The sequence below is a fragment of the Rhipicephalus sanguineus genome, chromosome 5, assembly GCF_013339695.2.
Source record: "Rhipicephalus sanguineus isolate Rsan-2018 chromosome 5, BIME_Rsan_1.4, whole genome shotgun sequence".
Lineage (NCBI taxonomy): Eukaryota > Metazoa > Arthropoda > Arachnida > Ixodida > Ixodidae > Rhipicephalus > Rhipicephalus sanguineus.
The window spans coordinates 43,437,924-43,510,012 of record NC_051180.1 but is presented as its reverse complement, the minus strand read 5'-3'; the positions used below and the strand labels follow the sequence as shown (position 1 = coordinate 43,510,012).

Here is a 72,089-nt window from a genome sequence, read left to right as displayed (position 1 = left end):
CCAGCAAACATACTCCTAGTATGCGCGAAGGATGTACTTAAATATAGAAACTCGCTTAGACAGCTTTTGACGTTTTTAAGCACAAGTTCCTCGGATCCTTCGTGCAATAATTTTTTTTTTCGATAGATTAGCTGCAGTTTGAACATCATGCCAAGAAAAGACAGTACGTGCACAAACAGCCATAACTGCAGTAGAATAATTAAGTAGTTCTTGTGCAAGAAAATAACATAACAGATCGCATAAGAATTACATATTTTTCCGGGATTACTTTATTCTTATTGATTCATTCGTTCATCGCATTTATTTCAACCTTTCGCTTCTGTGATTTTATATTCTAGCTATTATACGAAATACGTTCGGTGGATGTACGATCATTTGCGCGGAAACGCAGTTCTATATTCTTTGGAAAAAGTACTACAGTGAACCATCTTGCAAGCCGTTGCCTGGTGCCTAAATAAGTGCACTTAAATAAATTAAATAAATTGCACTGCTAACGTCTCAAACATGTAGTAATTGCACCTGGCGAGTAGACGGGTGAAAGTTCTATACATTTCAAAACAAATGCTTCCAGAATTTAATTGGTCATTATCCAGTCGTCACTGCTAATGCAGACTGACTTCAGGGCTGTTAGCAGGTAACTTCATTCTGTTAGAGTGAGATATATTAGCATTAGAGTAATTATTAAGGCGAAAGCCTTAAATGCCTCCTCAAGCGTGACATTTGACCGTCGGGGTCGGCGTCCCGCGGCGTCGGGTTCGAGTGATGCAAAAAATTATTATCACGTGATATCGTCGCCATATGACGTCACGATGACGTCGCAGATCGCCAAAAATTTATTTCATTATGGCGTCATCATGACGTCACTGTGACGTCATGTGACGTAACGTCACATAGCGTCACAGTGCGAATCGTGGGCTTATTCTTCGCACTTCCTTCCCAACAAGAGTATCAGAAAAAAAAAAAAAACGCCTACTTTTTCCTGTGCTAACCTCACAAGGGGACAGTTGCCGCTCAGAAACATTATTCAATCGAGGCCGTACAAAGCCCGCAGTAGCTCTACAGCGTGCATTTTGTACGGGCGTACCAACGGCAAATGCTTTTGACAAAGAAATTGTTAACGGCATGGCTTTTGTGAGAAGAAATGTGCGCGTAAAGCAGCAAATGGACAACGAAAAGAAAACTGAAGGAACAAAGGAAAGCGTCTCTGACATGTCGTTATCCCATAGCACTGCGAGATAAAATAGTAAAAAAAAAAGACAGAAACGCGTGCGCCTTGTGAAACGTTTCGGTGGGATATCTCCTAGCATTTTAGAAAAGACTAAACGATATCCGTCGCACGTCATCTCTTTTTGTTTGTTCCACGTACGTTTCTATTCAGCTCGGATCTCATCAACGGATGAAAAGAAGGAAACTCATTTTGCCACATATCACGCCGCATTCAACTCAAGGGTTGTATGCTATACCACCTCCTCTATTTTCCCAGTTATTTTCAGCCGTCTTCATGAGGTAGATGTCAAGATAAACCTTCGTCCTCTCCGCGCACCCACTGCCTTTTTTCTCGTGCCTTTGAGAACCATCCAGATCCGTTTGCGCTTTCTTACAAGCGCGTAATTGTCATCCTCGTACCAGCAACCTACACAAGCTGTTCTTTCCATCATATCATTCTCTCGGCGTCTCAGCCAAATGCGTTTTACTGTTTGTCGTATTTTTTCTCTGTACCTCGTTTGCCTGCCTGTAGAACGCACCCATAATCACATTTCTTTAATTTTTTTTTGGTATGTGGTGTAATGAAGGTTCTTTCATGTCACTGCAGTAGATGGTTCAGCGTTGCGAGTCATCTTATTGCTGCCGCTAAGGTCTTGCGCATGCACGTTTTCTATAACACCCATGCCATTACCTTTCCAGCTACTTTATAAACGATCTCTCCTTCACTATTTCTAATTTCTGTACTTTAAGACCATTTCTTGCCTCGAATACATTCACTATGTGCAAAACAGGAAAGAAGTAAATCGTAACTCGATGTCTCTGACGTCTGATTTGGCGCTACTCGTAGGAATTCATTTGTCACGGCTTAGCTTTGGAAGCAAAATACTCTTCGTTTTTGATCAGACGAGGTAAAAAAAGCTTGCAGCGTGATCAGCACTGCGAGCTTTCGTTCCTACGCGTCGTCATTAACGTCCTGAACGTCATGTGGCTGTGTCACGAGAAGCGAGTCGAACGCGTTTTTCATTGCCAGGACCAACACAATGCAACCGCTGCCCCACTTACTGTTTTGTTTTCGGATTCACGAACAATACAGTGTAAACCTTCAGTAATATTTGGTGGCAGGCTAGTTGGCGACGCATAGTTCATAGGCATAATGGTACAAACATAACAAAAAACAAAAAATTGAAACAACTCCGCTTCGCGGACACCGATGAAACAGCGAGGCTGGTGGCGTTCCCTTTGTCAGGCTAGCGCATTTATACGTTAAGTCTTTCAGATTGTTGTATCACTGCTCTTTATTAAGCACTCTTTGTTAAGCTTTGAGGTGGCCGTATAGTTTTATTGCATCTTGACCATACCACTCTTTTACAAAGGCTTATAAAGAAGCATTCGCTTAAGATGCTCTGATATGTTGTATCACTGCTCTTTATTAAGCACTCTTTGTTAAGCTTTGAGGTGGCCGTATAGTTTTATTGCATCTTGACCATACCACTCTTTTACAAAGGCTTATAAAGAAGCATTCGCTTAAGATGCTCTGATATGTTGTATCACTGCTCTTTATTAAGCACTCTTTGTTAAGCTTGAGGTGGCCGTATAGTTTTATTGCATCTTGACCATACCACTCTTTTACAAAGGCTTATAAAGAAGCATTCGCTTAAGATGCTCTGATATGTTGTATCACTGCTTTTATTAAACACTCTTTGTTAAGCTTTGAGGTGGCCGTATAGTTTTATTGCATCTTGACCATACCACTCTTTTACAAAGGCTTATAAAGAAGCATTCGCTTAAGATGCTCTGATATGTTGTATCACTGCTCTTTATTAAGCACTCTTTGTTAAGCTTTGAGGTGGCCGTATAGTTTTATTGCATCTTGACCATACCACTCTATTACAAAGGCTTATAAAGAAGCATTCGCTTAAGATGCTCTGATATGTTGTATCACTGCTCTTTATTAAGCACTCTTTGTTAAGCTTTGAGGTGGCCGTATAGTTTTATTGCATCTTGACCATACCACTCTTTTACAAAAGCTTATAAAGAAGCATTCGCTTAAGATGCTCTGATATGTTGTATCACTGCTCTTTATTAAGCACTCTTTGTTAAGCTTTGAGGTGGCCGGTATAGTTTTATTGCATCTTGACCATACCACTCTTTTACAAAGGCTTATAAAGAAGCATTCGCTTAAGATGCTCTGATATGTTGTATCACTGCTCTTTATTAAGCACTCTTTGTTAAGCTTTGAGGTGGCCGTATAGTTTTATTGCATCTTGACCATACCACTCTTTTACAAAGGCTTATAAAGAAGCATTCGCTTAAGATGCTCTGATATGTTGTATCACTGCTCTTTATTAAGCACTCTTTGTTAAGCTTTGAGGTGGCCGTATAGTTTTATTGCATCTTGACCATACCACTCTTTTACAAAGGCTTATAAAGAAGCATTCGCTTAAGATGCTCTGATATGTTGTATCACTGCTTTTTATTAAACACTCTTTGTTAAGCTTTGAGGTGGCCGTATAGTTTTATTGCATCTTGACCATACCACTCTTTTACAAAGGCTTATAAAGAAGCATTCGCTTAAGATGCTCTGATATGTTGTATCACTGCTCTTTATTAAGCACTCTTTGTTAAGCTTTGAGGTGGCCGTATAGTTTTATTGCATCTTGACCATACCACTCTTTTACAAAGGCTTATAAAGAAGCATTCGCTTAAGATGCTCTGATATGTTGTATCACTGCTCTTTATTAAGCACTCTTTGTTAAGCTTTGAGGTGGCCGTATAGTTTTATTGCATCTTGACCATACCACTCTTTTACAAAGGCTTATAAAGAAGCATTCGCTTAAGATGCTCTGATATGTTGTATCACTGCTCTTTATTAAGCACTCTTTGTTAAGCTTTGAGGTGGCCGTATAGTTTTATTGCATCTTGACCATACCACTCTTTTACAAAGGCTTATAAAGAAGCATTCGCTTAAGATGCTCTGATATGTTGTATCACTGCTCTTTATTAAGCACTCTTTGTTAAGCTTTGAGGTGGCCGTATAGTTTTATTGCATCTTGACCATACCACTCTTTTACAAAGGCTTATAAAGAAGCATTCGCTTAAGATGCTCTGATATGTTGTATCACTGCTCTTTATTAAGCACTCTTTGTTAAGCTTTGAGGTGGCCGTTAGTTTTATTGCATCTTGACCATACCACTCTTTTACAAAGGCTTATAAAGAAGCATTCGCTTAAGATGCTCTGATATGTTGTATCACTGCTTTTTATTAAACACTCTTTGTTAAGCTTTGAGGTGGCCGTATAGTTTTATTGCATCTTGACCATACCACTCTTTTACAAAAGCTTACAAAGAAGCATTCGCTTAAGATGCTCTGATATGTTGTATCACTGCTCTTTATTAAGCACTCTTTGTTAAGCTTTGAGGTGGCCGTATAGTTTTATTGCATCTTGACCATACCACTCTTTTACAAAGGCTTATAAAGAAGCATTCGCTTAAGATGCTCTGATATGTTGTATCACTGCTTTTTATTAAACACTCTTTGTTAAGCTTTGAGCTGGTAGTATAGCCACCACCTTTTATCACCACAAAGTATCAAGTGACAGTGGTGTGACTGTGGTAACGCGCACGCCATTTGTTGGGCTAACTGTTGCCTTCTTCCTTTTTAGTGTAAGTTGTGTGCAGTGGGATTCACTCAATTTCTGTGGCACATGTGCGTTCACGATGATGATAGTTTTCTGTGTCACACACCCGTTTGTTGGGCTAACTGTTGCCTTCATTTTTAGTAGACCAGTGGTGAGCAGTGGGATTTACCCAATGTCTGTGGCGCGTACCCGTTTATGATGGCCACAAGCGTTACCACGGACACCGGATATGAAAGGCTCGACCACGAGCAACTTCGCTGTTAAAAGACGCAGGACAGAGGGCTGACTATTGTGGCGACGTTTGTGCTGTTACACCTAGTAACTATGCGGTGTAAAGGCTGCGGAGACTAATATTTTGAAGGCAATGGCTTACTAATGCCTATTCCATTCACATTCTGGGGCGCAGCACGGCGATGTCCAACTTCTGACGACAAACATGGGCCAAATCCGAAGGTGTGCGGTCCCTTCATTTCAGTTGCTGTATTTACTCTCATGCTACCACCATTCGTTAACACCGTCTTATGTTCACTACAGTGTTAGCGAAATGGCTTATGTAGGCTGCTTAATGTACTGTACTGCCACGCGCGCTTCTTTTCCTATGTTTGTGTAACTGATCCGTTGCACGTGTGATCGCTGTCTTACGCGGGCTGCGGCAGAACTTCTGGGAACATTCCAGATTGTAGTAGATTATTTTATCAAGATTGCGCACATGACGCGAATAGCCAAGATTATTTCAGAGCTTGCGCAACCACCAGTGATAACACTGAAAAGTTCGATGCATGATGTATAAAAGACGGCGCGTAGCAATGATCAGTTTTATCGACGGCCGACGCTCTGTTCGCAGCTATCAGTGTACAGTCTGCATTGCTGCAGTTTGTCTTCCCGTTTCCCGGCCAGAAGCCCGAACCAAATAAAGAGTTTCATCTTGGACACGCCGACTGCTGCCTTCGTCGACGTCACGACCCCGTGACAGTATCAACACCTTGCTCAATGTACACACACACACACACACACACACACACACACACACACACACACACACACACACACACACACACACACACACACACACACACACACACACACACACACACACGCCCCTAACAAGCGCCCTTCATTCTATTTACATTTCTCGCAAATCACCCAACGCAAAGACAGCTGCTAAGTACTTTCCTCTGTTTCGCTGTCACCGCCATCACAAATGCCGCGAGTGCTTCCACGCAAGCGTTACCGAGTGGCTCGTATGTCTGAGGTAAAAGTGGTTCGCCAAGGTGTCAACAAGCAGGCATGCATACCACGCGTGGAGAGCACTGTGGCCCTTCTGTGGTCTGAGTGTCGGACGCTACGCGGTGGAAACGTGTGACACCGCCTTTATTCCCGTGGTCCAGTGGCCGGCTATCAAGGCAAACCGCCACCGCATCCCCTTTCGCATGCCCGGCAACAGAGAATTAGCCGGAAAAACAACTGCCGACAGCCGGTGTGCCCATGGGAAATGCGGCTGTAAGAGCTTGTTTTCTGAATAGTGACAAAATGGCTAAAAGAATGAATGAAAAATAAAGATAAAGGGAAAGATAAACAAATACAAATATATATATATATATATAATATATATATATATATATATATATATATATATATATATATATATATATATATATATATATATAAAGAAAGAACTGCAGTGTAGAATGGCGAAGCTTTAGCGTCTCCTCAGCTAGGGTATCGTTGTCAAGAATAGAGAAGTATAACGAATTCGCAAGCGCGCTTTCAATCCGTGTTCACATTAAGGAAGCCGGAAAACGTTAACGTGAAACAAGAACTCGCAATAAAGTAAGTAAAAGAGCAGATATACGTTCTCGGTACTACACATGGAGGAAAGAAAAAAAATTGGACCATCTACCCGAAGGGAACGCTGATGGGATGCGAAGCAGCAGCGTTGCGCACGGGTGGCGTCACGGGTTGAACGGCGCTAACGCGGGTGCTGCGGTGACCGCTGGAAGATACGTTTGAAGCGAAACTCGGTGTAGCGTTTACAGGTGTAAACGTTTGTTTGAAACGCGGACACGGGAGGCGAGCGGGCGTTGGAGCCGGCAGCTCCGGCGCTCCGGCGGGTGAGGGAGAGAGTGACGTACGTGCGCACCTGCGAGGGAAGCGTGCGAGGGGTGCGTGACGTCAACGCCCAGCTGCGGCGTGACCTACTTGGCACCGTTCCAACACCTGCTCCGAGGGAAGCGCGTTGCCTCGCGTTTGTGCGGACGGACAGCGTTACACAGGCTAGTCAAAGAGCTGAGCAGCTCTTTGACTAGCCTGCGTAGCACTACGCATCTAAAGTTAAAAGGGAGCGCGCCTAGCTTCCACAAGCCAACCTACACAGAAGCCGCTCCCTCGTCGTTTCTGCTTTCCCTCTTCAGTGCGTTGCCTGCTGGGAAGTGAGCCTTGTTTGGTTCTCGGTAGGTGCTAGTCGACACCGGGTTAGAAGACGAGCGTCGGCCGCGATGAGCTTGGTGCGTCGAGGTCAATGTGCATTGATTTGGGTTGCTCGTTCCCTAGACGCTGCTTGTCGTACTTATTGATCCTGCCGATCTGAAAGGGCTTTTGCGTCCTCACCTTTAAAAGGGGGCATAATATACTTCACACGCGCGCACGGGATCAACGCGCGTGCGACGCTCGTGCACCTCAACACAGAGCACCTCATGGTATGTGCATTCCGGGGCGTGTCTTGCCTGCTCGAAGATTCGAACGAGAACGTTGTGGCTGGTTGTGGCAAATAGAGATGACCCCAGGCGAAAGGGAGTCCAATGCGCCACGGACGCACTCGCGAAACAATGCAAGCTGCGGGAGCCAGCACGTATACATTGCGTCCCATGATGCCTCCACGGAGGAGCGGGAAAAAGATACGACGCAGCCATCGACACCGCCATAGAAGAAAATGCATCGGTTAATGGTCTCAGAGACGCTAGGCGTAATACTCACCGCTTGCCTATCACGTCGGGGTGCTCATTTCCCAGCATGCCCCTGTTTCAAGTTTTCTTTTGGCTGGGGTTCAAAAATGTCACGTGATGCTCCCTCCTAGTTTTTTTTTTATTCCTCCATGGTACTACATAGCCATATAGTATCACCTGATATCAAATCTTTTGCTTTCCGAATCGGCAAGGAAGACAGTGCTGCTTGCAACTACTTCGGCAGCGAACATACCACAGAACACGTTTTTTTGTCACTCTCCTAGCTACAACGCGGACAGACTGCCGCTAGCTACTCTGTCGGTCCATCGTGACGACAGACCCCTGTCGGAACAGTCACTGCTTTAGAACGCCGACCCTAACTGTCGTCGCCCCGGAAATCATTTAAGGCCTTACTGAACTTTTTGCGTGGCAACGGCCTGTTGAATAGGCTATGGTACTCCCGCTCTGCACCTCCCTTTTTTAACGCGATAGCGTTAGAGAGCTCGTGTCGCAGAAATTCCGGTGTTTTAAACGGTGTTGGTGACGGCGTCGCTACCGACACTTGTGAGCGAAAAATCGTCCGTGACCGAAAAATCGAGAAAGATGCAAATAAAATAAACAATAAAAATCTTCGGTCCCATTGAGGATCGAACCCGGGCCGTTTGCATGGCAAGTAGATGTCCTACCACAGCGCCACGAAGTCATTTGCAACTGCTTCGAAAAAAAAAACAACTATATAAATGCCATGTAGTGGAAGCAGCCTCCATAACGCATTTTGTTCGGCAGGTGTCACGACGAAAATGAGCCCATTCGGCGATTTGTAGGCGCATCGGCGAGGCCATCAAACTACGTTTTTTGCGCGACGCCATGCTTCGAAAAAAGCCGGGATAGTGCAGCCATCGCCGCTAAAAACACACACGAACTTTCAAACAGCTCCAAAAATGGACAACTATGTCCATCTAGCGGAAAACATATCAAGCCAACGCCTGCTTTCTAGAGGAGGCGTTGATCAAGCAAACAGCAAACGTTAGATAATGTGCTGCCATCTGTGAGGCATTATGAGAAATATGTCTCGATTCTTGCACAGGGAAGTGCTTTAGATCGAAAACCTGTACCATTACTATAGATGCTTCGCGTGCGCGCGTGTGTGTCTGTGTGCGTGTGTAACAATACACATTAATAAGTATGCACTTGTGGTTGAAGTGCGCACTAGGGGCCGGACTTCGCTATCGCGTTCAACTCTTAAAGGCGAAGCTTAAGGGTACCCCAATTTTTTTTTTCGGCTTTTCATTATTTTGCGCGCGTGCTTTCCTCCCCGCTTTCCTTGCCATCTTTCTTTCCCTTTCCCCGTCCCCTTAGTGTCGGGTAGCAAACCGGATGCTACAATTCTGGTTGATATCCCTGCCTTTCTCTAATTTTATATATATATATATATATATATATATATATATATATATATATATATATATATATATATATATATATATATATATATATATATATATATATATATATATATATATCCCTGGATACATGATTGTTAGAGTATGCGGTGCAGCACCAATAATAATTTTCGGAAGTAAATGGCAAGCTCGTGCAGTGCTTAATTTACTGAAAGGGCTTGGAGGCGCACTAGCATTTTATATTTTTATTCTTTACGAAAGCCATATTTCGGGCAGCTAGGCAATGCCGAAATGTAACAACGAGAGTGTTACATATGGTCGACAAGGGAGTGTGCCGTAAATGCTCATTATTGAACTCAGAGTCGAAAATTTAAGTGCACATCAGTTTCACTTATGCAAAGGAAAACTGAGAATATTTTGTCACAAGAATATTTATTTTCAGGTTTACTAGGAACAACTGCACTTCACACCGACCGTTCGAGCTCATCATTTTCAGCGTCTCTACTGCACAGATGACGGCCTCCGATCAAGATGAATGTTCTCCCGCGTTTTGTTAAAAAAAAAGAAAAGAAGCGGTGTATACGCCAGCATTGCCTTTACGTAAATGTGTGTATCCTGCTGTGGCATATAGTAACGAAACAAGACGAGAAGCAAGGAACTTCGTTTAGAAAAAATGGCGCACATACGACATTTTACTCGACTCCTGTATTTCTATGGCGCAAAACGTGTGTGCGAAAAGGAGGGGGTGGATGAGATGAGTCACACGATGCATGCGCGCAAGTGCAATTATGGTTATGGTTATCGCAGCAGCGAGGGGAGGAAGCTCCAATGTAAATCAATATCGGAAGTTACTCGCCCGAGTTACGTGAATTTTTTGCTTAAAGAATGAAGGGGAAAAAAATGACTTTATCGCCGGCAAAGAAAGCACAGTTTTATGCGATCCGCGCGCCTTACTTTGCCAATATCCCACGTGACCGCGCGATAATGTATTCCAGTAGTGTTGCTGTAAAACTATATATGAACAAAACTACGAACGAAACAGGCTATGGTCTTCTCTCCAGTTGAATAACTTCTGTCGGCAGGCGTCTCTTTTCGTCAAACGTCTATTCTGAGAAAAAAAGATAGTATTTCTTTGCCCTTACAGCCGTCTTGAAATGGTATTATCCGGCCTTCGTCTATTTTAGCAGCGCTGCAGGCGCATTTGCAATGCAAAGCTCGCGGTCCTCATGGGGTGCTTGTCTTGCGCAAACATGATTCGCGTATTCTTGAATTTCGCGTGAGGAAAATGCATTAAGTGTATATCGTACACCTAAATTCACAACCTCCCCAGAACAGTATCGGCGCCTGACCTGTCGGTATAGAAGCCGTGTGAGCCACATACCGTTATCATGCAGGCTTTTGCGAAGCTGGTTCGAGTAACGCCGCAGCTCAACGCTCTGGCCTTTTTGATCATTCATAAAATGATAATATGAATGCCTGAAAGGGCCTGTGAAAGCGAACACGTAGGCTTCGGGACGGTATACCTTTTATTTGATTTGTTCAAGTTCTAAAATATGGGAGCGAACCGCAGCAACTTCTGCCCACAGTTCCGGAAGTCATTCGTGTTCTCAATTCAACCCACATATGTAGAAACAATCTGTGCGATAAAAATAGGACGAAGCGAGGTGATAATAACACCAGGGGTTTGACGAGCCAAAAACACGATATGATTATGAAGTATGCCGTATATAGTGTAGTGCTGAGGCCCCGTATTCACAAAACCATCTCACTCTAAAAATGTTCGTAACAGAATATTTCGTCCAATCCTGATATTAAACATATCATTAGCGAAGCCCGTTAGCCAGTGGGTAACGACATTTCTGAAAGAAAAGATTTGCGAATTCGGCCCCAGGAAATTTCCGCCATCTGGGGTTCTTTAACGTTACATAAACCTAAGGAAAGAGAGAGAGAAAGAATGTAAAGTGCTTAGGACGGAGATGTTTGACGTTTCGAAAAGCGAAACTTTGTCAAAGGTGGAATTGTTATATAAACTCGACATGTTCACGTTAAATGTTTCGTAGAGTGACGTGTCAGATGGGCTTGTTGGTGCACGCGGCTGCTTCCTATAAAAAAAAAACTGCAAAGTGAGGGCTCACAAATTGTATTGGATGAGGGAGTTGGCCACCATAGAAGTGTTAACTAAATAGGAGAGACAAATGAGTAAACGGCCGTCATTTATTCCGACACGCCACCGTTGATTACGTCGACCTTGACGATGATAGATCTACCTAAACAAACGTCGGCAAGGAAGTAATTAGTTCTGAACATTCCGTAGTATCCATTGTACAGGTCTGGAGAGGCCAGAATTAAACAATGTATGGGTCGCCGCCTCACTGTCGCCTGCGGGAGCCCACAGCGATTGCAACGGTTAAAGTAGATCATCGTCGGTAAGTAAAAAGAAACACCCCTTGGTGTTTGTTGGTGTGAGAAAGCTTAAAATCAGATATGGCAAAATTACCCCCAATTAGTCTTCTAGAAGTTCTTAAATTGTAACTAAATTAGCTTACAAATTACAGCTGGCCGCAAGTAATGGTATCACATTACTATTACTTTTGAAATGTAATGAAATTACTCTGAAATTATTTCAACAAGAGCTAATTATTCGTGCACTAACTCGAGTACACTTTAGTAACAGCACATATACATTGAAATTTCAGAGATCTTTGTTGCATCGTATGAATGGGACTGGGTCTCACGCTCGAGGTTTGACTGTCAGATTAACTTGTCTTTGTTACGGCTCTTTCCTTTTTTGGTCCGTTTTGTGTGATATAAAGTGGACATGCCATATTTTATTCATAACTCACTAGGACAGTAGTACGCTATTTTCGTCAAATTACTTGCTTGAAATAATTCGTTACATTTACTAACCCACAAAAGTAATTCATGGCTCAGAGGAGCTTGGATGCGAGCTAGTTCGTACGGATCCATCATAAAAACACAGCGCTAATTTAAACATGGACCGAGAAGCAGCATACGAGGACGGGCGCAGACTGCCTACGAAGATTTTATTGTGCGTGCACAAATATATAGCGTATGAAAGAAAGGGAGGGGGGGAGTGGATGGTTTCTGTTGCACGACGTACCGATCCTAGCAGCAGGCGGGTAGATGGTTAAGATTGGTGTAGGAAGCTGTATTCCTACATCAATCTGTAGGAATACAGCGAGTAGTGTATGAAATTCACACCGAGCGAGTAGTGTATGAAATTCCCACCACTTGCGGCGGGACGTACGTCGGCCAGACCGGACGCTGCATAAACGACCGCTTGCGGGAACATGCGAACAACGTGAGGAATAAGCGTGGCAGTAATCTGCCGATTCACTGTGCCAAATGCGGGTGCGCACATCTGCTTCAAGACACCAAATTACTGCGCAAGTACAATGACAATCGCGCTAGAGAAATTTTCGAGACTTTCACGATGATGCGCAAAGGCTCGGTGTTTGTCAGCGCACCGTCGCTCACGCTTTCTGACAAGGAATACAGATTCCTACAGCAATCTTAGCCAGCTACCCGCCTGCTTTTAGCATCAGTACCTCGTGCAACAGCAACCATCTTCTCCCCCCCCCCCCCTTCCTTTCTTTCATAAGCTTTATATTTGTGCACGCACAATAAAAGCTTTGCTGGCAGTCAGCGCCCGTCCTCGTGTGCTATTTTTCTGTCGGTGTTTAAATTGGTGCTGTGTTTTTATGATAATTCATGGCATTACTTATTACAGCAAGCAGTAATTTAACTACCGTTATTCTATTACTGTAATTTTATCACTGCCAAGTCTGCTTAAAACCAAACATGTAACTCGGAGTGAACACCTCTCGATTTTTTTTTTTTGTACAAGAAAGTTTATGAAAGCCCACTCGCGAGTCAGTGTATCAAAGTCCCGTTGGCGAGTTGTAAATACCCAGCTCTTGCATTCAGGGACAGTCACCACGTAGCATCTTCGGTGCCTGATAATGGAGTCCGAGCAGGAACGCTACAAATTAGTGTCGCACCGGTGTCGCCGACAAAGGCGCGTCGGCTGCGGGATAGCTCCCAAGGGACAAAATTGGGGCAGTCTGGAACTGACACGTGGGAGAGTAATGCTGTTCAACGTCGTCTCACAGGCTGCGCTGCCCTTCATCGAAGGTAGCTGCACCAGAGAGAAGACTCGGTCGATATGGCGTCTGAACACGTCGACCGCCAAAGCGTAGGCGTTTCCTCTCGGGTAATAGAATAGGGAAATCACTTACGTTCCTCGTTTGTCGTTCCCCTTCTACCTTCTAGATGTGGAATGCAACTAAAATATTTCTCCGCAATAAATGGTTTTTTGTTAGCGCGTACTTGAGAGACACGAGAAGTAACACCTTTCAATGACATTCCCGAATATGTTAGCCTGGTTTATCGCCTGGCTCGCTACTCCAGTTGTCCGGTGATGACTATGATTTATACAGTGATCACATATACACACAAATAATACGTACAGTCACACGCAGACACATATACAGACGATTAATGAGAACTAACAGGCAATCAAGCCAAGGAAATATTAGGGGATGTTATTTGCAGTAATTGTGATATAAGTGAGAAGAAATTAGAGTGGAATTAAAGATCTTTCCTTGGTGTGATCGGCTGTGAGTTGTCATTAATGTTGTGTCTATAGCAAATAAAAAAAAGAAGCCTCTAATGTTCCCTTTGTTTCGTTCATATATACACAAGAGTCGTTCATATAGTTTCGTTAATAAGGCGAGTAGCAAGACGAGAAATACCAATAGCGCTCTTGTGTTGTTTTCAGCCAGAAATATTTTTCTGCGAAGGGCGGAGATTCTTCTTCTTTTTTGTATGTTCGCGCGCGCGCTTGTACGTATGCATGTATATATACGCATGCAAAATTGAAAAAGGGGAGAGGGGGAGGTCGAACCTCCACTCCCATTTACCCCAGCGGCGCCAATGCACGCTAGTGCCTTTCGTGGAATGCGCTTCGCCACATATTTCAGATGACCAGCCCTTATTAGAGGTATGGCATGTATAAATAAGCAATATTTCAAGGCTGCGTTTGTAATTCATTTGCGCCACCACATGGTACGCACGATATACCGAGAATTTCGCACTGGTCTTTTTTGTATCTCTGGCGCTTTGTAAGGAAACACTTTCATTTTCCATGTAAATAATTTATTTGTACCGAGAGTGGCCGTTTTCACTTTGCGCGGATGTCCACTTCCTGTTTTTGAACTAGCATAAAGGCTTCGTGTACTAAAAGTTTGTAAGCTTATTCTATGCGGCATAATTCTGAGAGATCTAATATTTGGATGATAAATTGGTAGTCTTTCTAGCACGGAAGCAATAGTTTTTTCTCAAATGAAGCTACAAGCATACGCTAACTCGGCTTATGCGTCTCCGCTCGTTTTTTGTGCCTTTGTCTTTATAGTGCTGTGCCCGTTTCTTAAGTCGGACTGCGAGCACGGAGGCCTTCCTTTCTAGCAAACAGCAGCGTTCATTCGCATTTCTTTGTGTCGAAAGTAAGTACGAGTCTCTGAGGCTTAAAATTCTGTTCTTGCGCCGCTCTAGTTATTTCTAATAATGCTCACGTCGCTCACTGGGCATTATTCAGCAAATCGCGGTAGCATTACTGCTCTTTTTTAAAAGCATTATCGTATATACGGAGCCTGAATCTATGTATACCCTTCTGCAAGTAACGCGCGGAGACGGGGAAAAAGTGTGCCACCCGCAATAGCAGCGTTTTCGACTGAAATGTGTTTTAGTGCAATGCATTAAATAAATGGCATAGGTATAATGTCATTCGGGAATGAGTTTCCGTTATCGGCGTTAGAAAATCTGCGAGGCTGTTTAGATTGCCATCGTAAATCCTATTATCTCGCCGTCTTTTTTACTGTTTTATTTTTTTTGTTGCTGAACGTAAACAGCTATAAGGAAAAAGAATATGCTTGCCAGCTGTGGGCTATTTATAGAATTGAGCTGCTGGTTGTAAGCACGGTAGCGTATCGTAATTCAAACGTCTTATCTTGCTTTCAACGAGCATCGTATTTGTTTACGCTCCGGAAATGGGAGGCGACACGAAGGCGTGTTCCATTTTAAATCCATACAGAGAGCAATATTTTGAGATTTCGCACGGCATCTCGCTTTAGGCTATAAAGCGTCGCAAATTTGTTCGGATACAGGCAATGTGTAAGCAGATTTGTAATAATTCCCTGTGAAAAAAACATTAATGCTCCCTTTTCTCACCTTGCTTTTGCCTGCAAGCGTTTTTCGAGTGTTTAAAGGATTCAAGTCGAATACAATTATATAAACATAATGTATATGGAAGTCTGTAAAATGTTAAGTTCTAGTCTCTTACGTGCCATAACTCTATATGATAAGATTGTGAGGTAAGCAGTAGTGGGTAACTGATCAATTATTTTGATTATCTGAAATTATTAAACGTGTACCAATACCAATGTGCCAATACCAAGTTACAACGTTTTGATTAATAAAGACCTTTATTCTCTCTCTCCCCAAAATCCCGATATCATAACGAGACACCCGATATGATTGGGGCACCTGAGCACTTTCGACCACCTGTGATTCTTCAACGTGCACCTAAATATGAGTAAACGAGCGCTTTTGCATTTCGCTTTTACCGTAATGCGGCCGCCGGGGCCTGGAACCGAATCCATGGCCTCGTGCTTAGCACAGTGTTGTCACAACCGTTAAATCCATAACGACGGGTGAGGCGAACCGCAATGGTGATGTAAGACGTTCATCGTAAAGGCTTTTTAAGTGCGCCAACAAACACGTACAAAAGAAGAGGGAAGAAGGGTGCGTGGACGTGCGCAGACTCACAACTGGATGCTTAAAGGGTGAAAGATGGGTGACATCGGTGAAAGAATGGGTGAAAGCCTTTAAAGGGGCCCTGAATTACTTTTCCAAGTAATCGTCAAATGACTTCAATAAAAGAGCTCGTTGCCTCATGAATAAACTGCCGCGAAAACTTCTAGAATCCGTCAAGTGCGAGCGGAGTTGCAGGGATGTGTCGTACGCTTCAAGCGCTTTCTCTCTCCTTGCGTACTAGCGAGCGTGCTGAAAGCTACGCAGGGAGTAGGATGACAAAGGGGCAAGAAGGTGCGTGCCTTTGTGAGCGCGCGTCATGACCTTGCGCACTCCTTTTTTTTTTTTTTTTCTTCGAACGCGCGGCATAGTTTCAGCGTGATCGCAAGCGCGCGCGGGCACGTGGCGAAACCTGCGGCGGCCACGGATACTACGCAGCTCGCGAGGCTCAAGTAAGCCAATGGCCGTAGACTTGGGTTTATGACGCGGTCATTTGGGCTTATGGTATCATTGATCGAGGGAAGAGGCAACAATTTCTAACTGACTTTAAGAATTAATTGTAAATTCCTGGCCACGTGCTGCGCTATTATGTTTGGCTGGCGTGTTCGTAGGAGCCTCGTATACCGATCGGCAGTGTTTTCTGGCCATGCCGAAAAAGTGTTGCAGGTCTCCTTTAAGATGAATGTGAACCAACTAGCCCAGTGATGTCAGACGGGAGTATTCATTTGAGGCTATAAACTATGCCAAAGGTGCTTCGGTTTTGTGGCTCTTTGTTCAATGAACGCAACTACACTGAATTTGAAGTGGCCTATATACAACCAAGTTTAGCACATGCTTTGAATTATGGCCAATATATAGTGGTAAAAAAACAGCGTTGTACCCACATCATTTTTCTTTTGTATAAGATCAGGTTTGTGGCCACTAAATGGCAGGGGACATTTTTTTTTTGTTCCTTTGTTGTGGTCGATAGAATATTGCACAAGTTTTTGCCTTGATTGGTTTAGTTTACATGTTTTAGTCTGTGATATCATATATAATCGTCTGAAATTAATTTTGTTTTCTTAGGAGAAATATGCTGCGCGAGAGGCTGGCGCGTTTCCCTTTTTAGCCGTACATCTCTCTTCCGTTCTACAGTGAGCACAAGGGCGGCAAGAACAGCGCAGAAGACAGAGACAGAGAAAACAAAAGAAGTAATGGCAGGGCTTTTTAGTTACAAAGTGCCCGGGATAACGAAGCTATCAGGGGAAGATTCGAAGAGTCGTGTGGCGGCGTTTCGAAATCCGTCCCTCCGTAACCAGAAAATAAAAGTTCGGATCTTTCGGGACAAACACTTCCATTTTCGATGTCTCTCGCCCAAAATCTCCAGACGCCGTCGTGCAGCCGTTGCAGTAGGTGCTGGTGCCCCATCGGCAGCCGTGCAAAGTTGGAGCAGCTTGATTTAGGGCGCCATTAGTACGGCAAAGTCGTTAGGCCGGGTTGCAGGGCAGGGTCCGCAACGCGCCTTCTTCTTGTTCTTTTTTTTTGCTTTTTTATTTTGGCTGTAGGCCAGTCGGGAGAATTCGGCGCCACATCTCCGAAGACACGCGTGCTGCCAAGAACAAAACATCCAAGAAAGTACAAGGCAGTTCCATATTTGTTTTGAAATAGTTCTTTCCGTGTTTCCTACTTTCGGTGGACATTTATCGCTTGTTAGTGCGCCGAGCTAGGCATTGCGACATCGTGCATCTGAGTTCCTTTTCTTTCCTGATGCTTTTTTTGCCTGTACTTTTCTACTGATTACACCAGTACATTCCCGTTGCTATCCCCGAGTCACAAATAGAAGTGTGCCCCGTTAGGCTGGTTACACTTTACAATAGTTTCTTCGCGCCGCTGCATGGTTATCTATTATCTAGATTACGCCATTTATTTATTAAAGCCCTGCTTAGTACCTTTTCCTGTATAGCGCTTAGTTTTAATATATCACTTTCGGATAAATTCGAGGACATTGGTGCTCGCTTTCTTGTGCGACTATGCGCAAAGAAACGTCCAAACTACCTGCCTTCGCAATCGGACATCTAAATGTGTTCAGAAAGAGTGGCGGTGTTGGCCATTCAGAGCGAGCAAAGGACAAGATGCGTACTCGGGTGGCTGACGCCTCCTTGCTGAGCCGGCGCAGCCGGTCAATTCACGGGCCCGTCTCTAGAACACTCGCTCGTGTGAATTAGCCACGGTTATAATAGGTATTTATTTTCTGGGCGCTTAGCGGCTATTACGATTGGAGGAATGGTAATGCGCTATGAAGGTTAATATTATATGATATTTAACTCTTCTCTGCAGCCTTATTTACTTATGGTTAGAAGATATGTGGCTTTCTATGAAAAAAAAATTATTGGAACCCACTGTCCAACCTAACTCAGATATTTTAGTACAAGGCCTCGCATCTGATCAGTAAAACTGAAAAAAAAAGCGAGCACCAGGAGTGCCATTGTGAAGAGAATGCTCTCAGTTAACCACTTGTTCGTGACTTTTTGTCAAATTAAAAAAAAAAAAAGAATCACAGTTTTTATATTGCCCCGAGCTTTTCTAACATCTGAGACGTTTAACTTTGAGTGCTTGTTATTGGATAATAATGTTTATGCTACTCGTCTATACCAAGCCAACCAAACCAAGCCAAACATTATTTTGCATAGTACGATAACAACGTGAAAGATGCACATACGAGAGTCTTAACGCAGGGAGACCGTACTGGGACCCTCCGAACATTTCGCAGAAATGTGCCCGACCGGTTATATTTTCGGAAGTTGCAGCGTTACAAGCGTTTACCGTGCTACAAACTATTATCGTGGACAATAGTCATCCATTAGTTCAGGCGCATGTCGATGTAGGAACGTAAAGCGGAGCGAATGTAGAGCACGCAATACCCTTATTATTAGTCATTATTTGTCAGTAGATGTTAATTATGAGCGATGCGAAGTCAGGGATCCAACCAAAAATGCCTCCTATGCTCTAGGGGACTCCTATTATGTGCGCAACTTTTCTCTTTCCTATATTTTCTTCTCTCTTTCACACACGTGCAAGTCTCTCCGAAGCTGTAGAGTGCGCCCTGAGGAATGTTCGCACTGCTCCTCTTCCAAGGGCTAATGGAACAGAGTGGATGGGCAGAGGCAATCAGGTTTGTTTCGAAGAACCCGCACACGCTCTATTCATCCGAGGAATGCAAGCGCAAGGCCGTATGTCCATCTATCCTGAATGGCTCTCGTCCCATCTAATATTGCATCCGCGCAACAGGAAGTAGACGCAACAGGAACGCGCCAAGATAAGACAGGGCGGAACTCTTTTTATCTTGGGCAAACGTAGGAACAAAAGTACGGGAATGCCGAGATTTGCCAAAACGCTAACTGACCGAAGGTTTCTCGTTACGTTAGGTTCCTCGTATACGTATTCTGATTGGCTCCACGAGATGTAATTCAGCGACCAGGTCAGCCTTGTTGCTGCGGAATGAGTCCGTGCTTGTACTGCTATCCACATCACGAAACTCGTAACGTGATGGGATGGATATATATATATATATATATATATATATATATATATATATATATATATATATAAGCGCTGGAGTATATGTGAGGGTAGACTAAGACACCTTTGTCTCATTTCGAGCACCGTCGTCGTCATCATCATCACGATTTCAATCATCCTCATCATGATGATCATTAGTTAGCATCATCATCATCGTCACAAGTTCGAGCATCATTTCGCTTTACTTATTTCTTTATTCACTCCCCTCTCTGGTCACGTGACCTCAGATATGCAGTCAGTCATGCAGACGGAGCAGGCTCGACTTAGAACAAACAGATGCGCATTTAATACGAGGAAGGCAAACCTATGAAACGAACGCAAGCGCCGTTTCAGATTAGCAGGACACATAAAAAGAAAAAAAAAAAACGATCACGGCGCTTGCGCTCGCTTCATAAGCGAACCATATACAGTATACTTGTTTTCAATGTGAACTGCCATATTACATTATGGATAACCAAATAGCTCCCCAGTACTTGATAGGAAAGTCTAGTTATTGCGTCAGAGGTGAAGTTTAATAATTCAAAGGTGAAGTAAACACATAAACAGTGAAAGCTACAAGAACTGCTCTAACGGTAGAGGTACAGCCTGGTCTTCGGAGATAAAGGGATCTGAAGCAAGCAGCCCTTGCATTCTTCTGCTACGTGACACACTCGAAAGGATGGCAGACTCCTCCGTGTAACGCTGAGTGTTTATTTGACACTTCTCTTGCGTACACATGTATCTTGCGTCTACGGTAATAGAGCTTAGCATGCGAACCCGAGAGGGCTTCGTGCATGTGAAGGTAATCTCAGCTTAAATAGCCAGAGCAAGCAAAAAACACTTGCCAAAATACCCCTCAACCTCTGCCTTCCAATGAGATAGATGTTAGAAACATTTTCTTTTTCCCTCAGGAATCACTACTCGTTCAAGTAAGTGGCGCGAATGATGACCGTTACCTATACACTATTATTGAGGCGGTTTATCAAAAAAAGAAGGTATAAATCAACCTTTACGTTCATATGTTAGTTCGTTTGTTTGTATGTGTGCGTATACGCACACACACATGCAAGTTAGAAAATTTTCGGAGGGCATTTGAACACCCTCATCCCCAATTCCCTTTTCGCCCCGGCTACGCCAATGTTCTACGCTCTTTCTAACCAAATTTAGAAAGTGCGCACGAACACGTTGCAGACCCAGTTAAGCATGTCTATACGAGATGTGAAGAACAGTGACCAGAGAAGTTTCATTATTACGCACGAGAACCCATTATTAAAGCGACTCCTACGGACCTAATGAAACGCAGGAAGTCAGCAAAGCCGTGATTTTAATCGCAAAGCATCTTCACTTATTCAGAGCGCAGGCGTGCTTCTCAATAATCTGATTTATCCGCCAAAGTTTGAAGTAGTACAAGGCCCCCAGAACGAACATGCATATTTAGTGCCGCCACCTTCTGCCAGCGAGCGCTAACACGGCCGGTATTTCGAGGAATCAGCTTGGCCATCACGTTCGAGCGGCTTGCTTCGGGCGCCTCATTTACATATCATCGGGTAACGTTCAAGCTGCCTGCGCCCGTGCAATTAAGACTATACTCATGTAGAAACTATCACGCCATTATGTATATTGCACGGCCAGCAATGCACAGTCATCGTTGTTGGCAAATTACTCTCAACTTAAGAACGCACTGCTCCCTAAGAGCCATCCCAAAGTTCGCTTACACGACTTATAAATTGAGCGAAACATTTTGCGAAACTTTTTTCGAGAACTCTGATTAGAATAAGCTGTGCTTCCACATTGAACCAGAACTGTCTGACGTCAGCTCTTTCCTTTCTTCCGGATAAGAGAAGGGATAAATATTTTCGACATCTATCGGCATGCAACCGTAGGCGCTCGCTGCTTTAACTTCCAGCACGAGTTGCATGGCAGTTTTCATTTGTCCCTGCTCCGCATTTGTAAAGCCCTTCTTCTGTTACTACCTCAGCAATGCTGACGAAAGTTTCTAGCTGTAAAAACTGTCCGCAATTGCTTCGGTTCTGGTCACATCGCCATAGCGAGTGCGACCGTACTGCTTCATTTCATCGTGGCTGAAATTGATCGAGGTATGCCGAAAACAGCCTGCTACATAAATGACGTCCTTATCGCACGGAAAATGGCAGAGGAAGCCTGCAAATCAACGATCGTGTTTTAGAACGATTGCACAAGCGTGGAATACGGCCAGCTCAGCCCTTTGAGTGCGCTGCCATCGCCAGCGACGGCTGCGCGTTCGACGAGTTAAGGAGGCAAGACAGTGCTGAGAAGGAGGGTGGCGTATGACTGCCCCTAGCTACCTTGATACAAGGTGCGTCGCTTAATTCATAGTGCGAATGATATAATGATGATGAAGCTTGAACCTTGTCAAAACTTTAAAAAAGCCTTTCAGGGTCCGCGAAAGGAAATTTGAATAAGGACGAGACGAACTACATTTTGAGCAGGAATGAAACAGTCCGTGCCCCAGGTTTGAATTTACAGCTTACGTAACATAGCTGTGAAGGTTGGCTGTGCCATATGAGGGTCATGGTAACAAATAAGTGGAGTGGGGAGTTGGGCGCGTTGGTAGATTATTCTGAGACACTCCCTTGCAAGAATCACCCGGACGGAACGAAAACGTCAAGGACAAGTGCTAAGTGTACAAACGGGAGCGGTACAACCAGGAACAATATAAAATACGTAAATTTTCGCTTTAGGCGCAGTATATTGTCACGGGGTCATGACGTGGACTCGGGGAGCAGTCGGCTTGTCCAAGATGAAACTCTTTATTTTATGTCAGTGCCCTCAGTACAGCTCTCAGAGGCGGTCCCTCTCAGCAGTGTTTGCTCGCCTCGACGACCAGCCGCTTTTTGAGCAGTCAATCTTGGAATGTCGGAAAGACCGAGCTTCACGCCAGAAAGCAATGAAGGCGCCGATGAAGTTTCTGCGAGCGACCCGCCTCGTTGAACGACTGTGACACTCCTGTGTGTGTGTGTGTGTGTGTGTGTGTGTGTGTGTGTGTGCGTGTGCGTGTGCGTGTGCGTGTGCGTGTGTGTGTGTGTGTGTGTGTGTGTGTGCGTGTGTGTGTGTGTGTGTGTGTGTGTGTGTGTGTGTGTGTGTGTGTGTGTGTGTGCTTCCCTCCCTCTTTATCCCATCCCTCTCTTTCTTACTTTTCTGTCTCCCCTTACCCCTTCCCAATGCAGGGTAGCAAACCAGATATGTTTTCTGGTTAACCTCCTTGCCTTACCGCATTACATTTCTCTCTCATTTATTTGGCCGAACTTGTGGTCGGGAAACGGAGAGTCCAACTACAAGCAATACACACTGTGCACTGATTGCGGCGTGAACAGTCGTCGGCCGTCGAAGAATCTGTCTGCGGTAAGGCGCGTGGCATTTATACATGCGACACCGAACGTTCTAGCGTTATCTCCGGTGTTCCAGAATAGACTCAGCTGTTCGCGTTTCCACGCTCAATCTTAACAGATGATCCTAAAATAATCTGGAATGTTCCCAGACATTCTGGCGCGGCTTGCGCAATACAGTAGTAACAAGTGGAAGGGGGCGGTAACATAAAACATAGAAAGAAAGGAGCACGTGTGGCAAAATACAGAACTGCTGTGTGACTCTTCATTGCCGAGGTAAATGGCTGCGTAACTTTATGCTTTAACTTTCTGGTTTTAACAATGTTGTCGAAAAAAAAATACTGATGGCATAAACTAAAAATGTACATGCTACGTTTATTAGAGCTCGATTTCTTATTTTATATGCAACTCGCTACAGTAGAGCAGGTGCGGTGATCTCCGAGAAAAACAATTTCTTTTTTACATGCTTTCAAATAAAAGCTGTCTCTGTAGAGCCTTTTTAAAAATAATTGCTGCAGGTTTGTTCGGAAAACACAGCATGGTTTCTTGAAAGAATAAGGTGTTTTGCAAAAGAGAAAGAGTGCCCATGCATTGTGCATTGTGATCTCAATGACATCCTAACGTGTCCCCCCGATTATGCTACGTATGCCTGCACAATGTGGCACTGTCGGAGGAAAGCTGGCTTGTAACATCGAAATGTTGCTTTCTTTAAGGACCTGAAAAGCATAATGTAATGTCCACATTTTCACCGCGTATAATGCAGCTGTGCAAGAGACACGTCATCGAAAAAAAGACACAGCCTGCAATAAAATGGAACCGAAATACTTAAATGAAGATTTCACAAATTATCGCTTATACAGGGTGCTTTTTTTTAGGCAATGCAGATTTTTTAAATAAAAATCCTATTACAGTAAGGCTCCTTCCGTTATCGCACACGAACTCCCCGTTGAGGGGGGAAATACGTTGCCGCAGCTGAAATAACACTGTTACGACTAATTAACAAAGACTAGCTAATTTACTTACGCGTCCCGGCGTTATGAAGTGTTTTAAATGTGAACAAACTGGGCACAAGGCAGACGCATGTCGCAGTGAAGCGAGAGAGGCTCGCGAAGCAGCCCATGTGTATGCCACGCCAAAAGGGGAAGGAGAAGGGACCAATGCTGTGTGTGTCGAGCCTAAAAGCGCGAAGAAGATCCCTTTTGTTGATGCCTTGATGACAGCACGCCCGACAGGTTTAAATAAAGGAATGCCTACGCTTACGGGGAAAATTGCTGGAAAGAAAAATGTCACCGTATTAAGAGATACCGGAAGTAGAACTGTCATCATGCGAAAGGACTTGGTCCGAGGCAGCGAGTTCTCAGGCCATACCAACCTGCTTACTGAAATACAAAAAGGACGCGTACCATCGAGGAAGAGTTTTAAGACAGAAAAGAAAAGGGCGTCACTCACAGCTAACGTTATTAGAGTCTTTTAGCAAGTTACGGAAATACGGTACGCAATTAAATACGGTAAGGCAGTACGGTACCGCTCCTCATTTCCCGGTCGTTGGGCGGCCAAAGCACAACCAGCGGAAAAGGAGGAACGCTACCGTACTGCCTTACCGTATTTGCGTACCGTATTTCCGCAACTTGCTAAAAGACTCTATTCTCAGAGCATCAGAGACATATATAGCCGTAGTAACCATGCGCGCGCGCATCGCCTCACATGCTCGTCAAAAAAATCACGCGCTAAGAATGACAAAAATGAGTTATTCGCAAAAAGTTTCGAAGAAACTAAATTCACCACCACGAAAAACAACAGATGTGACACTTACACACATATCTCTCTTCTTTTTAATGTAGTCAGCTTCCATGATTTCACGCGCTAAGGTATCATTACTCTTTCCAAGAACGGATACACTCGAAAACCCAGGCTCACACTTGCAGGAACCACATTGCACGGGCAAATCTGCTGAAAGTTTATTTTTCACGGAAAGTTCATGCTCCCTAATTGTGCCGTTTATGCGCCGGCATTTTTGGCCGATATAAACCCTACCGCAACTAAGCGGGATCTCGCACACTACGCCAACCGAGCAGGCGACATACGGCCTTGCGTGCGTCTCCCCACACGGGGAGGGCCTCGGTGCAGTAGAAATTCGTGGGCACAGGTTAGCCAACTTGCGGGGCGCTGAGAACACCAAAGGTATACCGTGTACGTGTTAGCCACGTTCTTAAGATTGGGAGCAACCTTGTGCACGTATGGCACAAGGTTGCTCATTCATGTCAACGATCACTGACAGAAACAAAGCCGTTGTCTCTCGCCGCTCATTGCCACGAAGGCGGATGCGCACCCTTCTTCAGTGACACAATGATTTTATCGCATCATAAAGAGCAGGTAGCAAGGGAAGTGATTGAGGCCTTCCACATTAGAAGAAAAGGAGATAAATGTGTCAGCACCAAGAGGTTGAAAAAAAAAACTTCTGGAGTGGAGGCGGCGCGCCGCCGCTGAAGCCGACGACCGCCATATTGCCACGCCCACTTCTTGTCTTGTTTTGATGTATTCGGGTTTGACCGGCAGGGACGGTTATCAACGCTCGACGCTGTCCGCGAAGCAGTGTTCGAGAAGCTTCTCGATTGTAGTAGATCGTTTTGTTGTGACTGCGCCCCGCACGCGAATGTTCCAGCTTTGTCTAGAGATAACGCCGCCACCAGCGATATTGCTGGAAAGTTCGATAGCGCCTGTATAAAAGCCGACGCGCTTGACCGCTTGTCAGTTGATCGACGGTCGACGCTCTGTTCGCCGCTATCAGTGTATTGCTGTAGTTTGACTTTCAGTTTCTCGGCCACAAGTTCGGCCAAATAAACAGTTTCATCTCGGACGTGCCGACTGTTGTCTTCGTCGACGTCACGACCACGTGACATCTGGTGGAGGTGCTGCTTCTTCCATGATCCGGACGCCCCCGCGAAGCGCTGACCCAAGCCCAAGCCGCGAGGAGGACGACGGCAAAGAAAACCCGGATCGTCGAAAAAGCCGCAGGCAGAAGGGACTGCAGCCAGAGCACGGGCTCCTTCCCGGACAAACCAGGCAGTCCCAGGTCCCAACACCGACCGCAGCGACGATGACCGACCCCGTGCAGCCTGCGCCGATCCTACTCCGGCAGCCCAAGGAGCCGCCAACCTTCCGCGGGTCGTCATTCGAAGACCCGGAAACCTGGCTCGAGACTTTCGAAAGGGTCTCAACACTCAACAACTGGGACTCCGAGGACAAGCTGCGCCACGTTTACTTTTACCTTGAAGACGCAGCAAGAACCGGGTTCGAGAATCGGGAGTCCACTCTTCGAACTTGGGACGCCTTTCGCAGCGCTTTCCTGCAGACGTTTGAAAGCGTCGTCAGAAATGAAAGGGCCGCAGCCTTGCTAGAAACGCGAGGTACTTTTCGTCGATGGACCTCAAGACCGGCTATTGGCAAATCGAAGTCGACGAGAGAGACCGCGATAAGACTGCCTTTATAACACCAGACGGCCTCCTACGAGTTCAGGGTTATGCCCTTTGGTCTTTGCTCGGCACCTGCGACGTTCCAGCGCGTTATGGACACCGTGCTGGCTGGATTGAAGTGGCAGACTTGCCTTGTGTACTTGGACGACGTCATTGTGTTTGCCTCAAGCTTCGACGAACACCTCCGGCGCCTTGACGCTGTACTACAAGCAATCAAGACCTCTGGCCTCACCTTGAAGCCTGAAAAGTGCCGCTCTGCATACGAGAAGCTACTGTTTTTGGGTCACGTGATCAGCAAAGGTGGTGTTCGCCCAGACCTGCGGAAAACCGCTGCCATCGCTGCCTTCCCGCCCCCCGCCGACACGAAAGCCGTGCGCCGTGACCGTCAGCCTCATTAACGAACTCGGACATAACACTAAAGAAGCACTGCTGAAAGCTGTAGAAAAATGCTAAACAGGAGAGCGAAATACCAGACAGTTGGCGAAAAAGTAGAATTAGCTTAATCTATAAAGGCAAGGGAGAAAAGGATAACATTCGCTCGTATAGACCGCTAACCATTACATCGGTGCTATACAGGTTGGCGATGCAAGCAGTAAAATTAAAAATAGAAGCGTGAGTAGAACAAAATGATATTTTGGGAGAACTTCAGAATGGATTTCGAATCGATAGGCGGTTAGACGATAATCTGTTTGTTCTTACCCAGTGTATAGAAATATCGAAAATAGAAAACAGGCCCTTATACGTAGCTTATCTAGATATCACCGGGGCGTATGACAACGTTAATCAGGAAATTTTGTGGGATATATTGAAAGAAGTGGGCATAGGTGACGACTCCATACAGCTTTTGAGGGAAATATACCGAGAAAATACAGTTTGTATAGAATGGGAAGGAATAAGTAGCAAGGACAGCGTTGAAATTAGCAAGGGGCTGAGACAGGGATGTCCTTTGTCCCCGATATTATTCATGCTGTACATGGTGAGGATGGAAAAAGCGCTAGAAGGTAGCAACATTGGATTTAATTTGTCACACAAACAGGTCGGCACGATGGTTGAGCAGAAGCTTCCAGGTCTATTTTATGCTGATGATATTGTCTTATTTGCGGACAGTCAAGATGATATACAGCGACTGGCAGATATATGCGGAAGGGAATGTGAGGCTCTAGGACTAGGATTTAGTGCAACAAAATATGGATTGATGGTATTCAATGATCACGAAGATCATGCGGTCTTAATACAGGGCCAAAAAATACCGAAGGTAAGCGAGTACAAGTACCTCGGAGTATGGGTAAATGAGGGGATTAGATATATGGAGGTACAAGAGAAAGCATCGGTAGCAAAGGGAAAGAGGATTGCTGCAATTATGAAGCACAGAGCTTTATGGGGATACAATAGGTACGAGGTGCTTCTAGGGCTGTGGAAAGGTGTGATGGTCCCGGGGCTTACATTTGGGAACTCAGTGGTGTGCATGAAGTCAGAGGTACAATCAGGAATGGATGTAAATCAAAGGACGGTGGGCGGCCTCGCGTTGGGCGCTCACGGGAAGACGACAAATAGGCTGTAAAGGGTGATATGGGATGGACAGGCTTTGAAGTGAGGGAAGCTCAGAGCAAAATGAGATTCGAAGTGAGGCTGAGGAAAATGAAGAAGAGTAGATGGGCAGAGAAGGTTTTCAGGTATTTGTATAGAAAAAGCGTTGACACGCAGTGGAGAAAAAGAACTAGGAGGCTCACCAGTAAGTATACGGCTAGCAGTGCGGGCGATGTGGCAATAAGGAGCATTAAGCGGAAGGTCAGAGAGGCGGAGAGTAGAGCACTGCACGGGCCGGATTTTACGGCCCGGGCCCAGCCCGGGCCCGCTTTATGAAGCCCCAGCCCAGCCCGGGCCCGTGGTTCCAAGCGCGGGCCCGGCCCGGGCCCGGGCGTACATGACCGAACCCAGCCCGAGCCCGGCCCGGGCCCGGGCGTACTTGACCGTACCCAGCCCGAGCCCGGCCCCGGCCCGTCGTTCCAAGCCCGGGCCCGGCCCGGGCCCGGGCGTTCATTACTAAACTAATCCAGGGCGCGCTTGTTCATGACCAGGCCCGACCCGGGTCCGCTAGAAGATATTAGTTGTTGATGATGATTATTAATGATGCCGTGCGCTTTGTAGCGGGCGATCGGACGGAAAATCCGGTCTGTACATGCATCGAAATGTTGCTTTGCGCACGGTGGTAACTCAATGGTTAAGCTGTTTCGCTGTTAAGTCCTAGAACGCGGGTGCGATTTCCGCGGCCACGGTGGCCGCAATTTGGTGGGGGCGAAATGCAAGAACACCAGTGTATATACTTATCTTTAGGTGCACGTTAGAGAACTCGAGGTGGTCGAAATCATAGAGTTTCCTAAAATTAACTAGAGGGAACTCTGGCGCTGCGATCGTTCAGCCACCATGGGAATGATGAGTAGTACACGGATTTGCCTAGTCTTCGTACTTGCGGGCTTCGAACGCACTTGTGGCTTTGTTTATTGCGGTGTTTTGGTTTTCTTTCGGATAAAAGGATGCATCTTTGTGCACTTTGTGACCAGAATTGAATTGGTGAGCCTAAAAAAGTGGTGAAGTGGAACTGATGACTTCTGCTGAACTTCGTATAGCGACAAAGCGGACGCAGGCGACGCGGAGCCAAACGGAGCCGAAAGAATGAAGTTTAGACAAATCCGTGTACTACCCATTATTCCCATGCTGGCTGAAGCGCCATGCGTTGCAGCTCCCATAGACACTAGCGCCAGAGTTCCCTCTAGTAAGTATTGTAGGAAACTCTATGGTCGAAATTGATCCGGTGCCACTACGGCGTGCCTCGTAATCATATCGTGGTTTTGGCACGTAATACCAAGGAATATAAATGAAATGTATCGTATGTGTCAACCTCGAATAAAAGACCGAAATCTTTACGCCTCCCATGGGAACAACCGTGATCTGGCCCGTTGTTAGTGCTGTTAATATATATATATATATATATATATATATATATATATATATATATATATATATATATATATATATATATATATATATACAGAATATTAATGAGAACTAACAGACAATAATGCCAAGGAAAGTATAGGGGATGTTTTTAGTAGTAAATGTAAGGTAAATGTGAAGAAAGAAAAGTGGACGAAAAGATAGCTTGCCGCGGGCAGGGACCGAACCTGCGACCTTCGAATAACGCGTCCGATGCTCTACCAACTGAGCTACCGCGGCGGCCATCCCACCGTCCACTTTATAGGGTATATATGTACATTTAAACATTTAAACTACTAAAAACATCCCCTATACTTTCCTTGGCATTATTGTCTGTTAGTTCTCATTAATATTGTGTATAACAAAGAAAACGAGCCCTTGAAATTAATACCCCTTTCCTTCATTCATAGCGAGGGCCTCGTTCTGGCAGACTTGATGCTTTCAGGTGGTATGCGAGGGATTATTGGTCAGCTGCCAGCTCGTAATAGGTTCACGTGCTACGTGACGCCAACAGGCAGAAAAAGAGTGTTCCACACTCGCCGTCATGGCTACTGGCGGCGCTGACTGACGCTCCCACGTTTAAATGTACATATATACCCTATAAAGTGGACGGTGGGATGGCCGCCGCGGTAGCTCAGTTGGTAGAGCATCGGACGCGTTATTCGAAGGTCGCAGGTTCGGTCCCTGCCCGCGGCAAGCTATCTTTTCGTCCACTTTTCTTTCTTCACATTTACCTTACATTTACTACTAAAAACATCCCCTATACTTTCCTTGGCATTATTGTCTGTTAGTTCTCATTAATATTGTGTATAACAAAGAAAACGAGCCCTTGAAATTAATACCCCTTTCCTTTATATATATATATATATATATATATATATATATATATATATATATATATATATACGTGTCACTTCAGCTCGGAAGCCGGCTCTGAGTAACTACCGAAAGGGAAAAAACCAAATAAGGAGGGAAAGATTTTATGATAATTCAACTGGAAGTGCTTTACTGTTTGAAGCAAGGTCGGGCTGCCTTAGAACGCGTAGTTATAAAGCGAGATTCAGTAACAAAGAAGAACAATGTACATGCTGCGGGGGAACTAAGGAAACGATGGAACATGTACTGATTGAATGTGGCGATATTCACCCAGGTATACGTGTGGGCACGAGTCTACAGGAAGCCTTGGGTTTTAGGGACAACAATGGAAAGCTGAACACGTCCGCGATAGAAATAAGAGACGGTTAGAGTATTGGTGGCAGAGAAGTAGAGATAAAGTACAAAAATAAATAATGGGGAAAAATAAGGTCATTCTGCGTTAAGAGGCAGAGAGATGGACCGCGAATTTATGTTTTTTGGTATAATAACATAGATTTAATCAATGTAGATAAGGTATTAGGCCAAGATGAAACAAGGAAGGTCTTTCTTTTTTTTTTCCTCGAGCCTGGTGGTAGACATGTCACCGCCTCGTTATAAAGGGGACGCTCATAGCATCCATCCATCCATCATCCATCCAACCAATAAATAAACATAGCCCAGTTCAGAAACCGCTACACTGACAACTTATGCTTCGGTTATCCTGGCAGGACTCCAAACTCTTTTTCGTGACTGTCACACTATAAATTAAATGGTGGACCAAGTAGCTCTTCGAAACAGTCCAGAATCTCGAAATGGCGCTGCCGCATTTCAACGTTCTAGAGTTTTAGTTCTGGCGCAGACATAACTATTTGTGGAGCCCCCCATTGTGCTCTTAGCTGTAAAGTGGGGCGACAGAGTACACTCGGAAGACAATACGCTGATGGTGGTAGCAGCAAGTAGCTAGCTGACAGCATCTCATAGCGGTAACAGAAGGCCAACGCAGTCTAACGAAAGTGCTTCCCGAGGAAAGACCGTTCCGGCTCGCGCTGCGAATCTCTGGACGCTAATCTCATTACGACCTGCGCCCTCCTGAGCTTGTGCTGTTCGCTGCTGGTTTCGCGTTACGCATCCAGCGCTGTGTATTAGTGTGTCCTATGGCAACCTCGACAGAAGGCGTATCCTAGCTAATGTGATGGGCCCCAAAAGAAGGTCCTTTCTTCTTGTCAAGAACCTCCACCGGGAGGGCGAGTGATCGAAGCACAAATTGGGGCACGCGTAGCAATGTATAATTAAGGTGCGAACGCTAATCAGCACTGTAGATCTCCACAGCTCAGTTACAGTTAGGTGTTGAAGGAATGCTCATTTGAATAAGCTTGTAGGTGCTGTAGAGAATAGGCACGAAAAACGGCTGCTGCGGTTTGCCCACTGAAAATTTTTTTAGGGGCGAAGCTCCTTAAGGCGGCACCCGTTCGTCCCTCGTAGTCGTAGTCGTAGTAGTCGTAGTGCGTAACCAGTCTTACGCTTTGACCTCCAAGGTGGTGCCGGTGGGAGATTTTTCCTGTGCGTTGTTGAACAATAAAAAATTCGCAGCGTGCGCGTTAACTAAAAGCCGAATTCTTCTGTCTCTCATTCCCCATTAGCAGCCATTGGCATGTTCCAGTAGGAAACGTCAGTAGAAGTAGAAGTGTAAGTGTTAGCTAAAAGCCGACTTCTGTCTCTCATTCCCATTAGCAGCCATTGTTTACCTCCAAGGTAGTGAATGGTGAGATTTCTCCTGTGCGTGATTAAACAATAAAAATTTTATTCAAAACGCCGTTGATTGATGAAATAAACCAACGAAAGACGCCAGATGTTTTGTAAAAGCAAAACGAAAGAGCGCGAGATGTTTCTAAAGCAAAACGAAAAGACGCCAGCTGCTTAACGAAAGACGCCAGATGTTTTCTAAAACAATGGTTTTCTAAACAATGAAAATTCACAGCGTATATGTAAAATTAAAGTGAGCTGCAAGTCGTCATAACTCATCGAACCTTTAGTATAAACGCGCCCGATCTCACGTCGGTGATGATGTACTGGGCAGAATTCACGGAAGATTCACGGTTTACCGATGAACCTCCGCAGCTTCGCCCACTCATCATCATTCACTCCGTGGATATGCTGTGATTTTTTTAGCGTGCCTATAATTAGAGATTAATGTGTTATAGTTTCTTTTGTTGCGTATAGCTTACAGCTTTTTTTCCCAGCAAATTCCTAGATAAGTGTAATTTTTACGCAAAGTGTTGGGCAACTGCAGTTATGCCACGTGCCAGGATTGGACTTGCGTCCAACGAAATCTCTTGTGGAAGGTATGCAAGGATGAACGGGGAACCCTATGTGACTGTGATGACATAGAAATGAAGACGGAGCGTGTTTGAATTTTGACAAGAAGTATATATATGAAGTGAGATTAAGAATTTATTTGTGAGATGAAAAGGGGAGATCGAGTTGCTGTGTTCTGATGCATTTACTCTGAAATATATGTTAAGCAGGTAAAAGGGTAACCATGAATAAAGATTCGCAACAGAAAAGACTGGGAGACGGACACACACACCCAAAGAAAAAAATAAGCTAAATAAATAAAATAAATAAACAAATAAATATGAAAAAAAGAGGAAAGACTTCGAACACAAGAGACATCCGTATCCAACAAAATTTATTAAAAAAACGATAATACTTGCAGACAGAACACTATCACAAATCAGGTCGCAGTGGCTTTCAAGTGAAGCAACTAATTTGCTGCTGATGGCGCCGATGACTCGCTTGTGCAACACTCGTCTGCTTCAATGATTCTTTTTGCGTCGACTGGTAATATTACCCATTTGTCGTGGATTCTGGCAACCACAGAACATGCGCTAAAATTTGCATTGCATCTCGACAATGTATCTAGTGATCTTCTCGGAAGTTTCTAATATAGTTGCGATATTGTTTGAGCCTTTCAAGTAAACATTGCTTAGATTGGCCCACCTGCGTGTACCTCTATGTTGTGCGTTCTCCACTATACTCACTTTTTAGCTCAGATGGTACCAAACGGTTTAGCTTGTCGTCACTAAAGCCGCAAGTCGGAGCATTTTGGTAATAACCCTTTGATAAATTTCTCGTCAAGTGCGTCGTCATCGTCCAACGCTTTAGTCGTCAACTTGCGGGGCTTCGTAAATTTTTTCCATGGGCTGTCACTACGATCGGCGACCCTCACTTCATTTGCAAACGTCGTTTTCACAACGAAAAGTGCGTTTGCGGGCTCGTTGGTAATGATGCCGTCAATGGTAGTTCTGCAAAAGAGTAAAAGAATTTCAACCGATTTTCCAGATTTCGCATACGACGATGTTTGAATCGGAGTGATAACTATTTCTGGTTAAATTTTCCGCCTGTCTCTGCATTCTCTCTCTCTATCACTCTCTTGAGTCAGAATTGTTAAGTAATGTACTTACAGCCGACGGCGCTGCAATAGTCGACGTCACTCGCCTGAAGCCGTATTGCTCTTCATACCCTAGCTAGCTTGCTGTTTTGCTCATAGTTTTCACTAATGTGAGCGTTAGTTGCGTACGTCATCTTAGTCATCTGCATGTATGAAACATTACCATCACTTGACCCACCTGGTGTTCAGTCACTGGCTATAGCACGGCTGCGCTGGTAAAGGGAAGGATCGTATAACAGCAGATGTCTTATAGTGTTATTAAACCATCGTCATGCAATATCAAGACGTCATATTACCATATCATCAAGACACCATATCAATAGTCATAACGCAGCGTAATTGCTTCCTCGTAAATACTGACTATTAAAGGTGATGCGCAATCCAATGTACGAGGAGCTACAGATGAAATTCACAAGGGATTTCGCTCGTGAGCATTGTGTACCATTGACAGGTCGACTTCGCTAATGACACGTGCAACATCTCTAGCAGCTAGTATTTTCTTTCACCCACAGTTTCAGCGCTATTTATTTATTTATTTATTTATTTATTTATTTATTTATTTATTTATTTATTTATTTATTTATTTATAGAATATTACGCACTAGCACCACGATTGATTTGGTGGCCTCAGTGGCGAACTTCAGATCATTTTTGACTACCTGGGGTTCTTTAACGTTAACATGCATCAAATTTTAGTTTTAGCACGTTTTGTTTAACACAGGCTATATTTTACGGCGTTCTTCAATGCTGTAGAGCTAAAGAATGTGACCCACCTTATGGCATTCTCTATATACACAGGTGGATCAACGGTCCAGTAGTATACTTTCTCAATATAACCGATCGGGCTATCGCGTATGCTGATTGCTTCTAGCAGCCTACTGTCTGGTATCAAAAATCTAAAGCAGTTCATAAGACCATCGCCTTGCCACCGGTGACGCGTGATGCCCAAGTCCTCGTACATGTGCTTGATTTTGCTTAGATTGCCGTTCATACCGACGTCGTAACCTGCGTGTAACGAACATATATGGCGTTACTGTTTGTGCTATAAGTTACCACATGTGACTGTAAACATAGGGCGTCAGGGAATGTTTTCTAAGTCAGCCAAGATGTCCGATTCCTGAAAGCTCCCACATCAATGCTGATTAATATGGGCAGTTGGAGGCGTCAAGATATTGATATTTTGAACCTTTGTATAGGTACGGCAAACGGCATATCTCATGCTTTCCTATAGCAAAACATTAATAAATTAATTGCCAACAAATACTGGTAGTCTCATATCAAAGTTTTAGAAGGCGTGCGAATATGAATACATAACCCAACACTGAAAAAACGAAGATGAATGTACGCTTGAGGCACGCACACGTGTGTAATAATACCATAATATGAAAGTATAAGCTGGTTCAATATGTGCCTTAACAATGGTTTTTGCCCTTTCACTGAATATCGAGTAGCATGTTCAGTATACTTTTCGTTACATTTTATGGCGCATAATCCAATGCCTATTAAGAAAAAAACTGCATAGCAAGTACAAAATGACTCCAGTTAAGGTTAGTCATGATTTTAGTTATTTATGTTTAATATTATTGTGAGCACAATCACTGACGCCTCTTCGTCGAGTGCACATATCATCATCATTTGTACAACTTCCTCTTCTGCATAGATCATCATCAGCGTGTGTCAGCTCGACTCGAATAAAGCGGTTCCTCATAAGTGGTGGAGGTGCTTAAAACACTTAAGGCTGTACAATTAAGGTCCCCTATATCTTACTTGGCTTCGTTATCTGCTGGTTTTCATTAACGTTGTGTCAAACAAAGGAGTGAGCCCTCAAAAAGTCCCTTCCGTCATTCATTCATAGCGAGGTTCTCGTCCCGGCAGAGTTGATGCCTTCAGGCAGTGTGCGAGCGCTTATTGGTCAGCTGTCCGCTCATTAAAGGTTGAAGTGTTACGTGACGCCATCTGGCAAAAAAGAAAGTGTTCCACACTCGCCGTGTCATGGCTAAAAGCGGCGCTGACTAACAATCCCAGGGGTTTGCATGCGCATAAACACCCGATTGTGAAGTGGAAGGGGGGGAGGCGACCGCTGCTGTGGCCCAGTTAGTAAGAGCATCGGGCGCGTAATCCGAAGGCCGCAGGTTCGGTCCCTGCCGGCGGCAAGTTCTCTTTTTGTCCTCTTTACTTTCTTCACATCTATATTAAAATTGTTACAATTCACTTAAAACAGTACAGTTAACGTCCCCTTTACCTTCCATGGCTTTATTATCTGCTGGTTTTCGTTAATGCTATCATATGGTTATATATATATATATGTGTCAGTATATTACTTAATAAGCCAATATACTAAAACATTCAGCATAATGAAACTGATCGAGACTTGCACATGCTTTTTTTCTTTTAAATCTCGAGATGAAAGGCGGTCATGGCTTACCGACGTAGCGAAGAAGGTGATAATATTTATTCTTCTTTAAATAGCAAATGGCTCCTTTCAGGACGTCCTTGTCGTCAACGTAACCAATGGAAAGCATGACGTTCATCAGGTACTTTTCTTGCACTGCACGAAAGCGAAAGGCAAGTGTGTTAAGGTGTTTAATAGACAGCACTGAACGACAATGAGTAATGGCGACAGTCACGGCAAGGCACGAACTCCCTGCGCGAGCGGCGTTCTTTTTCAAGCAACCAAAGAGGACGACCCACTAGAAGGCGCTGGAGAGGGTAACCCATTACCATGTCCCAAGGCTTCTCTACAAGTGGAAATTTCAAAAATACACCATTTTAAGCAGCGTTTCACATAGATGAAAGGCACAACCACTACGTACGAAGTAAAATTTTAAGAAATAATTAGAGTGGTTTTATCAACTTAAAAACCACAGTATACGTGTAGAAAGACTAGGCACTTCATTGTGAACCCATCTGTATAAGTTACCTCTCTTATCACGTTGTTTTCGAGATTAATATGGATCGCTTCAAATTAATAACTGATTCAAATAGCAATATCAAACAATAAGACTCATTTGGTTGGTAACAACTTTATTGATAGTCCTGCGGAGCTTTCACCGACCGGGCCTACAGTAATAATTTTAGTGTGCCTGCCTGCGTGCCTCAAGCGCGCGCGCGCGCGTTTGTGCGTGTGTGTGTTGGGGGCCTGGCACTGAATAAGAATATGTCTACAAGTACGCAAGCTTAAGTTTATTGTTCTTCTAGAAGTGACAAAGACGAAAGATCACACCATCTCCCGCTAAAGGGGACCATGAGGCGATGTGAAGCAACGTTTCGGCATGTAGAGCCCGCGTCTCAGACGAGGAGTGGAGAGGGGAGGGGAGAGAGGCATAGGAGAGAGGGGAAGTGGAGAAGGGGAGAGGGAGGAGAGAGAGCGAAAGCGGAGAGGGACACTGAAGAGGGGGAGGGGAGGGAGATAGTGGAGAGGGGATGGGGAGTGGAGAGGGAGAGGAGGTGTGTGGAACGGGCTTGCGCATGCGCAGTAAGGGTGGTCACGCCGCACGCCACCACCACCGGATTTAACTCCGCTATAAGATGCTTCACATCTAAAAAATTGGACCATCTTCCCGAAGGGAACCCTGATGGGATGCGAAGCAGCGTCGCGCACGGATGGCGTCACAGGTTGAACGGCGCCAACGCGGGTGCTGCGGTGAGCGCTGGAAGATTCGTTTGAAGTGAAACTCGGTGTAGCGTTTACTGGTGTAGACGTTTGTTTGTAGCGCAGACACGGGAGGCGAGCGGGCGTTGGAGCCGGCAGCTGCGGGCGCTCCGGTGGGTGAGGGAGACAGTGACGCACGCGCGCACCTGCGAGGGAAGCGTGCGAGGGGAGGGTGACGTCAACGCCCACCTGCGGCGTGACCTACTTGGCACCGCTCCAACACCTGCGCCGAGGGAAGCGCGTTGCCTCGCGTTTGTGCGGACGGACAGCTTTACACAGGCTAGTCAAAGAGCTGCTTCGCATCTAAAATGAAGTTTACACTAGCCGTGTAGAGCTTAAAAAAATTACGCCATCTCCCGCTCAAGGGGATCATGAGGTGATACGAAGCCGGAGCACTTGCACGATCGCGTTCCGTCCGTTGCCGTTCGTTGCGCTTGCTACCGACCTCGGTCAGATTGTTATCGAACCAAAGTCGGTCGCACACGTTGCAGCTGTGCCCGAAGCTCCGGTCGAGCAATTCGCGCTCGAACCGGGCGTCGGCACCGTCGAAGCCCGTGCGTGCAAGTTGTCTAGCGAGGTGTTCTGCACGGGCGTTGGACTCGCGTCGTCTGTCCGCAGCCAACGCGTTGGCTCGACGCTGACGCTTGGCTTCGACGTCGTCGTTGCGTACGGCGGGGTTTGGCTGCCGACGCTGCCGTTGCGTTTGGGCATGTCGAGCCCGCGTTTCATCTGTAATAGTTTCCCGCCTACGTTGCCGTTTGCGCTCGGCTTCCCTGGCCCGGAGCTGGGGGTCTGCTTGCCGACGTTTATGTTGCGCTTTGGCACGTCGAGCCTTCCGCTGCTCCGCGATCTCGGCAGGCGTTAAGGTATTACTGCAACTGGCGCCGACGTTGAAACTCACGACTTCTGAAGGAAAAAATTGTAGCGCAAAGCAACACACGGACAGACAGAGAGGACGGGACTGGCGCTAACTTCCAACTGTGTTTATTGAAGAAACGTACGTGCATATATAAGGAACACAAGAACAGCAAGGGCATGACACTCGCGATAATCAGGCACAAAGCTAAGAGGGGATCATATCTATAAGCATTGTCAGCAGGAAATCATTTTTGGCAAACATTGCATAACAAGAAAGCTCCATGACTTTGGCGGTTGCACGCGTGTTCTACAGATTGCAATTTTGAAACTGCTAGATAAAGGAAAAAGGACCGAAGAATAAGCAAGAAAACTTGGAGATTGTTCATAAGATTGGTTCTTGCATGGCGATAACAACGGTTCTACATGAACAGAAACTAGGAAGCAATGCGCCTTTTACCATACTGCCTTTTATTACACGAGTAAACATCCGTAGTACAAGTGGCAAACACTCAGTGTGTGACATCTTTTCGCATGCATACCAATTTCTACACAAAGTTGATATTTGTATAAAAGCAATAGACCTACGAAATAACTATCTCACAAAAATGGATATGTAGTCAAGTTACCTATACGCGACAGAAATGAGTGGTATTGTCCAGTAGGGCAGCCAGGGAGTGGCACACCAGGCCTGTGCCCCACCTCCCCCGAAATTGTTTTCTCCCATGTTGTACAGAGCACAAAATCGCCCTCCACCACACTTACCTGCCCCAAACCCCATGCACGTCGGATAAAGCAGTGTACACATGCGTACGCCTGCACCGTCACAAATAATTCTTTATTCCAGTGTTAATGTGCACCCAGTGGTATTTGCCAGACGGCACAGGAAGAAAATCGAGACTCACCACCATTCCAAAGATGCTCAACAAGATTCTGAGCAAGTGTATAGCCGGCAGTGAGCTTGGACCCATTGGCAATTTCGGAAGTTTTCAAGTCAAGAAAAAGGAGTGTCATGTTGGCGGCGTAGCGAGAGCTTGCTGCAACAAATCACAATCGTAGTACACTTTTAAGTTCTACGCGTATCGCACAGTCATCGTAAAATGAGCAATGAGTAATGAGTTCTTCGCTTTTCTTAGTTTAGTTTTCCATTGTATTAACAAAGGAGGTCCCGCCTGCGGTGTGTAACCTTGGGACCTCCTCCTGCATATTTACCTGCAATGTACTATATTTTTGACAAGACTAATAAAATTTGATTGATTGATTGATTGATTGATTGATTGATTGATTGATTGATTGATTGATTGATTGAATATACGGTGGTATTATCCATGTATACATGTGTGCGCCGCCGCGCCGCGCCGCCGCCGCCTGTTTTTGGTCACGCCGCTCGCGCCGCCGCCGAAGTCCCAAGAGAAATCACGCCGCCGCCGCGCAATAATTGCGGCGCGCCACCGTTAGTCTTTTCTTTTAATTCGAGTGGGGAATCTGGAAATAAAATACAGCACTTCGCCGGAGGAGCTCTTCTCGATGTGTCAATGCAATGAACTGTCCATTTCAGCAGCCGCTGAATAGCGGGAGCTTGCCGAGAAGCGCGCCCCCTGTTTCCGGTTCTTGTTGTACCGCGCCATCATGACATCACGAAGCTTTCAAACACTCTCGTCACAAGTGATAGGGACGGAATGCGTTTCAATGCAACGAACGCAGCCCTCAGAGATCCGTGTTTCGGTGCACATGTGTTTTGATCGTGTTAGCCATCGATTTAGGTTTAATGCGGCCGCTCGTCTAACGCAGCTGTAAGGTCGGTACGCGATTCCCTGCATCGTACTCAAACATCTGGGACACATTCATATGCAAATTCAGACTACAAAAGTTCCTGTTTCTGTGCATTTCGTCCACTCTCTTGTTACGCTAGGAATGTACTGGCGGGTTCGGCGCGGTGATATGGTCAAGAGCGAGGCTACATCACGGCTCACCGCTTATTCGATTCACTGAATGCGCTTTGCCGAAATGGACTGTGGACATCTCCTTCGGATGAACGCATCGAGAATAGCATTCCAGAAGTTGTAGTATCCTTTTGTTCTCCAGAAATATCACGAGTATTGCCTGACCTTAATGCTGCCGCGTCCTCCAGCCTTAAAGGGCGACGGCCCAGCTCGCTGGATAGCATATTCTTGGAGTCTTGGACCTAGTACACTGTGCGTAAAAAATAAAATAGATAAGCAATATATATATCTCGGTGCGTTACTACACTTTTTCCGTTCATTCTTACCCGAGTAAATCGATAAATAAATACAGAATTAAAGAATGGCAAACGTAGAATATAGGTGAGCTAGTTAGTAGGTATTCATGTTAAGAAGACATGACGTGGAAACACGGAAATAAGAGAAAAGTAGAGAGAGTAAACAGCTATCTCTCACGTAGAACACTACTCGCAGTTGATCGATAGGTATGGGCTCTTACGTGGGAATGCGCAGATAAATATTTATGTCTATCTTCGTTCCGCCGCTGTGCGATTTTTCAGTTAGCGGCGTTTCTGGCGTCTTGCCTACTCTCCTGTGTCCGTGGTTGCACGCCCTGTTTTTATAAAATGCCTCTAAAAGCCTCTGAAAATACAACAAAAAACAAAAACAACGAGCGCATTATGCTTTCTTGGCCGTTCTTGTCTTTTGGTGCACTTCGTGATGCCAGAACAGTGATTCACGTGACATCATCACGGTACATACTCTCGACTGGTCCATATGCCAAGCCCGTAGCCAGGGGGGGGGGCTAGCCCCCCCCCCCCTCCGTAATATTGGTGAAGTAGGTGTTTTGACCAAAAATAAATAATAAAAATAGGTGTTTTTCTCAAATAGTCAAGGTTTCCAGCAAGTGGGCCTTCCCCGAAAAAAAGAAATTCCCGGCTACGGGCCTGCCATATACAAGAAATAACACTTGTGAATTGTCTCCCATACTGCTTTGCTACGCAGCCGCCCGCCCGCTCTCGCTTCTGTCGCACGACTATCGTGCGCGATTAACTGCTTTCGCTCCATTTTGTGCGTTTGCGGCCGCCATGCAGAGATAACAGTCTGTAGCCGACCAGCGCGAAATCATGATACGTTCAACGCTTAGTGCTGACATTGTACGCGTGCCTTATGAAGAAATAAGTGGAGAGGAGATGTCTCCTGTAAGAAGGGTATTGAAGGCGAGAACGAAACCAATGGAAAAGGCGCCAGATTATACGATTCTTTCAACGGACGCACTCTTTACACCTGTGACGATGCAGCTTTCCAGGAAAATGGCGAGCCCGCTTCGACGGTTTTTTGTATATTTTTATTGCGTTAGCAATTGTATGGAGACCCAGGACAGGTTTTCACCGTCGCCGTCATGTTCCGTATAAACGCTAAATCAATAACATCGCTCCGCGCATTGTATCTACTACCCGCGAGTAAAAGCTCGCGAGCGTTGGTAAGGAACATGGCTAAAGCAGAGATAAAACAAGCTGGCCATCTCCGTCACACGAAATAACATCAACCCACGTGAGAGGCCTGCCGTCGATTGCTCCTCAAGCAGAAGGAAGCGCCCCGCCCGTCATTTGCTGGGCGAAGGAGCAGGAAGGGATGTCTGGGGAGAGTGACTGCGTAACTCGAGCAGCAACTGTGAACTTTGACTATATAAGGACGCGGTCGAGAGCGCTGGCACGCGCGCTATTTCGGCAGACATCCCCCAGCGAACGGCTCGTATACCTTCTACGCGCTGTGAGCGCCGTGATCTCACTGCTTCGCGATCGGGCCACTGATATGGCAAACTGACCGAAAACCGCTTCTCTCCCGGGAGCAGCCGTATTGCCATACACCAGCGTTTTGTAGAGTTAAATGAGATCGGAGCAAAAAGAGTTAGCTGCTAGCCCTCGTTCATGTAACATTATGGCGTGTACTATCGCATTCACTGCTATTGCATTCACTCAAACACGCGACCCGCGGCGATGCCCTGACTGTGTTCGTTCCATATTTCTTTTTTAAAATTTTTTAATACGTATGCTCATGGGTTACAAAGACGTGGCCGGTCTCAAGCAATCTCTGTAAAGCACCCCCCGCCGTCGCTATGTGGCAAACATAACCGTGGAACAAAAACTCTATATTGCAGAATCGGCGTCCGGATTTTACTCATTCTGGAGCTCAGTATCGATATGTTTCTAGAAACCTTACGTGAAATCCCCCTCATAAATGACTCATATATGAGATATGGGAAATGCCTTCTTTGAAATCGCAATGTTATAGCTGACATTTTGTTGAACTCATCCCCCCCCCCTCATAATCATATCGTGGTTCTGGGGACGTCAAACCCCAACAATTATTATTGAACACAGACAGACAGACAGACAGACAGACAGACAGACAGACAGACAGACAGACAGATAGATAGATAGATAGATAGATAGATAGATAGATAGATAGATAGATAGATAGATAGATAGATAGATAGATAGATAGATAGATAGATAGATAGACACACACACACACACAGTCATTTTGCACTCATTATCCGCCTCGTGCATCGGTATGGTGGCGCCACCGCTCGGCTCAGGCGGTTGCACCCTCTCCCAACCCCCCATAGGATCCTATGCATTTTGAATGAAGTTTGCGATTCCGCTGCGCAAAAACAAACTAGCGCCATCTCTCGACAATACGCCACACCGACGACGCAACACTTCCTCTTGCTTCCACGGATATGGCATGCTGCAAGGTTACCCCTCTCTCGACTTTCTTTTATTTCTTTCGATGGCCGTGAGAGCGCGCGCTCTGCACTGTGCAGTAGCGCACCCGACAAGACCGGTTGGGCTCGTCGCTTTCGTCGCGTCTTCCTTGAACGTTGCAACGGTAATATTATGTTAAGGCGGTGGCCACACGTCGGACGATGAACCCTGATTTCGTTCAGCTGCCATCTCATCAACGGCATTGTTTCAGACGCCTCAGTTGTGTACTTTTGTCCGTTGGTTGCGGGACAAGATGGCCTCCTGCAAGACCGCGTTTTTACAAGTCAGCTGTGTGTGTAGTTCTCGGCGTCGTAGCAGTTTGATGGCGTGAGGACGTCAACTGGTGCTAAATCGTGGGAAACGCTGAAGTGACTGCAAGCTTGACGGCATTGTGCCAGAATATTCTAGCGTACGCGCACGATTGTGCTACACTTAAAATACCGCGCTTGGCCTCGCGCGTCAAGCTGGTACGCCTGTGTGCAACAAGTGTGTTGTTATCGTTGTTGCGTCGGATTGTGGCTTCAATGGTGAAAGTGATTAGATATTCCGAAATATGTGATTGCAATGCAGTTAGAACTTTCTGATATGTTAACACGGTCTGTGAATAAAAAAAAACGCTGTGTGAATGTTTGTTGGTCATTTTCTAAAGTACTTTCACGCATTATTATGCAGCTGTGTGACGGCTGTTAAAACGTTCAGCAAGTTAGATTTTGGTTTGCTTGGCCTAGTTGAGTGCTACGAGTGTTGGGCGAAGATAAAAACGCGTGTCTTTTGTGCGTTTCTTAAGCAGGCATACAGCAGTAATAGTCATTGTTATTGTACTGTTTGGGGTGTTCAATAAAACAAGAATGCTGTTTTGTACTGCAGCAGTTTTTATTTCATCTGTGTTAACAGATCACGCAAACAACTTGGACACATGCACGTAAGAAACGTACGCAGTGCATAGCGCGCACGCATAAAAAAAAACGGGCCTGTCATTTCAAAACAAATAATATAGAACAATCGACGTAACAAACGGCATGGTTGTCTAGTGGAGCAGCGTCGGCAGTACAAATATCAAACCAGAATGAAAAATGAATAGAAAAATGGCGAGTAACGGGCGCTTTTCCCACGGCTTCTATGAGCCGCGCGTATCCACCTTTCGCCACCGTTCGCCGTTGGTGGCGCCACCAGTACAACTCAAAGCAGCAGCGCACGAGGCGGATTATTATGTGTCAAGTCAAAAAATGGATCTCGCGCCACTAAAAAAACGATTACTCAACTTCATCGTTCCTCATTCGTTTCTTCAACTTGTCTAGTGCATGGTTCGGCACTAATAAATCAGTTCATTTAGGTAGTTTCTTTGAGTATTTGGTCTCTAGGTCAAGTATACTTGTGCTCTGAGGCTGATGTTCGCGCTTGGCCTCGAAAATTTTTATTACCTTTCTTTCTATTTTGACGGTAGCACTAAAGGCAGCATCTTCGCATATCTACACCGGATAAATCAGGCACACGCCATTTCACATCGGTACATATGATCACACTGTCTATATACTCACGTTTGCCGGTAATGTTGCGGATGTGCTTTAGGAAGTTTTTGATCTCGGTTCGCTTGCCACACACCCGAAAACATTCGCAAGGAAAGGTGTCGTGGTGTGTCCCCACCACAGTGCCGTTCACCGCGAACTCAATGTCAACTTCAACGGCATTGGCACCGTCCTCAAGGAACGAATCGACGTCTCCCACCGTGTTGGCCATGTGGCCGATGATGTAGAACGGTCGCAGTCTGGCTCGATATTTTGACGCCTGTAATAAAGAGAAATCGAAATGGGTGCAGCCACAGGAGTGCCAAAGTTGAGAAGTGGCAGTCTATGCGAATGCATGCAAGTGGAAGTCGCAGAATTTTCGATGAAATGTTCAAAGATATGCCCCATGAATACGTTAGATATTAAAAAAAAAAATGGGAACAGTAGTTACCGCAGTTGTGTTGTTGCACTCACCATCGTACATATTTATCAATGTGCGTGATGTTTTCAGTAGAACTGACTGCTACCAATTATGAATATTGAATAATCAGTAACCATTAATTTATTATTGTTTGATTTGGATACACAAACACAGAAGGACACAGAGAAAATAGGGAGGGAGCAGGCTGACAACTGCCACCTAGAGGGACACAAAGCCTGCCTACTCTTTCGGAAAGGGGGAACAAAGTAGGAAAGAAAGAGAAGGAGAAAGTAAAGAAATAACACCGATGGTGACAAAAATAAGTAGAAACATGGAAAAATGCCTATAAACGGGAGGTTTTGTGCATGAAAGTAAGCAGGGCTCAATGGGCCTGGTCACGCCAAGCAGCGCACCCTCCCGGAAACAGGCAATCATCAAGAATCACACACTTAGGACCAATAAGTCCGTATTTCTTGATGAGCAGTGCCCGCTGCATAAGGAACGCGGGACATTCAAACACAAGGTGTTCAAGTGTCTCTTAGGAGCCACAAGAAGTACCCAGCGGACTGTCCACACGTCCGTGACTATATAATCGTTCGCACACTAACACAGAGCCAACTTTTATAGCTTATGCAAGAGAGCTCTGTCACGGCGAGGCAATCCACGACATCGAAGACGGGGAGAGAACGATGCGCTTGCGACACGCAGGTCTGGGTGCTCCTTTATGCATTAAGTGGTCGCTCGGATTGAAGCTCGTACACGGCGAGCTCAACATTAAACTTGGTGCAAAAAAAACTATTCACTCCATCCCACCTTGAACGCCTCATTCTCATCTAAGCAATAACCATCTAAAAATTATATATTGAATGCACACCTGCGTAACAATATTACGCAAGGAAATGATATAACTATTTGGAATACATTCTTTGTATAGCCCTTTGAACTAGAGAAATAATTTAGGCTACAGAAATAGAACACCTTAAGGATAATTGTGTTAGCATGCCACCTCTACCCTTTCACAAAATATATTAATTTTCTGACCCTCAGGTGACAAGCATAGTGCGCGTTTGTAGCATGCAGCTTTTATATAGGATGACGAGAGATATGGGCACGAATTATATAAGGTTGTTTCCTTTCTTATTTTTTTACTGTCATGCTATGCTCTATGTGTCCATATGCCGAAAAATAAAAAATTTATTGTAAGTAACAGCCGTTGTCGCGCCTTCTTCGTCTCGTATTCTGTCAGAATTTTGCGGTGTTTCCCACTGCTTTTGCAACCATGTACCAGCTAGCCCTTGCATCAACCATGGAAAATAATATACTGAAGTCGAACCCACCCCTGCACTTGGAACGTTGGTTTGTCATTACTTTCCAGTACATACCCGAAGACGCGGGTTCGATCCCGGCCGTGGCGCTCGAATTCCGGTGGAGGTGGAAGGCCAGAGGCCCATGAACATAGACCTGGTGCACGTTAATGAATCCCACGTGATCAAAATTTCCGGAGCGCTCCCTAACGGCGTGCCTCGAAATAATGTCGCAGTTTTGTTACGTAAAACCCTAGAAATTATTATTATTACTTTCTAGTAAACTCACCAATTGCGTTATTTTATCAGAGGTTTGGCTGCCATTCTGTAAAAGAAAAAAAAACAGTTTCCAGCTTCAAACGCAAATAACGCAGCCATCAATACAGGGGATAGCTTTTCTTTTTGTTTAGAACATGCGTTAAACAATGTTTTGGTCATTTTGTTCATAAAATAATGAAGTACGAATGAATAAGAGTGATAGTAAGGACTGAGGTATTGTTGCCATATAGGAATATTGGTTTCATATTACATTTCTGAAAATTACACTGACCAATCGTGGTTCTTTATAATATTTTCGATTTGAGTTCTATCGCAAAGTCAAATGAAATAAATTTCAATTTCCAGACACAAGTGACACAACAGGCATCAGTGCAAGTGACACTTTTTTTTTATTTGGAATGCGCTGTGCACACTTGTATGGAGCACTTGGAATATCGCCATAAAACATGGAAAGCCCTTTACTCCCAAGATTAGGCAACTAGTTTCTATTTTACAGTTCCCTGCTTTTTTGCAAAAAAAAAGAAAGATTTCTTTGTGAAAACAGTTTTTTTTTTATTATGGTTTACTTACCCCTAAAAGAAAGAGACTTGTGATCAGAAAATCTGTGAGTAAGGCCGTGAAGTTCATAGCGCTTGACACCTGTAATATGTCGAAAAAAATTGTTTTCTATAGACCGCCTTTTAATCTCTACAGGAAGTCAACAGCCAGAGCCATATAACACCATCTTTTCTTTTCTTCCTTATGGAGATACACAGAATTGACCTAAGAGAAAAAGACATCGAGGTGGCTGTTGAGCCTGTAACGAGCCGCGAAGAATTTGGAATACTCCACGCCTTTTTGTGTGTCACGTGCCATAGCGCAATTTACGAATATATGGCACCCTATACGTGCTATCCTCCACTGTGCCCTTGTACTCGGGAAAGGACAATGTAATATTACAAGAAAAATTGTTTTACTCTTAAGATGTATAGTGAATAAATAAAATAATTTTACGCACTGCTGATTTACGATTTCGTTAGCATTCTTTACTGCCCTTTCTATAAAAAATGTCTTTGTTGTGTAGCGATTGGGACAGTTCGAAATCCTGCGCTAAAGGCAGCTCCACTACTGTAAAAAACTGAGAAGATGCGCAGCACGGGCACCCAGCGATTCCCGTTCGTAGAGTTTCCACTGCTCTGTTTGCCAAACCATCGATGAAGTTAACGCTTGAGGTAAGCATATAGGGCCTCCCCGGCACGAGTAGAATATTGTTAGAAGATTCAACTCGGTGTGCGACTTGCGCGCTACTTTTTGCTGTGCTTTATCGACTTGCTGCTTGTTACGGCAGTTGAGATACGTGTCGTCTGCAGCGAGTTCCGTCTAGTTGTTTTTCCCTTCAGACGTTACGTTGGAGAAACGCCGGTACGAGGAGCAATCGCGCGCTTGCCGAGGAGGTGTCGCCCTCTGTTGCCCGGCGAGGGACTCAGCCGCATGTTTCCGAAGCGTTTTTAGTGATTTTAATTTAATTATTGCAATTACTTCTTGGCTGTTTCTGTTAATTATGCTATTCTAGACCTTGTTCGTTTATTTAAACCCGGTTTTGAGCATTACTAGCCTTGCTTTTGGCCTGTATTGACCATTTCATTTTTAGCGTGATCACGCCATATGATATCTTTGGATGGACACTAGCCGGGTCCTTAAAGTGGTACGCCTTTAAAATAAAAAAAATGCTATGCCAAAGCTTTCTCTTTTTTATTCTTTTTCAAGCGGGAAGCAACGATATGAACGTATACCTCGGTCTCACGCATTATCAACACAGATCTCTCACAAAACCTTATTATTTTAGGAACCACAAACGACCTCATGGCGCAATTAATGAATGAGCCCAAGGCCACTTTAATACTCAAGGTACTAAATTATGTCTGGGTTTTACTTGTCAAAACCACGATATGATTCTGAGACACGCCTGGCTGGAGGGCTGCGGAAATTTCCACCATGTGTTCTTTTACATGCACTGACACCGCACAGTGCACGTGCCTCTAGAATATCACCTTCATCGAAATGCGACCACCACGGCCGGGATAGAAACACGCGACCTTCGAGTGAGCAGCCGAACACCGTAACCACTGTAACACAGTGGCGGACAACCAATGTATTAAAGTGGGTCCCCTTGTAGATAGGCGGCCGGCGAACCCCTTGGCCCGGGTAACTTCCTGAGCTCTCTTGATGACCATAGCTTTCAAGTCAAGGTCTGAGCTTCAAAACACGGCCCCCCACTGCTGATTTATGTTGTTATTCGTGTGATCTTCCACTGGACACGAGCAGGTAATGTCAAACCGTGAAACAAACTTAGGACAATTACGAGTACAATGCAGGGATACCTAGGAACACAAAAACGTGCACCTTGATCGAAAAACAGGAGGCGTTTAGTAGAAGCTCATTTTGTTAGCTCTGGTTTGAGTCGGTCTTGCTAATTTATGACGAGACGCTTAAATCCCCTAAAGAGGAACTGGGGATGGGGTAAGGGAAGGATATAAAGAGGCAAGAAAACAAATGTAGGAATAAATAAAGAAATTAAGCCCTGCAGACTAGAAAAAGTTTGAAGAATGTCAGCAAAATCTCGATGGCTTAAGTGTTTTAAACAACAATAGAGATCCTTCGTTAGTTGCATTGCATCTGTGCGTCTCTCCCAGGTCTGTAAGAAATGCCACAAGCCGCGGCGGCTGCATTTTCGATGGAGGCGAAAATGTTTGAGGCCCATGTACTTCTGTAGGTGCACGTTAAAGAACCCCAGGTGGTCGAAATTTCCCTAGCTCTCCACTACGGCGTCTCTTATAATCATATAGTGGTTTTGGGACGTTAAACCACAGATATTATTATTATTATTATTATAAGAAATGCCACACGAGGTTTGAGATGTGCTTCTTGGAAAGAATACTACAACCAGGGCTGCAGCTCGGTGGACTTGAAAAGTATCCAGAATTCAAGCCAAAGGTAGCCAAAGTAGCCATGCCATTTAATTTTATCGCCAGATTTGTAGCCAAATAGAATAGAAATGAGTAGCGTTTTTATTTTTGAAAAATAACTCATACCATTTTTAATAAGCAAGACCATAGAAATAGGAGTACGAACTACGAGTGAATTTACAGGGTGCCACAGAGGTAGGTAGAGAAAAAAAACTTAAGACATCGGAGATGGAGGGCCTTCCTATTGTTTCTGTTTATTCCTCTCTCACTTCCTATTCCTCTGTTTTCGATCTCTTCTTCTGTATTGTACTGGACATATTGTTAACAATCATTGCCATCAACGCGGCCTGGCTAATTTGGCAATTATTATATAACTGACTTTGTGTGATTATACTACATGTGCTTGTATTGATGTGATTCGAAGCCGATACAGTGCATCTTTATTGCGTTCTGATAATAATATATTATATTCTTGAACTTGTGTAATTATACTACATGTACTTGTATTGAAGTGATTTGAAGCCGATACAGTACATCTTTATATCGTTATGATATTAATATAATCCCTCAATACCTTTGTAAGAGCCGGTGGAGTTTGGGAGGAGCCGGGGTAGTAAATAAAAGTCATAAAAAAGAAAAAAAAACAATAACAACTAACCTGTATTCAGTAGAATCCCGTTCAGTCACTTATCAATTTGATGAGTTTTACAGTAAGCCTCAAAAGGACATACTGGAGGACAAGCTCAACACGGACCCATCTCTCCAACAGTGGGACCCAACAGAGAGAGGAATGGAAAGCCGCACAAGAGTGACAAGAGGAAAAGAAAACAATGAAAGACTTGTTAGTAAAGACGAGCTCATTGGAGATCCATTGTATATAAACATTTGTAAACATCTAGAAAATATTTCCCTTGGAGGTGGTTTCGCTAGGTGGTGGGATCAAATTTTTACTTTTTTATTTTCTATTTTCTCTTTTTTCATCAAAATTTTAGTACATTTTGTTCTTTTATCTAATTTATTGATTTTGGCCTGCGATACTTAGGTGGTGCAAGCAGGGCATAGTTTTTTTAATTTACATTTCATTTATTTTCGGCCAACTCCACTTTAATGTAATGTCTCATTTTCTTTCTATTTCTTTATCTGTTTATTTCTCTCTCCTTCTCGCTCTTTATATTTTTTTTTCTTCCCGTTCTCTCTCTTTATTTCTCGCATCCTCTCTCTTTCTACATCCTTCTCCTCCCCTCTCTCTTTTTACAACGAAAGCTGTTATGAGATCATTTCAGTGGCCGTTTTTGGCACCGTAGTTGTCCGCCGCCGCCGCCGCCGCCGGTGTCCGTAACCACTATCGCTCGAAATAAGAAAAAAAAAACGGATTAAGAAAAAAATTCCAGGATGGAACGAGGTTCGAACCTGGGCCCTCTGCGTGGGAGCCCAGTATTTAACCTCTGAGCCATGCCGTAGGTGCTTCCCAACCGCACAAAAATTGTGATTTATGGCGTAGTGGGTACCTTGCTAGTGTACTTGTATTAGTAGCCCCAAGACAGTTTACAACGGACTCCAGAAACGCCGCTCTTCCAGCTTTCGCTGTGACTGTGCTGCGGTTTCAGCGCTGGCCTGGCGTTTTTAGGTAAATCCGGCGCCTCAAAGCTTTTGTCTAAGGAACAGTAAGCCCGCACGTTTGCGTGTACGTGCACCCAAATATGGCGACCTATTATAAAGTTGTGAAGTGGCACCATCTGAAGTCCTCTTTTTTTTATCCTCGAGAAGGAAATAAGAACAAAAGGCCAAAGTCAACAGTCCTCACGATGCAGGGCTGAATTGCTCTCTTCCGAGGATAAGGCTGCAGGCGTGATCTCGTAAACGTTCCTTTAAACAACGACTAGTCTTGCCGATCTAGGACCGTCCGGTAGACAAGGGCGTCCAAGTAGCATGATGTCATCAAGCAGAGTGCTGCTGGTTAGGCCCAGTGAGTAAGGTACTCGACTTCTCAGCACGGTGTCATAGGCTCGAAACCTGCGACCACCAAAGTCTTTCGAATTTATTGTTTTATTGCGATAGCAATTATATGGACAGTCTCGACGGGTTTTTGCCATCGCTGTCGCCGTCATGTCCTTCCGGTATGAAGTCCTAATTGATAAGATCCCCCCGCGCATTGTATGTTCTACCGCGGGTCTTGTCGGAGTACGTTTAGTGTTATTTACAGAATATACAGTGTACGTGTGATTAAATTTTATGTGAACTATAGTCTTATATGACTGTACTGTATCTTGTGTGTGTGTGTGTGTGTGTGTGTGTTTTACCCCGTTTTTATGTGAATGGAATATATATGGACTCTGCCTAGCTAATCTTTTACGTGTTTTGGTTTCGTTTTGTAGCTATGACTTTCACGTATACTATCATCTATGAAAAGGAGTAGCCGGCGCTAGACAAAAGTGCCAAAATCCCATGAACAATATATAATAAAAAAAGGTCTTGTTGTGGGAGGAGTCTCATTAACGCATGTAATATTGCGTGGCAGAAGCGCAGAATGGCGCCAGGTGTCAAAACAGGTGAAATGCGCAACGAGTGGGTGTTTTAAAGGCCCACCCATTACAAAGAGTTCAGACATATTTAATCACCGTCATCAGCGAAAACACCAACAAATTGAGCAGCAGCGTAGGTTCGCGTGTCGCATTACGGACGCGTAGTGGGCCCTTCGCTGATTCGCAAAAGGCTGAATTATGGCGTAGTGAGCACTGCGCAACTATACTTGCAGTAGGCATTCTAGTTTGAAACGTATGAAACGGCCAACGTTACGCGCACCGACGTTCGTTTCCTTTCGGCACTGTTGAAACATGCACCGAGAACCGAAGCGAGGCTAGCAGTTAAGAATACGACGCCCACGGGGCCCGATTATGCTATCGCGTTCTACACTTGAGGGCCAAGCTCTAATGTCCTCCAAGTTTTTCTGTTAATAATTACTAAGATGCGAACGAATAAAGGTGACAGTAAAGATCAAGTTATGTAGGAATGTTCATTTGGTGCTCATTCCATTACACTTCTTCGTGATATTTTTTACTTGTATTTCGCACCAAAAACAAATAACAAATATCTAATTTCAGGCCTAAAAATAAGAGCAGCCGTGCGTAGGTCACTTTTCCTTAGGTGACGTGGTAAACAGTGCGTATTTTGAATATTGCCAAGTGTGCACTGGCATGGCATGAGAACTACCCTGCTCCCAACGTTAGGCTATTTTTGACGCCTAAGACCCACCGTGGATTGAGTGTCATAGATTTTCATTACACTTTCGGAAGTGATTTCCCGATTGCATAGGGGAAAAGTTATGTAGTTCGTCAGTACCATATGTTTTTCGGGGGTAGAAGACTGTCCAATAAAGTACAGATATATATATATATATATATATATATATATATATATATATATATATATATATATATATATATATATATATATATATATATATATATATATATATATATATATATATATATATATATATTGCCGCGCGTCTTATTTTTCATGAGTTGAAGCTTCACCCACAAAGCTGTGGGCACGCGCTGCGATGTTCCAGCGGTAACGCTGGAATATTCTACGGCACATGCATAAAAGCCGACGCGCTTGACCGCTTGTCAGTTGATCGACGGCCAACGCTCTGTTCGCCCCTATCAGTGCATACCGTGGTATATTGCTGCAAATTATCTTTACGTTTCTCAGCCACAAGTTCGGCCATATAAAGAGTTTCATCTTGGACACGTCGCCTGCGGTCTTCGTCGACGTCGACGTCACGGTTGGCTATCTTCAGTCCATGCCCACTTACCTGGGATGCAGACGTCAAGCATGGTACTGTCTATAAAGCAATGGAAAAGGAAATGGGGTTGCTTTATAGACAGTACCATGCTTGACGTCTGCATCCCAAGTCAGTGGGCATGGACTGAAGATAGCCGTTGTGAGTGCTTCATGCCGCTTGAGTTAGGTCGGCGAAAAGCTGGTGGAGATACAAAATTTCAAAAAAATATTCCTCAAGTTAAAAAAATTAATACCCTTTTGTAACTTTGCCTATGTTCAGCTAATACATAGAGCTTTAAAATGATGTATCGTGCACATTTTTAGTCCGTGCAGCAAGGCAAGTTTTTTGATGCTGAATACAGAACTTTTCTCAAAAAAAGGGAAATTCGCAATTTTTTTCAGACGACCTGCTACATCTTCAGCGACTGAATTATTTCTCTTTTGTAGTATGTCAAACAGGCCACCAGTACATAACTCATTTCTACCCTTTCAGTTTGCCTTGTTCCTGGAAAAAAATATCAAACTTTGCAACTTTATTCAATTTTGCTCGTGCGAAAAGCCCTCGAAGGATCTATATACATAAATAAGTCATTATTTTTGCAGTTACGTCACTTCATTAGCTTGCCGGAAATACCATTTTATAGAGTGCATTCCATAAACGTCCTTTGAAAAAATTGTTGTTTGATGCCCTTTAGCTCAGTCGACGCAAAACTACAGACTCTCACAAATAGGCGGGAAAACTTTTGGCAACAGAAATAAACAAGCAGAACGAGTTTCGAACTTCAAGAAAACGTGGAAATTTTTTCAGCCATATTTGTGATGGCCGGAAGAACGCTGGATGATTCCAGCGGAAGAACGCTGGAAGAACGCTGATGATATATATATATATATATATATATATATATATATATATATATATATATATATATATATATATATATATATATATATATATATATATATATATATATATATGTATATATATATATATATATGCGACTAAAAGGCGAAATCCCTCTTATTTTCCTTCTCAGCTGATATATTGATTCTCCCCAGCCCCCCTAGAAAAGCTTTCTGCATCGACCGTGGTTTTGCACTGGCTCCAGGATCGGAGGCATTGCATGCTCTCTGCACGTCACATGGTTTTGCACTGCCTCCGAGATCGGCCCACCCTTGACCAAGCGATGACGTCATGATGTATCGTCATGTTATGTGACGTCAGAGTGACGCCTTGATGACGACATGGTGACGTCACAAATATTGGTGATATGTGACGTGAGAAGAACTTCTTGGTCTAGTCGGTATTGCTTACAGTATGACATTCTACCGCTATAGTGAAAAGAACACACACAAGAAAGACACGAACACGACATCTGTATGGGATCTGCGACGTGATCGCGCGATATTTTTTTGTATCACTCGTGCTGACGCCGACAGTCAATTTTCGTGTATTATGAGGCATCTAAGGCTTTCGCCCTAAAAAAAAAACAATACATATCTTTCTAAAATATGACGCAATACATTTGGGCGTTACAGCCATAGAAACTGCCCAAAAGCACCAGAAACGTACTTAACGTTTGCTCATGATGACTTAAAACGGAGGACGCAATCGTAAGTGTCTCCAGCAAAGCTTGCTTCTGAACAATTTTCATTTGACCCCACAGATGGTATTAATCGGCAAAGAATTTATTGGACACCCGGGTTTATGGTTGTTAAAACAATCTCTTTTGACCTGCTGCTGCCAAGATGCATAGTGTTGGACAAAATGACCATGGCCGGGTTTAAAGAAGATACAACCCCCAGATTTTTAAGATTAAATTTTTTGTTATCTGAACAATTAGTACGTTCTAACGTTGCGCTTACCCCCTGAGCAAGTAGAATTGTGATGAGAAAAGCTGTGGGTAAGCGTGTGAACTTCATAACTTTTGACAGCTGTAAGAAATAAGATGTTTATTGTACTTATTCCTTCGGATTGATCTCTAGGGAAAGTTAACAGCTGAAGCCGAATAACCCTTTTCCTTTTCTTCCCATATATTGCAACAAGACGGCAAAATGAGCCAGTTGGTGAACATTCATGTTCACCAATTAGCTCATCTAAGCGCTGTCCTGTCAAATTCTTAGTTCTTCTGTCCTCGTTTTATGTGCACTTAAAAAGTCTTTGCTTTAAACATGAATCTTTAATATACGCAGCAACAGGTCATTCTCCTAGGAAATAACGGCATCATGGTTATTTAGCCGCTGAGGCACCACCAATGATTTGGCATAATTACCCAATCTACCAACTGCGCATTTTCTTTTGTTGGGCGGTTGGAGCATAATTTAGATGTGACGCTTATGTCGCACTGGATCTATGGTGCTCTTGCTTTTGGAAAGGGGTAATTTGATAAGACACAAAATACCTTTTTTCCTAGGATATATACGCAATTAATTATATAGTATACATATACTTCAGGTTTCACGGTATTGTAAGCATTTTTATTTTATTTATTTTTTAAACTAAAGAAAAAAATGTACGCCAGAAGCTGTCTTACTTTTTTACCGAGCGGAAGACAGCATTATGATTGGATATTTCTATTCCACGCGTAAGGTATGTAGACTTCTAAGATATTATTTGTTTTAATAGATCCTTCCCGATAGATCTCTTAGCGCCACAAAAACGTAAGTTGTTTATAAGTAGGACGCACTGACAGCTAAGAAACCAAAGCGCATGGCTCGATAGAGAAATAGAAATAATTTATTAGCTTAAGATATTAGCCCAATTTTTTTAGCTTATTATTTCATGATGAAGGGTTTGAAGTAAACCAAACAGAAAACGAATACAGAGAAGCAAGAAAGAAAACCTTGGAATGAAGCAGCACATTAAGCTTAGTTGACAAAAAAAAAGAATTGAAGGATGTCTGTAAGATGTGACCGGCTTAATAGGAGAGCCTTCGCTGATTACATTGCATTCGCACTTCTCTCTCAGATCTCTGAGGCAGGGAACGAAAGCTCTGGGATGAGCCTCTCGAAACGAATAGTAAAATGTAGCTTTGCGTCGTTTCAAGGCAAATGTATCACTGGCAATACGGTAGTTAAGAGTCTCTGGGAACAACGACAGCGTTTCTAGAATAATATGAATTTTAAATATGTTTCCAGAATCGAGCTATAAGACAGGCCTGTGTGAGCCTTGCGAGCGGCCAATGCGACGTGGTATTACATGGATTCAGCCCCCTACGTAAAGTGCCAGCTGTTCGGCATTATTACTTAGAACACGTTAAGTAAAACTCATTATTATGCGAGTTGGTACGGATTCGCGGCTTTTAAACGACTCCACAGAATGACAAGATAAAGAACACTGAATAACTCACATACATAAACGCTTGTGTTCGTGCCTTAAGTAGTGCCTTTTAATCTGTGTTTAAAACTAATGATTCAGAGCACTGCATAGCGAGGCCTATTTGCGCCTAGTCAGCTTGTGTAAAGAGAAGGAGCATTGTTGCCAAAAGTATCTCTAGCTTAAATGTAGCAATATCTGCAGCTCCTCTCTTTTACAAACACACATGGGTCACCAACGATCATATTTTTATTATTGTACAAATAATTATTATGAGTGCGTCGAAATTCAAAGTAAACAAAAAGCATAGGTGTCACGTTTCAGGATTTGAAAAAAGAAGATAATAAAGATATAAGTTAGTGGTCACACTGCTGTCACTGCGTTTGCGGCTTTTTTTAAAGGAGGTTGTGTAACCCTCGGAGTCATGTACAGTACCCGAGCGGCATGTTTGTAATATCCAGAGCGCTCAACGCATGGCAACGGCAGCGGCGCGCTATTGGCTGCGCGCACACAGGGACGCCGCTGCGGACTTCCGCCTAGCAACGGCCGCCACGACGCGACGACGCGCTCTCCTCGCACGAGACTAAAAAGCCAGCTAAACATCGCCCAATGTTAGCGGTGTAAGCATGTTTCATGTTGGCTACCTTGTGCTGCCGAGCAAAACTAGCGGCGTGGTGTACCCAGAAATTCCCTAGACATGTTGACGATGCAACGAGAGGCCGAGTTGAAACTTGAAGTTAGAGGCACTTGATGGTTAAAGGTTTTGTGTATCTGTGTCATGCTTTGTTGTGTTACCTCGCGAGTGTTCGTTTAGAAGTGACTGAGATTGCTAAGACTACCAGCAGCCTCAATTACGACGTCATCGACTCTGTCAGTTTGGATGAAGCGCGAAAGACAGGGACAGAAAAGGCACACATATAACCACACGTACTGCGCTACGTGTGTGTGTATGTGTGCCTTTTCTGTCCCTGTCTTTCGCGCTGCTCCCTTAAGTTATGTTGAACCAACTAGCCAACAAGTTCACTCTTCAAGGTATCAGTGGTGTTCCGATGTAAGCGCCTGGTATAACTCAGTGCGCTCCAGAATGAGGGATTTGCGACTTGTTAAGCTTCACCGCTGCACAGTGGCGTCATGCGAGGAAAACTAAACGTCACGCTGTGAAGCTCTAACCCTTCGTGGCCGAGAAAGGTTCGCTGCCGTAAAGTGCTTGATAAAACATTTATGGCTTCGAAGCAACTTAAAGGAATCAGTCATCTCATGAGACTATCCGAGACGTGTGAATATTAAAAGCTTACAGGCGTATTTTCCATTTGTGATAATGGATATATCGAATTATTTCGCGATCCCCTTCGGATCCGATGTGTTCGACAGTCGTCAAGTGAAGTGAAACTTGAGGCGCTCGAGAGCGAGCGTTGCGTTAAAATGTCTGTGTATGCCCTGCTTCATGTTACCTCGCGAGTGTACGCTTGAATTTATACACATTGTTAAGACTATCAGCAGCGCTAAGAAATCCATCATCTGCGCATTTATTATTTGACCTGAAACACGACTAAGCTGGCGTTTGAAGTAGACATCCGTAGCGGCGCCTCGTCGCAATTGTGTAGCAAGTTGACTATGCGATGACGCTTCAGGCCACCTGATTCATTGGTTTCTTGTAATAATCTCTGTTGGCATAATTAAGTTTCTCCATGACACTTACAAGAAGTGGCTTGGTCTGTTCTCTAATGAAGAGGGTTGCTGCTAATTCGTTTGCGTGGCAGGTAGAAGAATTGAAGAAACCTTTGCTATGCACTTGCGCATTTATTAGACGTTTGGGTGCTCGTACGGCGACTGCAGTGGGCGCCTATTTTGTAATTAAAGAAGACAAAGCATCAGGTAACGTATGTGGCAGTTACGATTTACCTGCTGGTGGGCTTCGCTGCACAACGAATCGTCGATGCACAGTACATGCTTTGTGGCATAACACAGCTGCAATGTCATAAAGCTGACTATAGTGAATCTGTCATCTTGTAGCACGTATATATAATGTAGCACGTATATATAGTGCATTGAATCCAAGGGGCAGTGCAAGCATGGCGTAAACAAGCAGGGTACGAGTCAAAATATGGGCGGCGCGCGCAACACAGATTTTGCACTCCACAATGAAGGAATTACTTTGTAAGTTTTACCGCTACACAAGGGTGTAATGCGACGAAAACTAAATGCCACGCTGTGAAGCTAGCTACCTGTGGCTACAATTAGTTGCCGAAAAGAGTATCGCGAGGTTGCTTCAGTGGCGCAAAGTGCTGTCTGGTCCGATACTTACACGTTTCACACAAGCAGGTTGATGAAAAGTAACTAATGGGAAAACTTTAACGGCTTCACAGCAGCTTCAGAACGAACAATTGTCTCGAGGGACAGTCCGAGACGCATGAATATTTATTGATGTATACTGAGTATGTGCAGCACAATGAAACGAAGACAGAAGACACATAAACGACATAGACTGGCTGTGTCGTTTATGTGTCTTCTCTTGTCTTCGTTTCATTGAACTGCACATACTCAGTATATATCAAGACATGTACCAACTAGCCCATCAACGGATCTTTCTAGAATGAATATTTAAGCTTCAGACAGGCGTTCTTTGCATTTTTATTTACGGGTTTATCGAACTATTTAGCGATGCCCTTTGATTCCGATGTATGCGAGTTTTACAGCCGACAGTGTGCATTCCTAACACGTTGGTCGGTTCATCGAAGCATTATGTGGTGAGGAGCATTGATTTTCCTAGCGTAAACGAATACTTTTTTTTATTATATGATATTTAGGAGATAGCACCGGCTACTCCTTTTCACTGATGATAGGATATGTGAAAAGCACTGCAATGAAAAAAAAAATACTTCATAAAGAACAGCTAGGCAAAAATTGGCCGCGTATCTGCGTGCTTCGCTACAAATGTCGTCTAAAGACGATAGAAGAGGCGCTGCGTGAGATATCAACGCCATCTGGCAATACGTCGGGAAACGTGAATGCTGTGTTGCGGGCTGGTAGTCCCGGCGCAGCAGCAGGCGAAGACCGGCGGTGACCAACGCGACCGGCGGGGACGCCAGCCAGCCCGAACACGCGGTTTGCCGCGAAGCGCCGAAGCAGAAGAAATGTCCGCACTCAACGAGTACTTTCCACACACTCTTTTATATTCACGTCACCTGGGTAAAGCAGGAATGCCAGAGCGGCGCCCCATGGCATTCGTACAGTGCAATACTGAACCGAAACCGAAACACAACAATGAGCTCGTGCAGAGGGCACGGAGGAAGCCAAGTTTCGGCGCAGTCGCATTTTCAGCGCAGCTTAAGAAACTAGGGTCTCTAGAATTACGTATCTATGTATTTTTTATTAAAGGAACACACCACCTAATACTTACCTAGTGATGTTGCGCCTCAGATATACGTAATGTTTGCTTTTTGATCAACAATGTACACAAGTATGAACCTAGTCAGCCGTTCACGATGGCTGGCCCTTGGGCAAGTGGTTCAACTTTGGCCGAGTGGCTGAATCGAGGGACGTGCCGACAAACAGAAAGACAGACAGATAGACAAAAAGACAGACCAAAAATTTCTGCGTTTATGTTCCCCAAGAAAGACTATCGTCTTTAAAAAAAGCTATTCACAATGGTGTTTCACATATCGGCTTGATAGCGCACGCATGCGATATGGGAGCCATGCATTCATATGCGACATATATCGGTTGAGGATGGCCTAGATCCATCAGCACGATGTGTTCGGTAGGCACCGGGAACTCCACTGATCTTATGAGAAAATAAGCAATCTGCATCGCTGCAGGCGCCTCCTAGTACACACATACTGTGCTCCAAGTAGGGAGGCCGGCTTCGGCATGACGCTCGTTCGCGTGGTGGCTCGATCGCCGCAAGCATTTGTTTAAAACAAGCAATAATATTGATTATTCGGTGACTGTCACGGAATATTGGAGCTAAACGTTTTTCCAAGGCACTTTTTGGGAAAAGCTGGCTTTTCTGGAATCACAAAACAAGGCCCAAACAGCAGCTCATATGAATATATAGCATGCTAGCTGTTCCGATCATGTCTCAAACTTCGCCGTCCAAAAAGAACCAGCTTCGTAAACTAATGCGCTTGATACGCCAGCAAGGTTAACACAAAAATGAAACCTGTGCGGCTATGCCTGCACTCGCTGTGATGTGATTGAGCTGAAGCAAAACTGATTCTCCCTCCTTGCGAACTGCGTGCCCCTTAGTCAAAAAGTGACCCTTCCCAAAGAAAGCAGCAGTTATGCACCTTTATTCGTGCGTCCATGAAATCAAGCCACCTGCATTTCCATGATTAAATCGCATGATCAACGTCTCGCACGCAGCACGGAGCCACGAGACTAGGCTAGGTACATCTCGCTTGGAATTTCCTAGGGACAGCACCAAAAAGTGGTCTGGCAACGCGGGCATGTTTTGGTGGCTTTTTAGTCGCTCCCACTCTCCTCCTCGGGGTACCTATCGCGGGAATTTTAAACGGTGAACGCGGCTGCCGGGCCCGTGGAATTTTCGTCGCCGCCTGTGCTTGTGAACTGCTACTGCTCTCGCGTTGACCGAAGACGCCGTCGCCGCCGTAGGGTTCGACTGTGCTTTGTGCATTTTGTTTTGTTATAACAGTGAACACGTTCGCCCATGAACATGTGTGTTGTCGCCACTGTCTCTTGTGCCTTGGCGCTGCCGCAAGACGCGATCGGCCGTTGTGTTCTACTGTGCGTTTCTTTTTTCTTTTTTTTAACAGTGAACACGCTCGCCCTTGAATATCTGTGCTGTCTGCTGTGTCTTTTGAGCCATCGCGTTGTCGCAAGACATAATCGTTGTTGTGTTGGACTGATTGCTTTTGTTCATTTTTTTTAACGCTGAACACGCTTTCACGTGAATATATGTGTTGTCGCCAGTGTTTTTTGTGATCTCACGTTGCCGCAAGACGTGATCGCCGTGGGTTCGAGTGTGCGTTGTGTTTTTTTTATTATTTTTCTTTCGCGGCTGTTCTTGCCAACGCATTTCGCAGCCCTGCAACGCCGGTTGACCGGCGTTGCAGGGCTTTGACCACGGAAAACAGCGCATGTGAGATGTCGGCGCGCCGCGCGATCGAATGCGTTAAAGACAATGACAGTTCATCGCCTGACGTTGACGTGGTTCGGGCGAACACCACTGATGAACAAGACGCCTGCAGCTGGGTAGAAGATTACGGCTTGAAGACAAACACATCGTGGGTGGTAGACTTCGTGAAGAAACAGCAAGGTGTGAAAGGTAATACAAAAGTGATGTTTCATAACTTTAAAAATAACTTGCGGCATCTTCTGTGGTGATTTAACTTCATGCTTTGGGGATAATGTCCCCCAGGTGGCGTCGCCACCCACATTTTGTTTTTGCGCGTTTTCTCGGTTACTAAGCGTCTTCTCGCAGCAAGCGCGGCGTCTTTGGTATTGTGAAAGAATGCTTTACTAATATGAAAAAAGTCGTTTTGCTCTTTAGTGTCACTTTAAAGGGCGACGACCCAACTCGCTGGATAGCATATTCTTGGAGTCTTGGACCTAGTACACTGTGCATAAATAAAAAAAAAAAAACATATCGAGTTTTCTTTTTGGACGTTAAACCCCAGATATTATATTAAATAAATAAAATAGATAAGTAATATATCTATCTCGGTGCGTTAGTACACTTTTTCCTTTCATTCGTACTCGAGTAAATTGATAAATAATACATAATTAAAGAGAATGGCAAACTTAGAATATGGCTGAGTTAGTTGGTAGGTATGCATGTTAAGAAGACATGACGTGGAAACTCGGACATAAGAGAAAAGTCGACAGCGTGAACAGATATCTCTCACGTAGACCTCTACTCGTACTTGGTTGATAGGTGTAGCCTCCTACGTGGGAATGCGCAGATAAATATTTGTGTCTACCTTCGGTTCCGCCGCTTTGAGATTTTTCAGTTGTTAGCGGCGTTTCAGGTGTCTTGACTACTCTCCTGTGTCTGTGATTGCACGCCCTGTTTTTATAAAGGGCCTCTAACAGTCTCTGAAAATACAAAAAAAAAAAAAAAACCCAGCGCGTTATTCTCTCTTGGCGTTTCTTGTCTTTTGGTGCACTTCGTGATGCCAGAACAGTGATTCACGTGACATCATGAGGGTACATACCCTCGATTGGTCCATATACGAGAAATAACAGTTGTGAATTGTCTCCCATACCTGCTTTGCTATGCAGCAGCCCGCCCGCTCTTGCTTCTGTCGCACGACTATCGTGTGCGATTAACTGATTTCGCTCCATTTTGTGCGTTTGCGGCCGCCATGCAGAGATAACAGTCTGTAGCCGACAAGCGCGAAATCATGATACGTTCAACGCTTGGTGCTGACATTGTACGCGTGCCTTATGAAGAAATAAGTGGAGAGGAGATGTCTCATGTAAGAAGGGTATTGAAGGCGAGAACGAAACCAATGGAAACGGCGCCGGATTACATGATTCTTCCAAAGGACGCACTATTTACAGCGGAGACGATGCAGCTTTCCAGGAAAAAGGCGAGCCCGCTTCGACGTTTTTTTGTATATTTTTATTGCGTTAGCAATTGTATGGAGACTCAGGACAGGTTTTCACCGTCGCCGTCATGTTCCGTATAAACTCTAAATCGATAACATCGCTCCGCGCATTGTATCTTCTACCCGCGAGTAAAAGCTCGCGAGCGTTGGTAAGGAACATGGCTAAAGCAGAGATGAAACAAGCTGGCTATCTCCGTCACACGGAATAACATCAACCCGCGTGAGAGGCCTGGCGTCGGTTGCTCCTCAAGCAGAAGGAAGCGCCCCGCCCGTCATTTGCTGGGCGAAGGAGCAGGAAGGGATGTCTGGGGAGAGTGACTGCGTAACTCGAGCAGCAACTGTGAACTTTGACTATATAAGGACGCGGTCGAGAGCGCTGGCACGCGCGCTATTTCGGCAGACATCCCCCAGCGAACGGCTCGTATACCTTCTACGCGCTGTGAGCGCCGTGATCTCACTGCTTCGCGATCGGGCCACTGATATGGCAAACTGACCGAAAACCGCTTCTCTCCCGGGAGCAGCCGTATTGCCATACGCCAGCGTTTTGTAGAGTTAAATGAGATCGGAGCAAAAAGAGTTAGCTGCTAACCCTCGTTCATGTAAAATTACGGCGTGTACTTATCGCATTCACTGCTTCGCCCTCCCCCTCCGTGCCGCGCCGCCTCCGGTCCGACGAACCCCGCGCCGTTCACGCGCCGCCGCCGGAGGTGGAAACACTGGCGCGCCGCTGCCGGTGATTTTGGGTCCGGCGCACATGTCTAGCCGCCACCTTGTGCTGTTAAACGAATGTTTTCTTGCTTTTGTACTTCGCGACGTGAACTGATAAGGTCAGGAAACGCCGAATGCGCCAACCCAACCTATTTCAAGCGTATACGCCCAGCGTAGCGCTTGTCGTTTAGTTTTTCAAGATAAAAAACGGCAAGTTTAACAGCCCAACATGGCGACACCGAAAGCCACCCGTAAAATAGTCTATATAATGCCTGTGCGTACCTTTAGACACCATCAAAATCGGTAGCTGCTTGAGACTGATGTAGACCAATCCTGTTCCTACACAAGCACAAATATGTTAAACAAGCATACGTGTCCGTCCTTGTTTTTGCCAGGCTGCACCGTGATCCATCACAGACCCCTTTGTTGCCCCTAGAATATAATCCACAATGCAAGCGTCAAGTGGCTGGAGTCAACAGCAATATTGTGTATGCACTGTACGACCTGCGCCGAACGGTTTCATTTCTCCGGCTTTCGGCACAAGGAGTAACAATAGCAAAAGCTGCCGCGCTTGCTCAGCTGCTGTGGTGTTTTGCTACTTGAACTCAAAATAGGGTGTTTATATTTCAGTAGCGGTGACCGCCGTTCGCCGAGGATACAATGCAATAATGCCCCGGTATATGTCGGGATGTGGGCGCACGTTACTAAAACTCTGGCTAATCAAAACTAATTCCGAGCCGTCTTTTAAGCTGTCTTTACTATTAAGCCGTTTATTTTACTTACCCGCCAATGTGGTCTAGTGATCATGGTTCTCGACTGCTTGACTGACCCGTAGGTCGCGGTACCGAATACCGGGCGCGACGGCCGCATTTCGATAGAGGCGAAATGATAGAGGCCCGCGTACCTAGATTTAGATGCACATCAAAGAACATCAGAAGTTCACAATTTCCAGAGCTCTCCACTTCGACGTCCCTAATAATCATTCCGCCGTTTTGGGACGTAAAACCCAACAATGATTATTGTTCATTTTACCTGCAAATAAATAAGCACATCTAATAATCTACAGCGCAGGTTAGGTGGCCTGAACCCCACAGTGTATTTCATTGAAGATCTAAAATATGGCGGGAAGTCAAGCAGCGGGAAGTCAGCATCAAACTCAAGGTAGATTTTATATATAATATCTGGGGTTTAACGTCCCAAAACCAAGATATGATTACGAGGGACGCCGTAATGGAGGGCTCCGGAAATTTCGACCACCTGTATATCATTCGATGAGTGCATAAACGTAGCCTATGCGCGAACTATACTGAACAATACGATTCCGCAAATGTATAACCATTATGTAGCTTTACAGCTTTTTATGCGTTCTGTTATTCATAAATGGAGGAGTGGTTAGCTCTGAAAAACACCTAATTACTTCGATTTCCTTAACGATTAAATGTTAATGTTTCATGCGCCTTCAAAGCGATTGTCGGCTTCGAATCTTGCTCTGTACAACTGCTTTATTTTCTTCTCTTTTTGTGCGCTAATAATAATGAACTAATATCAACAAGGCCAAGTCACTGATGTGGCCGCGGGAGCGGTGACAGTTATGCAGTCAGTGTAGTCTACCATGCTGTTCACTCGATGTTTATAAAGCCACTGTGGCGCGACCTGACTGTCGCTACAACGGTCACGTTTCAGGATTTTGTAATTATTATCGCTGCTTGCCATGTCATACGTACTAAATGAGACATCACACAGCAAAAGCTTCCACTCGAGGACGCACTCGCGAAGTACATAATCAAACCTGCAGCAGAAACATTAGCTGTAAATGTAGAAGTGTTAAATGTAAATGTAGAAGCTTGGGAAAAGCGTCTGGGTAGAGAGGTGAGCTATATTTACCACTACACAATTCTCCGTGCCCGCCTAAAGGTCGCACGGTGTCTTCCGTTTGTAAACATGTTGTAGAGAGATAATGCCTCAGCCCGTTGACTGAAATGCCTTTCACTGAAACACACTGAAACTCACTGAAATGCCTTTCATCAGGTCCATGGCTGTCCTACGTTGCCTCAGCAATTTAAGTGACTTTTCCATCCATTCCTTGGGAGACCATTTCTGTAACCGATACGTCGGTTACACCTCAGTGAGATGCCACAGCCGCCACTCGGCAAAATAGTTTGTTCTTATCAATAAACGACAGTCTACTCCATGCCTTCCGGCTGTCAAGAAGTATTTTTAAGAAACGTTTCAAGAATGTTCTTTATAACGGCATTTACATAGGTGGAAGTGGTGGTGGGGGTGTGATGTGGGAGTCGGTGGGGTTACAGTTACGCAGTCAGTGTAGTTTATCATACTCTTTACTCGATGTTTATAAAGCCACTGTGGCGCGACCTGACTGTCGTTACATTGATCACAATTGAGGATTTTGTCATTATTCTTTGAGCTTCATGGTATTGATGCTGTTTCTAACATCGACTGGGCTAAGCAGCTGCTCGTAGGCGTGCAATGTACAGGCGCACATGTCTCACCCGGATAGCCCCTTCTTCCCTCCTCTTGCTTTCTTTTCAACACTTAATCTCTTTCTCGCAACGCAGGGTAGAAAACCAGACGCGCGTCTGGTTGAACTCACTGCGTTTCTTGCTTCAGAAGAATTGATGCCTGGGCAAGTTGGAATTGGTTATGCATGTTCGAAACGGGCGGCGCAAGAACAATGGACAAAGGAAAGACTACACACCACAGAGCGCCTTCTCACAACTGCTTTTTGCTTTTTTTCTTCCTATATACTCCTCTAAGCGCTAATACCTTCGGGCTGCTGTACAATGCCACGACGTAATGACAAACTGAGTACGTTGAGCACTCCCTGAGCATATAATATTTCTTGTCTCATCTAGAGACGCGAATGAAGGTGACATTAGCACTCGCGTAAAAACCGCAGGACTAAGGTGTCTATTCGAGGGGATCAAGCGATGCGGTTCTTTGCGCAAGCTCATTAGTCCGCCTTCAGATCAATTAGCTTTCATGCGCAAAGTAAGTGCGGTTTACGAAGTTAACGTACCTTAGTTGGAACAAACGCGTGGGTTTTCGGACAAAGTTGATGCCTGTCCAAGCTACCGGCAGTGACGTTCGTCTCAAATTTCACGTCACGACACTGGCTAAGGCTGATCAAAACTTCGAAAGCACCCTTTTGTTTAGAGTAAAATATTGGCTGCTTACACGAATACCATATCGATCAGCGCCGTAGAGTAAGTAAATCATCATAGCAACGTGTTTGACAAACCACTGCGTGGGACGCGGTAATTCACGCATTAAGTTAAAGAATAATTAGTTCTATAGCTTAGGAGGTTACATATCGCGCGTGATTGTTTTTTTTTTATATTATTGTGAAAATAAATCACACACACACAGTGCTTATCGCTTCCATATATGCCTTTAAAAGATGCACCACGCTGCACTCTTTATTATGCGTTACTCTTTTCGGAGAGACCTGGCTTGCCACATATATCACTCTCCTAAAGACACGTTAACTCTTCTTTCGGGTCTCACGACTCTCCAACGAGAGTATATTTGGTCTCCAAACAAAGCTGACGTGTCTCTTTAAAGAGAGTCATGTACACGACAAATCAGGACTTAAATAAAAAGAAAAGGACAAAAGGCGAAGCTTGCACTAAGTCGCACAATGCCTGAAACAGCGAAACTGGACGAATCTGAAGTCTAATCTTCTTGCTTCTCGGTTGCTGATAGGCTTTAGCTCGGTTAGTCATTACACGGATGTCCAAACTCTAGAACCGAGGGTTCGCACCACTCATAAATCTACGGGCACGTCGCTGTTTGTGTAGTAGGGGCTTCCATCGCTTCGGGCTCTTCTCGCAGCCGCCGTTGCCTTTCCAGTTCCCTAGTATGGCAGCTTCGAACTAGTCGTGCGAAGTCTTTATCCTTTTATATATTTATTCCCATTATTTCTCTCTATTTTTCTTTCTCCCATTCTTTCTATGTCTTTCTCTCTCTCTTAGTGAACCAGTGGTGAGTAGTGGGATTTCCTTCTCCTCACCCTCCTCCGCACGCTCACTTCCATTGCTACCCATTTGCTACGCTATACTATACAAGGCTATGCCATGCTGTTACAGCGTGCCTAGATAGCCGAGTCGTTAGGACGCTCGCCTTCGCATCGAGGGTACGCGGGTTCGAATCCCGCCTCGCGAAGAATTGTATTCGGCAAGAATTTTTTCTTTCTCTTTCTTTACATACTTACCGTGTCTCTGTTTCTTTCTTTCTTTCTTTCTTTCTTTCTTTACTCGTTCTCAGGGTTATTACAGACCACGCCGTAGCGGTAAGCAGTGGGATTTGGCCGAATTCTGTGGCACATACCCGTTCATGATGATGACAGTTTTCCGATAGGCCGCACATTACGGCTAGCTCAAAAAACTACTACGCTGCTAAAAGAGTCAAAGGACGTCTTTTCTTTAGAATGTGCATAGAGAGAGGTGAACCAGTGTCAGCAACCAAACTGACGACCAGCATGAACAGTAATAACAGTAAATCAAGCTCTTGGGCTCCCCACTTTGTACGCGTCGTTTGAGGTCAATATTATCGTGATTATAGGCTTAAAATTGAAGTATGTCACTCTTTTGGTGTCTCATATGTAAGCCCTGGACTTCTATTGCTGGTTTGATTCTCCTATTTGAAGACTAGTCTGACTTAAGAAAGAGCAACGGATGTGTTAAATGACATCAATTTGTGCGAACATTTAACGTAAGTTTCATAAGTTCCATCTGTCAATGCGGCCTACTAAAGATAACGGAAAAAGTATTAAAAAACAAAACAAAACAAAATAACGAACTTGCAAAGTTACATTTGTACCGTGGCTCATTAAACACATACGACCAGAGTTACGTTATAATGCAAGAAGTGCAGTTCAGTTTAAGAATATCAGATAATGATCAAAGGGGTAACCGCATAAAGTCATTCGTAAGGAACTGAAATGCACCCGTAGAAGGTAAAAGCATGGACGGAGAGAAGGAACCGTTGCTCTAATTAAATGTTTAACCAACCGCCCTTGGAAGCGAATGAGAGCAATGCACAAATGATGCTCAAGTGTTGGACCCATGGGCAACATTTCACGAGTTTTTAACGCGATAGCGTTAGAGAGCTCGTGTCGCAGAAATTCCGGTGTCGGTGTCTGCACCGTTGGTTGTGAGCGAAAAATCGTCCGTGAGCGAAAATTCGAGAAAGAAGCCAATAAAATAAAGAATAAAATCGTCGGTCCCATTGAGGATCGAACCCGGGCCGTTCGCGTGGCAAGCAGGTGTCCTACCATAAAGCCACGATGTTACTTGCAGCTGCTTCAGAAAAAAACACTACATAAATGTCATGTAGTGAAGGAGTCTCCTTAACGCATTTTGTTCGGCAGGTGTCGCGACAAAAACGAGCCCACTCGGCGATTTGTACGCGCATTGGCGAGACCATCAAACTACGTCGAAAAAGGCCGGGATAGTGCAGCCATCGCCGCTAAAAAAACACGAACTTTCAAAAAGCTCAAAAATGGCCAACTATGTCCATCTAGCGGAAAACATATCAAGCGAACGCTGGCTTTCTAGAGGAGGCGTTGATCAAGCAAACAGCAAACGCTAGATAATGTGCTGCCATCTGTGAGGCATTGTGAGAAATATGTCTCGACTCTTTATGGCCTCCGAGATGGCAAGCGCGCGGCGTACTCTTGGAGGCCATGCGATTCTTGTTTTAGATCGAAAACCTCTACCATTTGCGCGCGCGCGCACATGTGTATCTGTGTGCGTGTAACAATACCGACTAATAAGTATGCACTTAGTGGTTGAAGTGCGCACTAGGGGCCGGATTTCGCTATCGCGTTCAACTCTTAAAGGCGAAGCTTAAGGGTCCTCCAATTTTTAGTGAAGATCACAGTAATGATGACACGAATAAAGAGAATAAGTATTAAGATGACAGAACGCTTATTTTGGATGACTCGCATCATTTTTCATAAGTTACACGTCGCCCGGAAATACCCACAAGCATTTTACGTGCGTATTGGGGGCTTATAAGGTGAGCGCCACACGAATCAAAGCTGCACAGGGCTGTTTTCTTTTCTTGAATCTTCAGTGCTTCTCCTTCCGTCACATACGCCTTATAGCGATATATTGCAGGTGCCGACGCGACGAGGTAAACAAAAGCCTTCGTACCACACACAAACGCAGTCCCCTCTCTCAAGGGAAAACACCCACGACGTGCGTTACATATAGACATTGTACCAAAGTCGCAGATACCAGAACGACCAAGAGCAGATTTGAAACAATAAATACTTCCTATGGGCGTTGGGAACGTATATTTCGGTTAAGCAAAGAAAAAGTAGATTTACCCCGCTCTGTATAGGCGCAGGAAGAGAGGGCTCCATAAAAAGACTACTGAAAGCAGGCAGCCTGACAGGAGCTTTTCTAGCGAATCTCAGTGGAAGCTGGGGGCTATCGAGTGGCTCTCTGATGTGACCCACCTTTGATGGGCAGCTGGTCCCTCGCCGAACGCTGCTCCCTCGCCGAACGATATCGCCAAGCGCTATCTCATAAACGTCCGACGAGCCTCTATGTTTAGCTGATCGATCTCACGGCTGACCGATGCCACACAGCGAGTGCTAACGTTTACGATACGTCTCTTGTTTTCGTGGTCCGCGTAGATTGTGGTTTCCGAGGTAAGGCCGGGTTATGGGACACTGGAGGTTCACTCAGGCGATTTCTGTATGTGATTGTCGGCAGATGGGAGCGCGGTTGAAGGAAACGCAAGGCTTGACAGTCAGTCGTCACCGCAACGTTACTGTAGGACGTCGGGCGAGAAAACACGAATGATAGGTCCAGCATTTGACGCGACACCAGCTGCTGCTGACGCCTGTCGGACAGTGCGCAGAGGGCAAACGTTCCGCGCGTTCTGTCAGGCTGGTGTCGATGGAGAATGCCAGAAAGCACATAGGGCAAGTGAGGTTTCGATTAACGGAAGTCGCATGCTACCGGCACAGGTCATAAACGAGCCCATAGGTAATGATATAGCAAATTGAAAAATCAATTAGAAAAGCGCCTCTCAGCCATAGCATCTATGCGCGAGCGCAGTAAAGAAAAATATTATTTCTCATATAATTAACGTGTAACACAACGGAAAGAAGCGAGGACAAAGGGAAGTAACATTACAAAACAGCAGTCAGTTAAAAATCTGATGTGTTAGAAAGATTATGCCGCAAATTTTGAGGTGCGTGTTGCTGCAAGATACCTTAAGATTTCTTCAGTAATAGATCTTCGGTGTAGAACGACGTATCCCCTCCGATTCCCGCAACGGCGAGACAAAAGAAATCTCTCGATTCTTTCTTTGAGAATTCGTCTTTCTGGTACGGCTTATTCGTGACCGGTGGTCAGTAATTCGATCAGCGCTGCTAGCTCGCAGTGCCGCAGGGGACACACGAGGCGGTTAGACCATGATGTGGTCACTGCAGACTGCACAGAAGCGAACGCCGACCTATCCTCATTTGTTTGTCACTTGCAAACATACAAGACACTAGAATGCATACGCAACACAAATGACATTGAAAGAACGAGATAACATCAGTGGTAACTTGTAGCGGAGTCGCGTTTTGTTTTTTGCCTGTATTATTTTGGAAATAAAGTTTATCACTGAGTCAGATATCGATTTAACGCAAAGAAAACACATATAGCAAAATATTGCCTATCATTTTACAAATTTTCTTTATACCACAGGGCATCTTTGACCAGAAGAGGTCTCCAAAAACCATAATTTAGAAACTTCACGCCCTGTTTGTCACAAATTTAAGGTTACCATAACCTCCTTACAGCTATTAAACGCATTGACAAAATGCCGGTCTTTCAAAGGTCACGCCGGAGGGTGACTCTGTGCACCTAATTATAAGCATCAGATGCCTCACAGCGTTCCGTATTTTCTTACCTTCAGAACTGTGGTCGTGCATAAAAACTAACGCGTTTCAGAGAGAAGAGAGCAGGCTAGAAAGTAGAACGTTTTCTTAATACACGAAGTAGAAAGCGAACAGCAAGAGAGCGCTTGCATGAGCTCTCTGTCGATGCTTCGGGTATGTTTGTTCTGGCACCACCCAAGATTGAGCCACGCAGACCTTTCTGAAAAAATAGTTTCTTCTTCTTCTTGCAATCTCTCCCACGCACTGATACATCATTCAGCTTGAACTGAAACCAGGGAATGGTCATTTATCTTAATTTCGCCATAAGACCCCACTTAAGCGAAATAAGCACACTAGGGTGCTGAATACTAGATACTTAATACCCCCAGCGGTGTCAGCTTTTGTTTTTTCTTTCTTTCG

The 72,089-nt window shown here is 44.7% G+C and overlaps 1 protein-coding gene across 1 annotated transcript; it reads right to left on the bottom strand.

Moving 5' to 3' along the window:
• Window positions 1-32,933: 32,933 nt before the first annotated feature.
• On the bottom strand, window positions 32,934-64,176 carry LOC119393559 (dermonecrotic toxin SPH). The gene is made up of 8 exons (XM_037660652.2): window positions 64,049-64,176; window positions 47,013-47,081; window positions 46,453-46,488; window positions 44,472-44,718; window positions 39,107-39,238; window positions 36,120-36,242; window positions 34,468-34,699; window positions 32,934-33,548 (listed from the first exon to the last, which is right to left on the bottom strand). The coding sequence occupies exons 2-8, from the start codon at window positions 47,067-47,069 to the stop codon at window positions 33,326-33,328; spliced, it is 1,050 nt and encodes a 349-aa protein (XP_037516580.1). The 5' UTR covers window positions 47,070-47,081; window positions 64,049-64,176; the 3' UTR covers window positions 32,934-33,325.
• Window positions 64,177-72,089: the final 7,913 nt, after the last annotated feature.

What these genes read in the sequence shown, in the direction of transcription:
- LOC119393559 (XM_037660652.2), bottom strand. Translation starts at nt 47,069, where the DNA reads ATGAACTTCACGGCCTTACTCACAGATTTTCTGATCACAAGTCTCTTT. An exon ending in CTGATAAAATAACGCAATTG is followed by an intron (nt 44,719 to 46,452) that starts GTGAGTTTACTA and finishes TCTTTATTACAG; the next exon opens with GCGTCAAAATATCGAGCCAG. An exon ending in TATATAGAGAATGCCATAAG is followed by an intron (nt 33,549 to 34,467) that starts GTGGGTCACATT and finishes ACTCTTTTGCAG; the next exon opens with AACTACCATTGACGGCATCA.